At 36.8% G+C, this 53,850-nt stretch overlaps 3 protein-coding genes and 2 pseudogenes across 3 annotated transcripts; 4 read left to right on the top strand and 1 right to left on the bottom strand.

Moving 5' to 3' along the window:
• Window positions 1–7,870: 7,870 nt before the first annotated feature.
• On the bottom strand, window positions 7,871–8,798 carry LOC139037225 (endogenous retrovirus group PABLB member 1 Env polyprotein-like; annotated as a pseudogene).
• A 6,210-nt stretch (window positions 8,799–15,008) lies between these two features.
• Window positions 15,009–15,965, top strand: LOC110144563 (olfactory receptor 8K3-like). Its single transcript, XM_020904505.2, has one exon. It carries the CDS (start codon window positions 15,009–15,011, stop codon window positions 15,963–15,965), a length of 957 nt encoding a protein of 318 aa, XP_020760164.2.
• Window positions 15,966–23,407: 7,442 nt separating this feature from the next.
• LOC110144564 (olfactory receptor 8K3-like) lies at window positions 23,408–24,346 on the top strand (annotated as a pseudogene).
• A 6,545-nt stretch (window positions 24,347–30,891) lies between these two features.
• On the top strand, window positions 30,892–31,851 carry LOC110144583 (olfactory receptor 8K3-like). Its single transcript, XM_020904523.2, has one exon. The coding sequence runs from the start codon at window positions 30,892–30,894 to the stop codon at window positions 31,849–31,851; it is 960 nt and encodes a 319-aa protein (XP_020760182.2).
• Window positions 31,852–42,451: 10,600 nt separating this feature from the next.
• Window positions 42,452–43,393, top strand: LOC110144565 (olfactory receptor 8K3-like). The gene has a single exon (XM_020904506.2). It carries the CDS (start codon window positions 42,452–42,454, stop codon window positions 43,391–43,393), a length of 942 nt encoding a protein of 313 aa, XP_020760165.2.
• Window positions 43,394–53,850: the final 10,457 nt, after the last annotated feature.

Consider the following 53,850-nt stretch of genomic DNA (forward strand, 5'->3'; position numbering starts at 1 on the left):
GAAAAAATGTATTCAGATTCACAGATGTTTCTGATATACTTTATTCATTCTATAAATTACTCTCTATTTCATTATTATATGAATGAATACTTTATTTGGGCTTCCCAAGTAGTGCTAATGGTAAAGAACCCACCGATCAATGCAGGTTAGAGACATGGGTTCAATCCCTGGGTCAGGCAGATCCCCTGGAGGTGGGCACGGCAAACCACTCTTGTATTCTTGCCTGGAAAACCCCGTGGACAGAGGAGCCTGGCAGACTGCGGTCCACAGGTGGCAAAGACTCGAACAAGAAGCATAGCACACACACACTTTATTTAAGGAAGTTTTCCAGTTTTTAATAGAATATGAATACTTGAAAAAACAGGAGTTGGCGCATAAACGAATAATTTCATAGAGTATTTTGAACATCAATAATATATAATACATAATACAAAATTTATTTTAAAAGATCACTACAATATTAAAATAATAAACACAAATGAGATTTAACAAGAGTATTATTGTATTTGAAACAGCAATCTGAGTTTTAATTCAGAAATATGAGCTGTAATTTAAACATATATAAGTGTATGTATGTATTTATGTATGTATACTAAGAAACACTTTACAACAAATTTCAGAAAATGATTATCTCAAATAGAAATTTATATTAAAAATAACTCCCTCAAACACGAAAGCAGGTTCATGTGCATTGACTAGGGTGTTCTGCTTGATATTGAGGGAAAAGAAGTAACTGATTTTCTTCTTTTCTTTCAGAAAAGAAAAAATTTTGCATTTTCCAACTTTTTCAGCAAAGCTTCCCAATGGTATGAAAAGCAGGCAAAGGTATTAAGGGAAAAAATAAAAAAATCTTAATAGATATTCAAATATTCTAAACAAAAATATAACAAATTTAATCTAGCAAAATATATAAATAATAATACGTCAGTGATTAGCTTACCCTTGCAAAGTATCATAAGTTTAATATTAAAAAAATTACATACATACAATTTAATTCACCTCAAGTACAATGAAATACTTAGGTAAAAACTAAGAAAATATGGAAATCACCCAAGTGTAGTGAAATAATCTTGTGAAACTAAGAAAAAAAATTAAGAAGATCTGTATACTGAAAAGTACAAAATCAGTTCACTTCAGTTCAGTTTAGTTGCTCAGTCGTGTCCGACGCTTTGCGACCCCATGAATCGCAGCACACCAGGCCTCCCTGTCCATCACTAACTCCCGGAATTTACTCAAACCCAAGTCCAATGAGTCGGTGATAATATCCAGACATCTCATCCTCTGTCGTCACCTTCTCCTCCTGTCCCATATCTTTAGCAGCATCAGGGTCTTTTCAAATGAGTCAACTCTTCGTATCAGGTGGCCAAAGTACTGGAGTTTCAGCTTCAACATCAGTCCTTGCAATGAACACCCAGGACTGATTTCCCTTAGGATGGACTGGTTGGGTCTCCTTGCAGTCCAAGGGATCGCAGGAGCCTCCTCCACACCACAGTTCAAAAGCATCAATTTTTCGGTGCTCAGCTTTCTTCACAGTCCAACTCTCACATCCATACATGACCGCTGGAAAAACCATAGCCTTGACGAGATGGACCTTGGTTGGCAAAGTAATGTCTCTGCTTTTTAATATGCTGTCTAGGTTGGTCACAACTTTCCTTCCAAGGACTAAGCGTCTTTTAATTTCATGGCTGCAGTCACCATCTGTAGTGACTTTGGAGCCCACAAATACAAAGTCTGACACTGTTTCCACTGTCTCCCCATCTATTTCCCAAGAAGTGATGGGACCAGATGCCATGATCTTAGTTTTCTGAATGTTAAGCTTTAAACCAACTTTTTCACTCTCCTCTTTCACTTTCATTAAGAGGCTTTTTAGTTCCTCTTCACTTTCTGCCATAAGGGTGGTGTCATCTGCATATCTGAGATTATTGATATTTCTCCCGGCAATCTTGATTCCAGCTTGTGCTTACTCCAGCCCAGCGTTTCTCATGATGTACCCTGCATATAAGTTAAATAAGCAGGGTGACTATATACAGCCTTGATGTACTCCTTTTCCTATTTGGAACCAGTCTGCTTTTCCATGTCCAGTTCTAACTCTTGCTTCCTGACCTGCATACAGTTTCCTCAAGAGGCAGGTCAGGTGGTCTGGTATGCCCATCTCTTTCAGAATTTTCCACAGTTTATTGTGATCCACACAGTCAAAGGCTTTGGCATAGTCAATAAAGCAGAAATAGATGTTTTTCTGGAACTCTCTTGCTTTTTTGATGATCCAGTGGATGTTGGCAATTTGATCTCTGGTTCCTCTGCTTTTCTAAAACCAGCTTGAACATCTGGAATTTCACAGTTCATGTATTACTGAAGCCTGGCTAGGAGAATTTTGAGCATTACTTTACTAGAATGTGAGATGAGTGCAATTGTGTGGTAGTTTGAGTATTTTTTGGCATTGCCTTTCTTAGGGATTGGAATGAAAACTGACCTTTTCCAGTCCTGTGACCACTGCTGAGTTTTCCAAATTTGCTGGCATATTGAGTACAGCACTTTCACAGCATCATCTTTCAGGATTTGAAATAGTTCAACTGGAATTCCATCACATCCACTGTCTTTGTTCGTGGTGATGCTTCCTAAGGCCCACTTGACTTCACATTTCAGGATGTCTGGCTCTAGGTGAGTGATCACACCATTGTGATTATCTGGGTCATGAAGATCTTTTTTGTACACTTCTGTGTATTCTTGCCTCCTCTTCTTGATATCTTCTGCTTCTGTTAGGTCCATACCATTTCTGTCCTTTAGTGAACACATCTTTGCATGAAATGTTCTTTGGTATCTCTAATTTTCTCGAAGAGATCTCTAGTCTTCCCATTCTGTTGTTTTCCTCTATTTCTTTGCATTGATCGCCAAGGAAGGCTTTCTTATCTCTCCTGGCTATTCTTTGGAATCTGCATTCAAATCAGAATATCTTTCCTTTTCTCCTTTGCTTTTCTCTTCTCTTCTTTTCACAGCTATTTGTAAGGCCTCCTCAGACAACCATTTTGCCTTGCATTTCTTTTCCATGGGGATGGTCTTTATCTCTGTCTCCTGTACAATGTCATGAACCTCTGTCCATAGTTCATCAGGCACTGTCTGTCAGATCTGGTCCCTTAAATCTATTTCTCACTTCCAATGTATAGTCATAAGGGATTTGATTTAGGTCATACCTGAATGGTCTAGTGGTTTTCCTTACTTTCTTCAGTTTAAGTCTGAATTTGGCAATAAGGAGTTCATGATCTGAGCCACAATCAGCTCCCAATCTTGCTTTTTCTGACTGTATAGAGCTTCTCCATCCTTGGCTGCAAAGAATATAATCAGTCTGATTTTATTGTTGACCATCTGGTGATGTCCATGTGTAGAGTCTTATCTTGGGTTGTTGGAAGAGGGTGTTTGCTATGACCAGTGCATTCTCTTGGCAAAACTCTATTAGCCTTTGCCCTGCTTCATCCTGTACTCCAAAGCCAAATTTGCCTGTTATTCCAGGTGTTTCTTGACTTCCGACCTTTGAATTCCAGTCCCTTATAATGAAAAGGACATATTTTGGGGGTGATAGTTCTAAAAGGTCTTGTAGGTCTTCGTAGAAGCATTCAACTTCACCTTTTTCAGTGTTACTGGTTGGGGCATAGGTTTGGATTACTGTGATATTGAATTGTTTGCCTTGGAAATGAACAGAGATCATTCTGTCATTTTTGAGATTGCATCCAAGTACTGCATTTTGGACACTTTTGTTGACCATGATGGCTACTCCATTTCTTCTAAGGGATTCCTGCCCACAGTACTAGATATAATGATCATCAGAATTAAATTCACCCATTATAGTGATTAACAAAGTGAAAGATGATCAAAATGAGATGTTAAACATATTCAGTTTAGAGTTGGAAGACTAAATGTGGTAAAACTCCTAGTTCTCTCTAAAGTGACCTATAGATTTAATGCAAAGTCCATGAAGTTTCAGCAGATATTCTATAGAAATAGTTCAGAGCAGTCACTCAGTCATCTCCATCTCTTTGCGACCCCATGGACTGCAGCAAGCAAGGCCTCCCTGTCCATCAGCAACTCCTGGGTTTACTCAAACTCATATGCATTGAATCCATGATGCCATCCATCCATCTCATCCTCTTCATCCCCTTCTCCTCCTGCTTTCAATCTTTCCCAGCATCAGGGTCTTTTCAAATGAGTTAGTTCTTTGCATCAGGGGGCCAAAGTATTGGAGTTTTCAGCGTCAGTCTTTCCACTGAATATTCAGGATTGGTTTCCTTTAGGATGGATTGGTTGGATCTCCTTGCAGTTCAAGGGACTCTCAAGAGACTTCTCCAACACCAAAGCATCAATTCTTCAGTGCTCAGCTTTCTTTATAGTCCAACTCTCACATACATACATGACTAATGGAAAAACCATAGCTTTAATTAGATGGACGTTTGTCAGCAGAGGAATGTCTCTGCTTTTTAATAAGCTGTCTAGGTTGGGTCATAACTTTTCTTCAAAGGAGCAAGTGTCTTTTAATTTAATGACTGAAGTCACCATTTGCAGTGATTTTAGGGCCCCCAAAAAGAAAGTCTCTCACTGTTTCCATTGTTTCCCCATCTATTTGCCATGAAGTGATGGGACCAGATGTCATGACCTTAGTTTTCTGAATGCTAAGTTTTAAGCCAACTTTTTCACTCTCCTATTCCACTTTCATCAAGAGGTTCTTTAGTTCTTCTTTACTTTCTGCCATAAGGGTGGTGTCATCTGCATATCTGAAGTGACTGAGCACAGCACACCAATTAAAAGAGTAATCCCCTGTATTAAAAAATAAGAAAGAAATATGAATGTATACATTTTATACATGCACAATGTGCTATTATTTTAGTTTATTTACATATTTTATGTAACACGACAAGACACAAATGATCCCCTTTGCATCACCCACTTGAGGAGACCATTACAGAATGAAGGGAATACTGACAGGCTTGTTGTATAAGTAAAACGCATTATACCTGATCCATATCTGGTGGGATTAGAATACACCAGAGAAAGAGAATCAATAGGAAGCTAACTAAGAGTAAATATAGAATGAAAAACACACAAATAAATCTTTCTCATTTTGGGGGAATACAAATTACTCTGGACTAGTAATAAACTCATCTACTCCCTAGTTTCCGTTAAGGTTTCCAATGCCTCAGGGACAATCACAAAACTGCTTAGCATCTCCTCAGGGAGAGACACAGAGAGTGAAAAAGTTTCTGTAAATTGCTCTCACTATGCATATTCTGAAACACATGGAGAAATCAAGACACAGCTTTTGTGACAGGTAAGCAGATAGTATACTTCATGTGGTATCATATTTTATCAATATCCAAATAGTTTGGTAATTCACAGTAGGACACTTATTCTATAACCAAGCATATAAAAACATCAAGATTTCTGGTTGACTTGTGTGTGCATCCTGCTATTGATAATGCACAAGAAGAACAGGACTGCTCCCCTTTTTCTTTAGATTAATGTACAAACATTTTCACCAGTGCTGATGACAACCTTTGAAACATCAGTGCCACAACATTTATGTAATATTTGTTTTATATCAATACTTCAATATATGAATTTGTTGTTCAGTTGCTAAGTTGTATCCAACTCTTTGCAATCACATGAACAACATTGAAGGCTTCTCTGTCCTTAACTATCTCCTTGAGTTTGCTCAAATTCATGTCCATTGAGATAGTGATGCTAGTCAGCTATCTCATACTCTGCCACCCTCTTCTTATTTTGCCTTCAATCTTTCCCAGCACCAGCATCTTTTCCAATGAGTCAGCTCTTTGCATCAGGTGGCCAAGGTGTTGAAGTTTCAGATTCAGCATCAGTCCTTCCATTGAATATTCAGGGTTTGTTTCATTTAGGGTTGATTGGTTTGATTTCCATTCAGTCCAAGGGACTCTTAAAAGACTTTTCAGCACAATAATTCAAATAAGAAAGGACAAAACTGAAAGATAAGACAGCCTAAAGAGTAAGAAATTATATATATGTAGAATTATGAAGTGGCAAGTAGTCAATTTCCAGGTTATTGTCTTTCCAAATCTTTAGTTATTGATTCTGAGTGTTTCTTAGTCTCCTCTCAAAAATTGTATATTTAATGAACATTTAAACGAATGTGTAATTTTTTTTCCTTATCTTTTGATGAGAAAAATGGGGATTTTTCCCCCCATAGAGATGTAAAAATTAATTTTTGGAGCCTAAGGGACTTTGACTGTATAATGTTATAGTGATGATATAATGTACAGCATGTTTCCAGTGGAATCAGACAGAAAACACATATAATTTCAAAAACACATATGATTCCAAAAATGAATCATCAGATAATCAACACAGATAGCAAATAAGAAAAAGTAATATGATGCTTTCCATACAATTCTAATGCTGTTAAGAATAAGCTTTTCTTACTATAAGAATAAGTCCTTAATTATCTTAAAGGAAAATCAGCACTTGCCAGTGTAATTATTTATTCCTTAGCCTTTCAAAATTGCACCTAAACAAGATCTATATGCCTTCTTTCATTAATTAAAAACATTAATTGTAGCTCAGTATTTCTGACATAAGAAATTAATGTATGCAAGGACATGATATCAGAATCTCACAGCCTTGTACACAAGATTTATTTAAGATGTTTATTTCCCATAAACATATTTATAATTTAACATTATAAAATATTTTTATTTTTTAATAATTTTTTTTGAATTATTAAAATTCAGAAACTCCTGACACTACTATTTTGTTTGTAATTAGGAAATTACATAACAAAGGAGCCTGATGGGCTACAGTTCATGGGGCAGCAAAGAGTATATATATAAGGGTACTCTGGTAGCTTAGATGATAAAGAATCTACCAGCAATGTGGGAGGCCTGGGTTTGATCCCTGGGTTTGGAAGATACCCTGGAGAAGGGCATGGTAAACCACTCCAGGATTCTTGCCTTGAGCCCCACGGACAGAAGAGCCTGGTGGATTCCAGTCCACAGGGTTGCAGAGTCAGACATGGCTGAGCAACTAACACATACATGTATTTTATTTTGCCAGTATCCTATTGTGTAATATAGTGATTTAAAACTTATTTTTTATATAAGGTAGAAAATGTCTTTATCCAACAGTAATGTTTATAAAATTTAATTATATAAAACAAATTCCAGTGACATCACTTTCTCTCAATTTGCTCAATTTCCTTACAATATCTTTGGTTACTCCTTGACAAAATATATATTACATGTTACAAACAACTTGGAATATGCTAACTAAAGGCTGTTGCTGAACCAGAGGCCAGGATTCTTGGCCTCCGGAGGATACGAATTCAATCCAGGGCCAGAGATGAGGCTGGATCGCTCAGAGCTTTTGTGTAAAAAAGTTTTACTAAAGTATAAAGGAGATAGAGGAAGCTTCTGACATAGGCATCAGAATGGGGCAGAAAGAGTACTCCCTGCTAGTCTTCAGCTGGATGTTATATAGTCACTAGCAGTCTGTTAATGAAAAGAAAGGAATGTCTTAAAGCTCAGAATGGCACCAGATAATTTATCCCAGGCCATAAACCGATTGACTTGAATCTTGTAGAAGGGTGGATTGCCATACAATTAGGAATAACAGGAGTTTGAGCAACCATTTATAACTTAAAAGCTTTCTTGCGACTAGAAACAAATCCAGTTACACCATTACAGATGCAGGGAGCAAACAGCAAAAACAAAACAATCAGAATTATTGTAATTAAGATAGTTTTCCACCATGAGGAACTAGTTAACATCTCCCAAAGTGAGGCAATTGAGGCTTCAGGAGTATCCATGACCCCCATCATCTTGTTCATGTGTTTAGTAAAATGAGTACCATTTTGGAACTAGATAATATCTGCAGTTCCCAAAGAGGGGACAAACACTGCAGCCAAATAATCATACCAGTGAAATACAGACCTTGCCCACCGAGTTTTAAGGTGAGGTAAATTAGCAGGCTTTTCTGGAAGCTCTGAAAATATAAAGCCGTGAGTAAAGGCTAGACCCAGGGTGCATCTCCCTATCCAGCCAGGGGGAAGCCAAGCCCATAGGTAAGAGCCACATATCCAGGAAGTCCCGTTTGGAGCAAGCCAGCGTGACTGAGATATCCAGTCCCAATCAGTGCCTGGCCAGACAAAGGGAGGTCCTGAACTGGGGTTGGAAAACACGAGAATGATTAATGTTACATATTTCCTGAGGCAAAAATCCCATTTGTTTCCAATCATTGTAGTTAAGTTGTTGGCTAACTTTTGGGGATGGCCCTATTTGTTCTCAGCATATAGGGGCAGTAGATATTAGATGTCTTTTTCCCAGAGTTAAACATACAACCTCATCCTATATTTGATAAACATCAGGTAAAAAACCATTAGATCTAGACCTATTTGTCTTATGTGCAGCAAAATAGTCATTATACCAAGAAAATGTATAATCAAAATTAAAAGTCATGTTATGTCCATAGTTAAAGTACAAAGTATTGCATCAGTCCATTTTAGGGTTGTTAGATGTCATCAGATGAAGAAGAGGCATCACATATGACTGTTGTCGAAGGTATTGGCAGACTTGGAGAAAGTCTTTTCCTTGAAGTGGAGATGTCCACCATGGGAAGCCTTCCACTGATGAAGAGGGGAGTGCTCCGCAGACCCAGCAGTTAGATCGATTGTGGAATGCATCATAGAAGCGAGCCCAGGACAGGAAGGCATTGTCTTGAGGATCAAATGGAAGACTCAGGATTTCTTGAGTCAGCAGAAGTAGGCTCACATAGATTATCGGGCCCATCTGAAAAGTACAAAGTCAGAGCATAAAAAGTAAAGGCATAAAATGACATCACTTAATTCTGGTCAGGGTGTCACCGCTTAACTTGAGTGTGATGCACCCACGAATCAATTCCTGGGACTTTGATAGCTGTGGGAGAAGAAAGAATATCCTGGTAAGGGCCTTCCCAGAGGGGCTCAAGGGATGGGCCCCCAGATTCCAATGTTTTTATGAGGACCTTGGTTCCTGGCTCAAATAGAGGCCTTCTGGACTCAGATATTGGATCAGAAGTTGTCTCCTGAAGTTCTGTTGATGCCTGATGAAAAGCTGAGAGCTGAGTTACATAACTAGTTAATTCTTTAGAGTTAGCAGTTAAAAGTCTCTCAATCTCTCTGAAATGCTTAATAGGTTCTCCTGTTGCTGTTTTAAACTGCCTTTCTTTCCATATTGTAGCATGAGCATGCAAAGTCAAATAAGCATACTTAGAATCAGTGGAGATATTTACCTGCTGTCCTTTGTTTAACTCTAGAGCTCGGGTCAGAGCCACAAGCTCCGCTAACTGGGCCCTGGTTCCCTGGGGGAGAGATTTTGCTTCTAAAACCTGTTCAGCAGTCACCACAGCACAACTTGCTTTCTGCTGTTAAAGTTTTGTAGATCCCGTGACAAACTTTGCCCAAATAAGTGAGGACTGTCAGGAAATCCCTGGGGCAAAACTGTCCAGGTTAACTGAGAAGCTGGCTGCGGGGGGTCCTCAAAGGCAAATAGAAATTGACTTTCCTCCGCCAAAGGCACTGAATAGAAGGCATCTTTCAAATCAATTACTGAGAAATATTTGGCTCGTTCAGGAATTTCAGACAATAGAGTGTAAGGATTAGGCACCACGGGCTGTAAAGGAACCACAGCCTCATTTATTATTTGTAAATCTAGTCTCCATTGACCATTTGATTTCTTTATACCCAAAATAGGAGTGTTGCATGGACTGTTACAGGGAATTAATAGTCTCTGTTCCTTTAAATTTTCTATGATGGGTTTTAACCCTTCTTTAACCTCAGGTTTCAGGGGATGCTGCTTCTTCTGTGGAACTAAGTGCTGGTCTTTGAGCTTGACAACTACAGGAATAGCATTTTGTGCTTGACCCACAGATCTTCCATCAGCCCATACACTAGGATTCACATTTTGTTCAACTAAAGGGAGAGAAAGGGAGGGCTCCATGTTCGTGAAAACAGAGGCATGGACCTTGCTCAGTATATCCCTCCCCAAAAGGGGTGAGGGTGATTCCGGCAGGATTAGAAAGTCGTGTGAAAATCCCAGTTGAAAAATAAAGAATAACTGAAATAATACTTTTTGGCTCGTCCAGACAGTCCCATTACAGAAGCGGATTGGGAAGAAGGTGGGCCAGGGGCTTCAGTAAGCACGGAGTAAGTTGCCCTGGTATCTAAGAGGAAATTGACAGATTCGCCTCCCACAGTTATCAATACCCAGGGTTCCTCAGGTGTAATTAGGACAGGAGCTTGTGTGGGGACCCCTGGGCACCTTCAGTTCTGATTGTCTTGAGAGTCTGACCCCTGAGACCTACGCCTCTGGGGGCAGTCTCTCTTCCAGTGTGGTCCTTTGCAGACTGGACCTGGAGCCGGGGGGTGGCTTAGATGCCTAAGGGCAATCCCGCTTGAGGCGCCCCTTCTTTCCTCAGCAATAGCAAGCCCATCCCTTTTCACCTGGGTCCCTCTGGGCGTTTTTCTCAGGCTGTTCAAGAACGGTTTTCATAGTCATTGAGAAGGCCTCTGCCTGTTCCTTTGTCTTCCTCTGCCTTTCTTTCTTTTCCTCATATTCCCTTCCATAATAGACGGTCTGAGCCAGTTATAACAGATTATCTAAAGACTGATTTGATCCATACACCCATTTTGATAACTTATGGCGAATATCAGAGCCGACTGGGTAAGAAATCTATCTTTAAAGATCACTTTTCCCTCATTTTCTACAGAACTTGTCTAATTGTAAAACAGTATTATACTTAAGAGACCCTCCAACTGGCCACCGTTCGCCTTCTTCCAGTGGGTACCACGGCCATGCAGCATCATATAGGAAGACCAGGTGTGTCTTCTTTAAGTCCTGGGGATCAAATCTATCCCAGTTATTCAGGACACAGTTCAAAGGAGTAAGGCTGGAATTGTTAGCTCCCATCTTGTCCTGAAGGATCCCGGACGAGCCCCCAAGATGAAAGGTTGTTGCTGAACGATAAGATGCCGGGATTCTTGGCCTCCGAGGAGACGAGTTCAATCCAGGGCCAGAGACAGGCGGGATCCCTCAGAGCTTTTGTGTAAAAAAGTTTTATTAACGTATAAAGGAGATAGAGGAAGCTTCTGACACAGGCATCAGAAGGAGACAGAGAGTACCCCCTGCTAGTCTTCAGCTGGATGTTATATAGTCGCTCACAGTCTGTTAATGAAAAGAAAGGAATGTCTTAAAACTCAGAATGGCACCAGATAATTCATCCCAGGCCATAAAACGATTGACTTGAATCTTTTTTTTTTTTTTTTTTTGTATTTTATTTTATTTTATTTTTTTTTTATTAGTTGGAGGCTAATTACTTTACATCATTACAGTAGTTTTTGTTATACATTGATATGAATTAGCCCTGGATTTACATGTATTCCCCATCCCAGTCCCCCCTCCCACCTCCCTCTCCACCCAATCCCTCTGGGTCTTCCCAGTGCACCAGGCCCGAGCACTTGTCTCATGTACCCAACCTGAGCTGGTTATCCGTTTCACCCTAGATAATATACATGTTTCAATGCTGTTCTCCTGAAACATCCCACCCTCTCCTTCTCCCAGAGTCCACAAGTTGTAGAAGGGCAGATTACCATACAAATAGTTTCATTTACATAGATTAGCGGAACAATATCTGACTATAACATACCGGTTTGTCAAGAAGGTTAAGCCATTTGGCAAACCAACTTGAAGACAGAGTCTGGGGCACATTAACAGAGCTTAAGACAAACATTTCCATAAGAAAAATGTATTGGTTAACTCAAGGCTTAAGAGTAGTTAGCTTCAAGTGAAACCAGGTGTCATGGCAACACAGCATTTTAAGAGAAACCTTCTTTTCAATTTGTATAGAGAAGGAAAAAATATTGGTAGTTTGTTTCCTCCCCCCCATCAGCAGACAAATGGATAAGGAAGCTGTGGTACATATACACCATGGAATATTACTCAGCCATTAAAAAGAATCCATTTGAATCAGTTCTAATGAGATGGATGAAACTGGAGCCCATTATACAGAGTGAAGTAAGCCAGAAAGATAAAGAACATCACAGCATACTAACACATATATATGGGATTTAGAAAGATGGTAATAATAACCCTATATGCAAAACAGAAAAAGAGACACAGATGTACAGAACAGACTTTTGGACTCTGTGGGAGAAGGCGAGGGTGGGATGTTTCGAGAGAACAGTATCGAAACATGTATATTATCTATAGTGAAACAGATCACCAGCCCAGGTGGGATGCATGAGACAAGTGCTCGGACCTGGTGCACTGGGAAGACCCAGAGGGAGCGGGTGGAGAGGGAGGTGGGAGGGGGGATCGGGATGGTGAATACATGTAACTCCATGGCTGATTCATGCCAATGTATGACAAAAACCACTACAATGCTGTAAAGTAATTAGTCTCCAACTAATAAAAATAAATGAAAAAAAAAAAAGAGAGAGAGAAAGAGAGAGAGAAACATGTCTGGCACTTGCAGCCTATTTCCTCCATTTGGAGACCCCTGGCCTTCCTTCCTGTTACCCTCTCACTAGCTATATTGAAAATATAGAAGAAATGTGCTAAATTTTAGGTAAATATACATTGCATATATGAGGTAAGGTAGTCCATAAATTATTCAAAAGAAGTGATAATCCCCTTGTAGTCATGGAGTTGGGTCACAGTGAGGGACACTGGGACCTGTTACCTGAACACAGGTATTCAGCCAATTCATCATCACAATAATCATGACAAAAAGTTAAGTCACAAAAAAATGAATTTATGTGTACCTGTGTAAGCATAATCTATTTTAGATAAACTGCTGTCTCTACTAAGAGGTTGAAAACAAATAAGAAAAATTTCTATGTAATTGATTTTGAGGGTATTTCAGGCACCATGAATATCTTGAAATATTTTATTTTTGATTGTCTTCACAGCAACCCTGCAAGAAACAGTTGATTTTTCTGATGTATATAAAGGTATTTGCAAACTTTACACTTGCCAAATTATTCCTTTGTATATACCAGAATATAGGAATAACAGAGATTATATCAACCTATGTATATTTCTTAGAAAATTCCTTATATGAAAACAAATGTCTAATATGTTCTGATAGAATTTCTTTACTTTTACACCTCTGTCCAATATTAGCCAAGAGTATTAATCATTTCATCTTGTACTATCAGTAGACATAAGGTCTTTCACATAAATATGCTTGAATACAAGGGCTACTAAATGTGTCCACACACAATTGCAAATAGGATTTTAAAAATGTATGCAATTCATACATGACTATGTATACTATATGATTGTAATTATGTAAGTATAATTATAATTACAGTAAGTCCTCTACATAATAATGGGTTTCCTTCCTAGAGCATGTTTGCAAGTTTGATTTGTCTGTAGGATTCCTTGTGTCTCAGATGGTAAAGAACCTGCCTGTAATGCAGGAGACTGGGGTTTGATCTCTGGGTCTGGAAGATCCCCTGGAGAAGGGAATGGCAGTTCATTCCAGTATTTTTGCCTGGAGAATTCCTATGAACAGAAGAAGACTGTGGACCACAGTCCACGGGATCACAAAGAGTCAGACAGGACTGAGGAGCTAACACTTTCTTTTTTCATCAGCAAAGTTATCCTAGGTCCCCAACTAATGCAACTGACTATGTGGTACTGAGCTGTAATAGGTTTATAGCATCCATAACCATTGTTTGTACACTTGCTTCTGAATATCCTGGGATAGAAATAAAGATGCTGTATTACAGTACAAACTGCTGTACAGTAAAGTACAAAAAAATCACAGCTGTATGGATGCAGGGGCATTGTAATGTATGCCAGACACCTGAACTAACTTGCATGATTGCACACATGAAAATATGCTTGCATCTTAGAAAGCTTACAAATTAAAGGTTTATAATTACAGAATTGATAGCATATAATTATAATAAAAAAGTTGTCAGGTAATAAAGGTTATGTCAATACTTTTCCTTTCTTCTTCCTTTATCTACTTTTATATCAATCTATATATCTACACGTGTATCAATGTTTGTCAAAATAGCCATTTGGCATTTGAGTGAAGAGAAAGTTGCTCAGTTGTGTCCAACTCTTTGCAACCCCATGGACTGTAGCTTGCCAATATCCTCTGTTCATGGAATTCTCCAGGCCAAAATACTGGAATGGGTAGCTGTTCCATTCTCCAAGGAATCTTGCCAACCCAGGGATAAAACCCAAGTCTCCTGAATTCCAAGTGGATTCTTTACCATTTGAACCACCAGGGAAGCCCAAGAAAAGTGGAGTGGTTCATCTATACCTCTCCAGGGATTTTTCCAATCCAGGAATTGAACCAGGCTCTCCTGCATTGCAGGCAGGTTGTTTATCATCTGAGCTACCAGGAAAGCCTGTAAAAGTGAAAATATCTGTCAGTAGGCTCTTTGTGATCCCATGGACTCTAACCACCAGGCTCCTCCTTTTATGGAATTCTCCAAGCAAGAATAATATTCTCCAGGCAAATGGAGTGGGTAGCCATTCCCTTCTCCAGGAGATCTTCCTGACTCAGGGATTGAACCCAGGCCTGCTGCATTGCTGGCAGATTCTTTACCATCTGAGCCACAAGGGAAGCATCATAATTCTTTCTGGTTGAGGGCTACCATAATACAGTATCATATTTAGAATTGTCACTGGACTATAATCATTTGAAGCCAGCAGCACGCTTCCTCCATTGGTGACAATCAAAATGTCTCAAGATATTATTGAATGCTCTTTGGGGAACTAATTTTTCCCATTGGAAATGACAAACCTAGCCCTCTCTCCAACGGTATTGCTAGCTCTGTAACCATTTCTATTTCTATAAATGTATGCTTTACTTTCAGGAGACAGTCATTTTAATAGAATTTAAAATTCAATTTATTTTATTTATATTAACTTTGAATGCTAAAAAGTCACCAGGATTTAAAATATAACATTACTTACTATTCTGAGGTTTCTATCCAGCATATGTTTTCTGATAAAATGGAAGAACGCAACAGAACCATGCTGAGTGAATTCATCCTCATGGGAATCACAGACCTCCCCGAGCTGCAGGCTCCATTGTTCGGGCTCTTCCTCATCATTTACATGACCTCAGCGGTGGGCAACTTGGGCATGGTCATCCTCACTAAGGTGGACTCCAGGCTGCAGACACCCATGTACTTCTTTCTCAGGCACCTGGCTCTTACTGATCTTGGGTATTCAACAGCTGTAGGACCCAAAATGTTGGTAAATTTTATTATGGATCAGAATGAAATCTCCTATTATTTGTGTGCTACACAGATGGGTTTTTTCATCATGTTCATTATTAATGAACTTTTTATTCTGGCGACAATGTCTTATGATCGCTATGTGGCCATTTGTAACCCTCTGCTCTACACAGTCATCATGTCACAAAGGGTGTGTGAAGTGCTGGTGGCAGTTCCCTATGTCTATAGCACATTCGTGTCTCTGTTGATCACCATTAAGCTTTTTAATTCATTCTTCTGTGGCTATAATATCATAAATCATTTCTACTGTGACAATTTCCCCTTGTTATCTTTGCTTTGCTCAAACACATATGAAATTGAACTTATGATAATGATTTTTTCAGCTTTTAATTTGATTTTCACCCTTGCAATAGTTCTTGTGTCTTACCTGCTCATCCTTTCAGCTATTCTCAGGATGAAATCTGCGGAAGGTAGGCGGAAGGCTTTTTCTACCTGTGGATCCCACCTGACAGTGGTCACTATGTTCTATGGCACTTTGACATTTATGTATGTGAAACCCAAGTCCAGTCATTCCTTTGACACTGATAAAATGACGTCTATATTCTATACTCTTGTTATTCCCATGTTGAATCCTTTGATTTATAGCTTAAGAAACAAAGATGTAAAATATGCACTACAGAAAATGTGGAGAAAACTATGTAGCATCTTTACCTAATAATCAGCGTCAATGTGATTTCTATAAATTAAGTTAAGGACTTTATCCTCATTTTTTGTGTTTTCAAAGGGGAAAACGAACACAAGAGTTTAGATATTTGGAGTATAACTTCTATGTGTCATTCACACTTTTATGTGCAATAAATTTATTAGTATAAGAAAAAACAGGAAAATATTTGCCATCTTTGATAAGAGATGAAACATAAGCAAAATATGAAATCAATTTTAGAGCACAGTGGAATGAGTTAGGACACAATAGACCGTAAGAGCACTCAAGGAGAGTAAGCTATGTAGGAGTGATGAAGAACAGTAGGTACAAAAGGAGAATGAAATGACTTTTAGGATAGTCAGTCTTTAGAGTTAACTTTAAAGCACCTATTTGTGTTTGTGTACATGTGTGTGTTTTGTGTTAGCACATTCACTCCATTTCAGTCTTCATGTTCTTCCACAAGGTGTGTTGAAAGCAAACTCAATTCCTCTTTTAAGAAGTAAAAAGGAGGCAGTCTCATAATTTTGTCTATGTTGCATTTATAGTGAATGTGTAATGTGAAATGTAGCAATTGATATATATCTTATGATATCTGGACTAACTTCCTTCAAACCGTGGCTAAATCCCCCATTTTTTGTTTACTTTTAGTATTTTTAACATTCAAGACATTTTCTTTACATCAAGGAAGGACTAGACTCACTTCTTTGTTCACCAACCAAGAAGTAGAATTTTCTATGTAGTCGATTAAATTTCAATAAATAGCATTCATTGAAACAAAATAATTATGTGTATGCTGTTTTCGCTGTTCAGTTGCTAAGTCATGTCCAGCTCTTTGTGACCCCGTGGACTGCAGAACACCAGGCTCCTCTGTCCTCTGCTAGCTCCCAGATTTTGCTTGAACTCGTGTCCATTGACTCAGAGATGCTACCTAATCATCTCATCTACTACTTTCTCATCTTCTTTTCCTTTTTCCTTCAATTGTACCCAGCATCAAGGAAATATGTATAATGTCATATAAAGAATATGGAGAAGGACTTGGCAACCCATTCCAGTACTCTTGCTTCGAAGATTCCATGGATGGAGGGAGCTGGTAGGCTACAGTCCATGGAGTCACAAACAGTTGGACACGACTGAGCGACTTCACTTTCTTTCTTTCTATAGTTCCTTTTGGAGAAGGAAATGGCAACCCACTCCAGTGTTCTTGCCTGGAGAATCCCATGGATGGAGGGGTCTGGTGGGCTAGAGTCTATGGGGTTGCAAAGAGTCGGACATGACTAAGCAACTAACACACACACACATATAAAATAAATATTACCAAAAATTTTTACAGTTGATTTTTAATTAGGAAAAAAGTATGAACAACACACATATAAGTAAAATAAAAATATTTTTTTCTAGGAAATTATGTTGACAGAAATACAGTAAAATAACATGAGATAGTGGTGGCTATTGAGATTATTAAAATGCTTAATTTTATATTTTTGTTTATATATTCTCCCCAAAACATCTCAAATGAATAGTTATAACTTTCATGATCTTCCCTGTAGCTCAGATGGTAAAGAATCTGCCTGCAATGCAGGAGACCTGTGTTCAATCCCTGGGTCAGGAAAATCCCCCGGAGAAGGGAACAGTAATCCACTCCAGTATTCTTCCCTGGAGAATCCCATGGATAGAGGAACCTGACGGGTTATGGTTCATGGGGTCACAAAGAGTCAGACAGGACGGAGCAACTAACACCATAACTTTCATAATGAAGAAAGATATAGTCTCTAATATCTGAATTTTAAAAATCAACTGTGACTAAGCATACATAATATCCCATATATTTCATTTATTTTATGCTACTTTGTTATATTCAGTAGACATATCAGTTGTTTAAGGAAGTTGGCTAATTTTTCATAGAATGCAAACATTGAAAAATAGCAGTTTGTACACAAATGGATAATTTGAATGGACATTTTTGATGTCAATATAATTTAATGCATAATACAATAATATTTTTAAAAATAAATAGAATTAGATAAAAAGGAAATTACAAGGAAACTTTACCAACACCAATATTTCTTTGAAATAGCAATTTGTGCTTAAGGCCAGAACAATATGGAAGGATATAAGTTAAATATATATATTGATGTGTTTGGACACTAAGACACGCTATTAAAAAGTCAAGAATTAAGATGATCTCAAGCAGAAATTTGTGTTAATATAACTCCACTCCAAAATCTGATTCAGGTGCCTTGATTGCAAAATTCTACATAATGTTTAGGGCAAAAGAAGTAAACAAATAGCTTCTAATTCTTTCAGAAAACTAAAGTGAAGGTACATTTACTAACTCTACTTGAAAGCTTTCCTATTATAAAAGTGCAAGAGAAGTTATTTTAAGAAAAAAATTGTAGTATCAGTCATAACATACATTCAAAAATTCTAAACAAAATTGTTTCAAACTGATTCTAGCAAAATATGGAAACAATAATGCATACTGAGAAAAGAATATATTTCACATTAAAAAATCAATTTACATACATGGTATTTAAATCTCCCCAATATTAATATAATAAAATATTTGAGTAGAAACTAAGAAAGCATGTAAATTACCCAAGCAAAAGGAAATGTTTTGGTGACACAAACAAATAAATAAATACATAAACAAGATCAGTATACTGAAAAGTACCAAGTGCTGAGTAACAAAACCAAAGACAAACTGAATGAGTTGGTAAACTTACTCACTTCACATAGTTTAATACTGAAAACAAGCCACATGTCTTTCAATGAATGAATAAGGTGTATCATCATGTAATAATATTCAGCCCTGATAAAGGAACAGGCATTTATATACTAAAAGCCTGAATGGACTTCAAGAAAATTATGCTAAGTGAACACAACCTATTGGTAAAAATTACACCTGGTATTTCTTTTATAAAACATTCTCAATGGTTAAAAGTATAGTGATGAAAAACTGCCTAGCATTTAGGTTAAAGGCAAGAATTAGAGGAGAGAATGGATGTGGCTATGAAGAAATGACATGAGTGATATTCATGTGATGAAGTAAGGCTGTGTGCTGACTATGGTGTGGTTATACAACTGTGCATATATGATAACATTGAGGAGGGCATGTGATGATATAAATGAAGATACACAAATTAGTACGTGCAAGTCTGGTAAAGTCTGAAAAAATTCAGTGGACTGTACATTGATAATTTCATGGTTATGAAATTATACTGTTTTATGCAAGTTGTTACCACTAGAACTAAAATAGACAGAAGACTCTGTGTTCTTTTTTTGAAACCTTCTTGTGATCCTATAATTACTTCAACATAAAAATTTTTAAATATCAAGTTAAAGGCTACCTGGGACAATGTGGGATAAGAAAGAGTAGTCTATATTTCCATAACTCTAGGAGATGGATTGAAAAAGATATTGCTGTGGTTTAAATCAAAGAGTTCTCTGCCTATATGTTCTTCTAAGGGTTTTATAGTATCTGGTCTTACATTTTGACATTTAATCTACTGTGTACAGTGATAGAGAATGTTCTAAGTTAATTCTTTTACACATAGTTGTTCATTTTCCCCACCATCATTTATTGAAGAGGCCATTTTTTCTCCATTGCAGAGTTATTTCTTACTTGGTTGTAGATTAATAGGCCATAAAGATAAAATCAATAAAGAAAAAATCCATGAATTTTTAGCTTAATAAATAGCAAAAAATTACAGCATAAACCACAAATGACTACTGAATTATATTCAACAATGCACATTTACAGCTCATTAACAAGTTACATTCTTGTAGAATACATGGATTATGTGAGGCACATCAGAACATATGTCAAGGTAGACAAGAAGAACTGGAGAGGATATTGGACATGATGGAAAAGCAAGAAATATTGAAATGTGTTAAAAGCAAGTCCACTCCAGTACTCTTGCCTGGAGAATCCCATGGACAGAGGAGTCTGGCTACAGTCCATAGGGTTTCAAAGAGTCAGACATGACTGCAGCCACCAAGTACAAAGACAGATACAGTGTAAGAGAAGTCCAAAACAGATAGATGATGATGATTCAGTGTGAAGTGGGAATGAGAAATGAGAGTAACTAATTTCCCTATATAGAGTTAAAAAAAGGAAAGAATATATATACAAAATTCTTCATATATACACAAAATTTATTATTTTTATTTCATTTAAACATTAAAAAAAAAACCATAGAACAGTAATTCGGCACAGCATTTTGTCACCTAACTAGAGAGACTATTGGAGAGCTAGAGGAATACCAACAGGTTTGTCTTATGGATGAAATATATTAATCCAAATTCCTATATGGTTGTATCAGGGTATTCCAGGGAATGTAACATAGATATATGATAGGCAGACAGATAGATAGATTTATTTAAGAAAGTGTACAATGTTATAATGGGAGATGGTAAGGCATAAATTTGTGGGTGAATTTGGCAGACAGCACTAGCTGATGCTGAGTACAAATGCAGGAAACTGAGGCAGACTTTTTTGTGGCAATCTGGAAACAAAATTCCTTTTTCCTTGGGATTCCTCACTCTTGATTGAAAGAGTCTCACCATGTTCTGAAAGGAAATCAGCTGTACTCAAAATCTATTGCTCAAAAAGTTTGTCATCCAAAAAAGTGACACCTTGACTGATATTTTATTAAACAACTGGGTAGCATAGTCTTGCCACATAGACACAGAGAATAAACTTTAGCATCGTGTGAAGAAGAAAATCAATCAAGGGTAAAAAGTAAAATGGAACACAAAAATACCTGTAAATATTCTAACTCACTGGTGCACATAAATTGCCCTGGACCACTAATAAAAATACCCACTCCGTTGTTTCTATTAAGCTTTCAAATGCTTCAGGGGCAATCAAGAAATTGCTTGCCATCTCCTCAGGGAGAGTCTCAGAGGATGGAAAAGAATCCATAAATTGTTCTTACTATGCATGTCATAAAGCATATGAGGAAGCAAAGACAGAGGTTTCATGACAGGTAAGCAGTATAGCTCATGTAGTGTCATATTTTATTAATAATTCTGAAGATATTAACAAGAAAATCCTTTTATTCTATGATAAACCACAGCAAAATAAAAGGATTTCTGATTTAATTCTGTGTACACCTTGCTATTGTTAATATATAAGCAGAATAGGACCTCAACACTTTTTCTTCAAAGTAATTGTACAAATATTTTCACAAATACAAATGAGCATCTTTGAAACATCAGTGCCATGTTGTTTATGTAATATTTATGTTTTTATAAATGCTTAACTATGCAGATAAGAAATGAAAAGTGTAACACAAGAAGCCTAACTAAAGGATTAAAAATAAGAATGAAAATCATGGCAGAATCATGAAGCTGCAAGTGGTTAGTTTCTAACTAAATTTTCATCAGTCTTGGTCTCTAAGTTTTTCTTATTTTCTTCTCAGAAATATTAATAATGAAAGTTGCTGAGTCATGTCTGACTCTTTGCAACCCCATGGACTATACAGTCCATGGAATTCTCCAGGCCAGAGTACTGGAGTGGGTAGCCTATCCCTTCTCCAGGGTATCTTCCCAACCCAGGGATCAAACCCAAGTCTCCTGCATTGCAGGTGAATTCTTTACCAGCTGAACCCCTAGGGAAGCCCAAGAATACTGGAGGGGGTAGCCTATCCCTTCTCCAGAGGATCTTCCTGTCCCAGGAATCAGACCAGGGTCTCCTGCATTGCAGGTGGATTCTTTACCAGCTGAGCTACCAGGGAATGAATACAAAATTTTAAAAATCTGTAAATTTGATTTTTTTGATATTTTAAAAGAAAAATGGGTATTTCTACCTTATATTGACATGAAAAACAATTATTGGTGGTTAGGAATTTTTTTAAGTATTCAGGTTTATGGTTGTATTATGATATATAACATGTTCAGTTTCCAGGGGAATCTGAAACAAATACATATATTTTTCTCAAAATGGAGAGTCTTAAAAAATAATAATCAGATAATTGATCCCCAAATAAACACACTAAGAACACACTAAATACATGATATTTGAAGCATATTTCCAAATACTATTGACATGCTGAAACATTTCTCATTTATCTTCTCAGAAATTCTGCAAAAAAGGAAGAGTTGATTTTTTCCAGTATGGAAACATAGAGTAAGATTAGTTATATCATTTTTTCCAAAGCGTTCTTTTACATATACCACAATTGTATGTACAGCTGACTCTATCTGTCTATGTCTATTTTCTGGAGTATTTCCCATGATATATACAAGTAATTTCTACTACAATCTGTTAGTTTTCTTTTGAAGGTTTAAGTCCTATATCAAAAGTGTTAATTGCTTCATCCTGCACCATCTGCATTCACAAAGGGTCTCACAAGACTTTTACTGTAAACTCCTTGAATGTTTCCATAGTATATTAAAATTTGGGTTTAGTTTTTATTATGTAACTAACATATATTAGCTAGTTAGTGTTAGTCGTTCAGTTGTGTCTGACTCTGCGGCCCCATAGACTGTAGCCTCTGTCCATGAAATTCTCCAGGCAAGAATACTAGAATGAGGAACCATTTCCTTCTCCTTGGAACCTTCCTGACCCAGGGATTGAACTTAGGTCTTCCACATTGTAGGTAGATTTTTTACTGTCTGAGACATCAGGGACTGTAGCTTGATAATGTAATTACCTTATTGCTGATTTTTTAGTCACTGTCATGGCTGAACCTTTTGCAACTCCATGGACTGTCACCCTACAAGGCTCCTCTGTCCTCAGGATTTACCAGGCAAAAATACTAGAGGGGGTTACCATTTTCTTCTCCAGGAGTTCTTCCCAACCCAAAGATTGAACTAGGTCTCTTGCATTAGCAGAAAGATTCTTTACAACTGAGACACCTGGAATGCCCCAATTATGTTATCATTATATAAATGACATCCTAAAATTTTAATAATCATCTGTAAAATTAGCATATAAAGTAGTTACTTTTTTTTAAAATTTTTACCTCCTATATCTTTGTATCTATTTATAATCTGTCTATAGAAGTCTTTGTGAATCTTGACCCTATTGATATTTTGGGTTTGGTAAATTTTTGTTTTTGGTGTTGGGGTGCTGATTCCAGCAGCATCACTGGACTCTAACCATTGGAGGCCAGTAGTAGCCTCCCTCCAATATCTACAATTACTGCAAACAAATTTCTCAAAAGATTATCAAAGTTATTTGGAGAATGGATCTCCAACAGTTGAAAAACCACTGATTTATTTCTATTGCCAACCCTATTTCTATCATCACTGATTATCTATCATGTACCTATCATTTCTATATATATTTACCGTAGCAGTTAGGATCATTTTAAAATACCCCAAACTAGAAATTCAAATTTATCATATTTATATTAGTTTTGTGTACTAAACACTACCAGATGATACTATATGACAGCTACTGACTATGCTGATGTCTTTATCCAGAATAGGTTTTCTGGTAAACATTGATGGAAGAGCTCAATCAAACAGTGCTGAGCAAATTCATCCTCATGGGAATCACAGACAGCCCTGAGCTGCAGGCTCCATTGTTTGGGCTCTTCCTCATCATCTATGTGATCTCAGTGGTGGGCAACTTGGGCATGGTCATCCTCACTAAGGTGGACTCCAGGCTGCAGACACCCATATGCTTCTTTCTCAGACACCTGGCCCTTACTGATCTTGGTTATCAAAAACTGTGGGACCCAAAATGTTGATAAATTTTCTTGCGGATCAAAATAAAATCTTCTACAACTTTTGTGCCATTCAGGGAGCTTTCTACGTTATGTTCATTGTTAGTAAGCTTTTTATTCTGGCAGCAATGTCCTATGACTACTATGTGGTCATCTGTAACCCTCTTCTTTATACAGTTATCTTGTCAAAAAGGGCATGCTGGATGCTGGGTGCAATCTCCTATGTCTTTAGCACATTTGTGTCTCTTCTAATCACTATAAATTTTTTTAATTTATCCTCTGTGGCTACAATGTAATCAGACATTTCTATTGTGACTGTCTCCTTTTGATATCTTTATTTTGTTCAAATACATGTGAAATTGAACTGATTATTCTGCTCTTTGCAGGTTTTAATTTAATTTCATTCCTGCTAATAGTTCTTGTGTCTTACCTGCTTATTCTTACAGCTATTCTCAGGATGAACTCTGACGAAGGAAGGCACAGGGCTTTCTCTACATGTGGATCCCACTTGACTGTGGTTACAGTGTTCTATGGAACTTTGATATTTATGCATGTTCAACCAGAGTCCAGCCATTTCTTTGATGCTGATAAAGCGCATCTGTATTTTACATGCTGATTACCCCCATGTTAAATCCCTTGATCTACAGCTTGAGGGACAAAGATGTAAAATATGCTGTTCATAGACTATGGGGAAAACTATGTAATATCTTTTCTTAAGTTCATTTTGCTGTGTGGTTCCTTGAATTAGGCTATGAACATTGAAATTTTTTATAAGTTTTCTCAGAGGGAAATGCAAGGATAAATGATTTCAGCATACGTTTAGAGATTGACTTCTGTGCACCAGTTAAACTTCTGAGTGCTCTGAACATATTAATAAATGAGTAATAGTCTAGTTGTTTTTGTCTCCTTACATGTGAAGTCTGCTGCTGCTGCTGCTGCTAAGTCGCTTCAGTCGTGTCCGACTCTGTGCGACCCCATGAACGGCAGCCCACCAGGCTCCCCCGTCCCTGGGATTCTCCAGGCAAGAACACTGGAGTGGGTTGCCATTTCCTTCTCTAGTGCATGAAAGTGAAAAGCGAAAGTGAAGCCGCTCAGTCGTGTCCGACTCTGTGCGACCCCATGGACTGCAGTATGAAGTCTACTCTATGACAAATAGGAGTCTTGCCTCTCTTTCATTTGGCTCACTTGCCACAAATTTGGTTAAAATGTGTATCATGTTTTGATTAAGATACATTATTTGACTCTATGCATTTGGTGATCCTGCTTAGAGAAAGCAGCATGAGATGATGCTATGATTTGAATGGTGATAATTCTAGTGAAAGTGTAGTGTAATATTCTGTAATCTATAAATCTGCCATGTCTTTTGAACATACTTCTTACATAACTCTCTTTAAGTTTCCTAATTTCTTTTTTGCTTATTTCAATTACTTTTTAATATTTAATAGATTTATTTACATCACAGACATCACTGTTTTCTATGTACATTATCAGGATTTAAAATAATCAATGCTACAAATCAAATTTGAATAAAAATAATTTATAAGAATAATCAAGTGAGAATAATTATTATTTATACTTTATAGGTCATTTTAAATTATTAATGAATGTTTATATATATATATGTCTCATCTATTCATATATAAACATAAAAATATGTACATCTGAGATTATGTATAATGAGCAGAAATACACAGGAATGCAAACAGCACATGTATTTGAAAAGATAAACTATGAATAAACATAACCTAATATACCACTCCTAGAATACATGTTAGAGTACCTTTGATTATCCTTCAGATTATAAACCAAAAAAAATACTGAGTTACAGATTTGTATAATTTTCATTCATTTCAAACTTAACCACATTATTAAGTTGATACATTATATATCAGAAAATATACTACTTTTCATAGAATATAAAAATGTAAAAATCAGGAACTGCTACATACCATAAAAAGAAGCTCAGTGGCATTACATATTGAATACTTTCAATTTAGATTTCAAATAGATAACATTATATGTCAACTAGAATACCTAGTAGTTTGTGAGTATTTGGAGGAACCTAAACTTATACATTGTTAGTAGAAAATAAAATGGTATAAATATTTTGAATCCATTTGATTCATTTTTTTCTTCAGCAACACACAGGAGCTCTATTTTTAGCTTTTTGAGGAACCTCTATACCGTTTGTTATGTTGGGCATACCAATCTCATTTCTATCAACAATGTGGAAGGGTTCCCTTTTCTCCACACCCTCTTCAGCATTTATTGTTTGTAAAGATTTTGATGATGACTGTATGTGAGATGGTATCTCATTCTATTTTGATTTGTTGTTTCTATAATAATTAGCAATGCAGAGCATTGGATATCTGTATATCTTTTTAGAGAAAAGTCTATTTAGATCTTCTGCCCATTTATATTGGGATAGTCCATGGAATTCTCTAGGCCAGAATACTAGAGTGGGTAGACTTTCTCTTCTCCAGGGGATCTTCCCAACCCAGGGATCAAACACAGGTCTCTTGCAATGCAGGTGGATTTTTTATCAGGTGAGCCACAAGGGAAGCCCAAGCTGGTTTCCTCGGGAAGTCCAAGGAAATCAGTTCTGAATATTAACTGGAAGGACTGATGCTGAAGCTGAAGCTCCAATACTTTGGCCACCTGATGCAAAGAATTGACTCACTGGAAAAGACCCTGATGCTGGGAAAGATTGAAGGCAGAAGGAGAAGGGGACGACAGAGGATGAGATGGTTGGATGGCACCACTGACTCGATGGACATGAGTTTGAGCAAGCTCCAGGAGTTGGTGATGGATAGGGAGGCCTGGGGTGTTGCAGTCCATGGGGTCACAAACTATTGGACATGACAGATAAAAAATGTGGTATATTTATAGAATGGAATAGTACTCAGCCATAAAAATGAGTAACAGTGAATGAAATAATGGCATTTGAAACAACATGGATGGATCTAGAGACAATCATAATCAATAAAATAAGCCAGGCTGAGAAAGATAAATGTTTTATGACATCACTTATATGTGGAATATGAAAAGAAGTGATGTGGATGAAACTGTATAAAGAATGGAGATAGGCCCTCAGACATAGAAGATAAACTAATGGCGACTTGAGTGGGGAAAAAGAGGGTAGTTTAGGAGTCTGGGATTGACATAAACACATGACTGTGTATAAAATAGATAGCCATAAGTACCTATTGAATAGTACAGAAAATGATACTCAATATTTTGTAACAGCCTTTAAGGGAAAAGAAGATGAAAAAAATATAAATGTTTACCTATGACTGAATCAGTTTGCTATACACCTAAAACTAACACAGCATTGTAAGTAAATTATTCTTCAATAAAAATACCAAAAAAAATTGTCTTAAAACTTTAAACATATCTCACCTCTGACATAATATTTATCCATTCCACTGCCTTGTACTTACCCAAGAGAAAGGACAGCAGATTTCTTTGTATGCAAATGTCAATAGAAGCTTTATTTATATTAGTCAGACCCTGGGAACCATCTAAATGTTTCTACACTGAGGATGAATAAGTAAATCGTGACAAGTGAATTCCATGCTGCTATAAAGAGTAATAAATTGTTGGCACACACAAAAATATAATGACTCTCAAAATTATTAAGCATAGTAAAGGATGAAAGATTTAAAAGATCAGATAGTCTAAAATTTAGTTGCAAAAAAATTCTAAAATGAAGATTCATGTATAGTTGCACAAAGCAGATCAAACAAGAAATCTCAGAAATTAACAAAAGATGTCATGCAAGGCATACAATGTGGGGAAAAAAAAAGAAATTAGATTCTCATAACTGCAAATGGCGTGCTTTTTCTAACAGAAAACCTCAAGGAACCCTGTCATAAATGTGAGTTCAGGAATCCCCTCACAATTGTGAGTTCAGCAAGATAAAAGGATACAAACTCAACAAGCAAATATCTTGTCAATGCATATATTATATATAAATATATGAATATATTGATATAATATATAACATGCAAGAACCAAAAATATGCATATATGTGACTTCCCAGGTGGTGCAGTAGTAAAGAATCTGCCTGAAATGCAAGAGACACAGGAAACGTGGGTGTGATCACTGGGTCCGGAAGATCCCCTGGAGGAGGAGACGGCAACCCACTCCAGTATTCTCGACAGGAAAATCCCATGGACAGAGGTGGGCTACAATCCATATGGTAGAAAACTGTAAGATACAACTGAAACAACTGATTATGTACACATGTGTGTGTGTGTATATATACATATTCCATTTACAATACAAAGGGTAATGAAATAGTAAGAAACTCAGAAAATGTGCAGGATATGTATGTTGAAAAGTATGCTGCTTAAAGAAATCAAAGATCTGAACACATTATAAGACATACAGAGCTCATAGGATAAAATATTCCTAGATGGGAAAGAAAATTGGAATAGGAATTGGAATTGGACAGAAGGAAATAAATGAAATGCTGCAATATGCCATTAAGGGGAAAGAATCAAAAGAAGTTGTAACTAATTGAAGATGGCAACTAACTATGAAATGAGAAAAACGAGCAACTAATGTCTGCCTCAGAGGTGAAGAAAAACAGCAAAACCAACTAAATCAAGGAAATAACAGGCCACATTTACCTAATGTGTAATTTAATTCCTTTTAATTTTTTTAAAAAATGATATATTAAAAAAGTATTTTGACATTTCTCTACCATGTCACTCCTTTGAGGAGACCATTGTGGAAACGGACCTTTCCTAAATGTATTAATACAACATTTGAATGAAGAGCCCCATGTGCTAAAAATGGGAAGTTAACTAAGAGTGAAAAATAGGAGTTAAATAAGTACTAAACTTACTCACTGGTGAATATAAATTGTCCTTGGTGATTATTGAAAGACCTCCAGACATTTTGTTGTGTTCTCCTAGGCATTAGGGCTAATCAAGAAATTGCTTGACATCTCCTCAGGGAGAGTCTCAAAGGTGAGGGAATCCATATATTGTTCTCACAGCCGTGTAAGAAATACAGGAAGGAGTCAACACAGAAACTTCATTAAATATAATGTAAAGGTAAAATATAAGGTAAAAATAATATTTCATGTGGTAAAATATAAGGTAAAATATAAGGTAAAAATAATATTTCATGTGGTACAGTATGCTACCAATATCCACAATATTTCAGTGACATTTGCCAAGTTCCACCTTAATTCTATGACATAGAATCTACATTTAGTTATGGGATGGGGTGGGGTGGGAACTGAAATAAATTACATGTATTACATCCTACTTGACCAGCTCCTCACTTACCCATCACTATAACCCTGACAGAGACATGAAACCACAGTCCAGAGAATATGTTTATATGAGGAAGAAAATCTCTTTCAGGTAAGTTACTATCACTATTAGAAACAAATAAACATTAAAAAAACCCACAAAACTATGTATGTGACATTTGAGAACTATTTCCAGGTAAGATAGACTCATTGAATTATTGACTCTTCATGAATCTTTCCCCAAAACTGTGCACACTGTTTTCCATTACATATGGTCATAACGAGTTTTAGATAATCCACACTATTGACCCAGATTAACCCTTAGTAGTTGTTGTTCAGTTGCTAAATCCTGTCTGACTCTGCGACCCCATGGACTGCAGCATGCTATGTCTGCTTATCTTTCCCTGTCTCTTGGAGTTGGCTCAAATTCATGTTCATTGAGTTGGTGATGCTATCTAGCGATCTCATCCTCTGCTGCCCTCTTCTCACCATAAATGAAGGGACTGCACTGTATTTACAGACATGCATGTCCTATACATGGACATACATGTCCTATAATAGTCAGGTATGTCCTGGTATGATTCATCACATAAACAAATTTAATTCCCACTATGGTCCATTATGCATTTCTTATTCACAACTTATTCATACCTTTCAGGTGTGCTAAATTTGAGTCAGTACCATCTGAAGGAAAAATATCTTTCATAGACTATGTTTTGAGTGGTGGGTTATATGAATGTTGGGAATTTTTGGATTGAAAATTTATTGTATCATTAGTATATGCATTATATTCTAGACAGAATATTAAAAAGCAGAGACACTACTTTGCCAACAAAGGTCCACCTGGTCAAGACTATGGTTTGTCCAGTAGTCATGTATGGATGTGAGAATTGGACTATAAAGAAATCCGAGTGCCAAAAAATTGATGCTTTTGAATTGTGGTGTTGGAGAAGACCCTTGAGAGTCCCTTGGACTGCAAGGAGATCCAACCAGTCCATCCTAAAGGAAATCACTCCTGAATATTCATTGGAAGGACCGATGTTGAAGCTGAAACACCAATACTTTGGCCACCTGATGCTAAGAATTGCCTCATTTGAAAAGACCCTGATGCGAAAGCTGCCTCATTTGAAAAGACCCTGATGCTAGGAAAGACTGAAGTCTGGAGGAGAAGGGGACAACAGAGGATGAGATGGTTGGATGGCATCACTGACTCAATGGACATGAGTTTGAGTAAACTCCGGGTGTTGGTGATGGACAGGAAAGCCTGGTGTGCTGCAGTCCATGGGGTCGCAAAGAGTCAGACACAACTGAGCAACTGAACTAAACTGAACTATATCCTAAGATTGATGAATTTTTAAAATGCCATTATGTGGTTATATCTTATAAAGAATAAAAATAGAACTTTAAGGAATAGTGCAATAATTATCCATAATACCTTAAGTTTTATGATTGTTTAACTTCTCGGTTTTGCTTTGTTATCTATATTTGCATATCTCTGTCTAGTTTTCTGTGTTTCCTTTTTTTATTTATTATGATTATCATTATTTTGTCTAGTTTTCTATGTTTCTATACCTATACTATAGTGTTTGTCAGCCCGGATACTGTTGTGACTACTGGCTCAATATTGTTACAGGTTTCATATTTGATATGTTAAGATATTGAGCTCTTTAACTGACTTATAAACATTAGAATCCAATAGCATTTCAACTCTCAGTTATGAGAGCCAAAATGTCTCCAGACAGTGGAAAAATATTCTTGGGGGAGTAAAATCACTCTAATTGAGAATAGCTGATCTACCTTCGTATTTCCTTCTGTCTCTATGTATGTATATTTTAATGTGTGGCAGGTGGACTTACTTTTAAATATTCTAACTGGAAATTTAAATTTATCTTACTTACCAGTTCTGCATACTAGCCCATCTAAGAGGATATTTTACACAAAATCTTTTGACTCTGCTGCTGTGTCTACCCAGAACAGGTTTCCTCATAAACCTGGATGGAAACACAGAATGGAACAGTGCTGAGTAAATTCATCCTCATGGGAATTACAGACCGTCCTGAGCTGCAGGCTCCATTGTTCGGGCTCTTCCTCATCATCTACATGGTCTCCGTGGTGGGCAACTTGGGCATGGTCATCCTCACTAAGGTGGACTCCAGGCTGCAGACACCCATGTACTTCTTTCTCAGGCACCTGGCTTTCACTGATCTTGGTTATTCAACAACTGTGGGCCCCAAAATGTTAGTAAATTTTGTGGCGGATCAAAATGAAATCTCCTATTACTTTTGTGCTACACAGCTCACTTTCTTTCTTGTGTTCATTATTAGTGAGCTTTTCATTCTGGCAGCAATGTCCTATGACCGCTACGTGGCCATCTGTAACCCTCTGCTTTACCCAGTGGTCATGTCGCAAAGGGTATGCCAGGTGCTGGTGGCAATGCCATATCTCTATAGCATATTTGAGTCTCTTCTTATTGCTATAAAGATATTTGACTCATCATTCTGTGGATATAATGTCATCAGACATTTCTACTGTGACAGTCTCCCCTTGTTATCTTTGCTCTGCTCAAATGCAAATGAAATTGGACTGATTATTCTTATCTCAGCAGGTTTTAATTTGATTTTCTCTCTTTTGATAGTTCTTGTGTCTTACCTTCTCATTCTCGCATCCGTTCTCAGGATGCACTCTGCTGAAGGCAGGCACAAGGCTTTTTCTACCTGTGGGTCTCACCTGACGGTAGTCACAGTGTTCTATGGGGCTTTAATATTCATGTATGTGCAGCCAGAGTCCAACCATTCATTTGACACAGATAAAATGGCATCTATATTTTACACTCTCATTATCCCTATGCTAAATCCCTTGATTTACAGTTTTAGGAACAAAGATGTAAAACACGCCCTACAAAGGATGTGGAAGAGACTACGCAACTCTTTCTCTTCAGGCTTCTGTACAATATGAATCCTATACTTTAGGTGATGGGCTTCAAGATGTTCTCTGTGTGTCTCTAAAAAGAATTAAAGTATGGAAATGTTCAACACACATTTAGAAATTGCCTTCTAAGGGCTAGTCATACTTCTATGTGCTATATATACATTAGCACCCTAAGGGGGAAGATATCTGCCTTTCCCAAGGGGAAGAGATGAATTACAAATATAATTAAGTAAATAGCACCATACCTTAGAATGAGTTAGGACTGTGTAAGGGCAAGTAAAGAGAGTTGAATGAGGAACAGTAGCATATACAAAAGGATTCAAAGAATTATTGTTATTCCCAACTATTAGAAGAAATTTCCTAGTGTCTACATGTGTTTGTGCATGTACATGTGGCTTTATGTAAGCACATACTTCTGTTTTTTATTCATTGTACTTTTCTAAGGTATGCATTAAAATTAAACTTATGGTGATTTCTAGGAGGCTCAGTGTAGTACAGTGATTTGAATTCATCATTCATCTCAATTGATACAGATGCTCCTTTATCACGTGGAAGATATTAGGATCCTGCTCTGCTCTGATCAGTGAAGTTGCTTTTATACATGAGCCCTATAAAGTCCTTAGACTTAGCACATTTAGCAATTCAGTAATTCACATTTTATTTATCTAAATCAGATCATTTCTCTGTAAATTCAAGTTTAGTCGCTCAGTCATGTCCAACTGTTTGCTACCCCATGGGCTGCAGCATATCAGGCTTCCCTGTCCCTCACCAACTCCCAGAGGTTGCTCAAACTCATGTTCATCAAGCCAGTGATGCCATCCAACAACCTCATGCTCTGATGTACCCTTCTCCTCCTGCCTTCAGTCTTTCCCAGCAGAAGGGTCTTTTCCAATGAGTCAGTTCTTTGCATCAGGTGGCCAAAATATTCTCTGAACCAGATACATTTTCTTAATTGTTTTTAACAATATTCTATACTTGAAAGTCACTAAGAGAGTGGGCATTAAGTATTTTTACCTCAGAAAAAGGAATGGTAATCATGTAGCATGAAAATGTTAACTAGTGCTAAATTGTGGCCATATTGAACTATATAAATGATTCAATTCAACATGTTGTAGACTTTAAATTTACACCATATTAACTGTCAATTATGTCACAACAAACCTAGAGGGAAAAAAGGTAAATTTCTTGAGAGTTTGCCATGGAAGCTTTGAGTTATATTTTACATTTTATTGGGATCTTGATTCCTATCTGCTTTTTGATCAAACAAGATAGTTACATTTCCTTATCTGTCTGAAAAACAAAAATATTGCTTATTTAAAATTTGTGTTCTAATTATTTTTGTACTTTTGCATAAGAGGTCTACTCTATACTGAACTAGCTTTGTGCCTTTGTTATGGGATAACCTTCTTCAGTCTTGGTTCATAAGAGTGTGTAAAAACGCTTTAACTATATATGTAGGCATATATGTGTGCTATATTATATATTGTATTATAATATATTTTATTCTATAATTTTTATTTTATTGATTGATTGCCATGAGTTGATCATCTCTTTGCAGCAAACACAAGACAAAATTCCATGATTTGGTCAATATTTCTAAGAAGAATGTAATAAGAAATGTAACAATTTGTTATATATATAATATGTATACAAATATCCTCTTCTTTTTTTCCATTTATTTTTATTAGTTGGAAGCTAATTACTTTATAATATTGTAGTGGTTTTTGTCAGACATTGACATGAATCAGCCATGGATTTACATGTATTCTAAATTGTCACTTTTTTGTTTAATTTTTTATTTTTAACACTTATGAAATTGTATTTACATCATATAGAGACTGCACTGTTCTTTGTTCATTATCCTTAAAAACTCAAAAACATTTTCACTAAATTAAGAAAAAGGCAAGTAGGACTCATCTTTCCCATGATATTGATATTTTAATGGAGGTGGTATTCAATACGGCAAAGAAAAAAAGAAACAGTCCGTATTGGAAAGAAAGACTTTAAACTGTGTTTTTTAATACATAATGAGATTGTACAGGTGGAAATTTAAACTATAAAAAAAGCATTGAATTAAAAGGTAAATTTAGGATTTTTCAAAGAGAGATCAGTACACACAATAATTTTTATTTCTATATACTACAAATGAAAAATTAGAAATGGAATTGTTAAATGTTGTTATTGTTCAGTCGACAAATCGTGTCTGACTCTTCACGACCCTATGGACCGCAGGACGCCAGGCCATTCTCTCCCTCATCATCTCCTGGAGTTTGCCAACCTCATGTCCATTGAATTGGTGATGCCATCCAACTATCTTATCCTCTGTCACCCTCTTCTCCTTCTGCCTTCAATTTTTCCCAGCATCAGGGTCTTTTCCAATGAGTCGGCTCTTCACATCAGCTGGTCAGAGTTTTGGAGCTTCATCTTCAGCATCAGTCCTTCCAGTGAATATTCAGGGTTGATTTCCTTTAGGATGGACTAGTTTGATCTCCTTGCAGTCCAAGGGATTCTCAAGAGTCTTCTCTAACACCACAGTGCAAAGGCATCAATTCTTAGGCTCTATATGGTCCAACTCCACATCCATAAATGACTACTGGAAAGCCTTGTTAAATTGTTAAATACCTGTTATAAATTCATCATAATTAAGAAATGCTTAAAGATATATATAAAATATGCAAGCCTGTATGGTAAAAATTAGAAAATATTACTGAAAGATATTAATGGAGGCATAAACAAATGAGATCTTACCATATTTATTTACTGATTTATTCAATATTAGGTAAATATCACAATTTCTCAAATCAAACACAATTAAAATTTAAGCAGAAATTCTTTTTTGATAGGAATTGAGAAGCTGAAACCAAAATACATAAAGGAGCTAAAATCAAACCATACAGAGCAAAAGGTCTAGAATAGCTGAACTAACTTTAAAAAGAGGAATAAACTTGCAATATTAACATTAAGGCAAACAGTAATGATATCCAGTCTTATTCCAAAGCTACAGTTATTTTTTTTAAAGTCTGCTCCTGATATAAAAATTGCAATATATATCAATGAAAAGATATTGATAGATCAGAAATAGATTCATGTGTATATGAACAATAAATGTTCCATAAGCAAAAGAGAAAAACAGAAAAAAGACATTTTGTGGAGAAAGCATAGACTTTCAAGTTCTCCTTTCATCTTGTGTCTGTCCTGAGACCTTGTAACCAGTAGGGGCATTCCCTCTGGTTTCTGCTGGCTGAAGATGCTGGTTGTCAAACTTGTATCAGGGCAAGCCAGCTGACTGGGGCGAGCATCATGAAGTGAGAGGCAGCATTCCCTTGTCCAACCATACCAGTTCTTAGGGGAGTTAACCTTAAGAACAAGTTCCAATCCCTAAGAGAACTTTGTCCCTTTTATCTTCATTGCTGGAAAATACCCAGTTCTGGAAAACTCCAATCCCAGTATTGCCTACCTGTTGTCACAGCTGGAGGCACACAAAGGACTTTGCTTTCTTAGGCTATCTTTGGAAGGAACTCTGGACCTTGGGGGAGGAAGATGCCCATTTTGCCTTCTTTTAGAATGTCTCTTGCTTCCATAGATAAGCCATGTCATCATTGTTTAGTCACTAAGTGTGCCTACTCTTTATGACCCCATAGACTATAGCCTGTCAAGCTCCTTCTGTTAATGGGATTTCCCAGGCAAGAATACTGGAGTGGGTTGCCATTTCTTTCTCTAGGAGATCTTCCAGACCCAGGGATTGAACCTGCGCCTTTGCATTAGCAGGTGGGTTCTTCACCACTGAGTCATCAGAGAAACCCATACAGCCATACAAAGGCCTATTATTAATACTTTTGAGTTAATAAAAAGGCTTGGGCCTTCCCAGGTGCCTCAGTGGTAAAGAATCCTCCTGCCAATGCAGGAGACCTGGGTTCAATCTCTGGGTCCAGAAGATCCCTTGGAGAAGAAAATGGCAACTCACTCCAATAATCTTGCCTGGAAAATCTCATGGACAGAGGAGTCTGACGGACTACAGTCCATGAGGTTGCAAGGAGTGGGAAACCACTTAGTGACTAAGCAAACGAATGGGTGAATAAACAAAGTATGATTCTTAAATACTCAATGAGTGCAATCACTTGTATGCTAAATTGGATATATATTTTTAAAACATGACTTTGACTATTCCAACTTTGTCTTTAGGTGTTACTTTCATATTGCATTTGACCTGCAATGAACTTTCAGTACAAAATTGATTGCTGAGATAAAGCAGTGAAGTTTCAAATAAATCACATACCTCATTGGATGATGTTCAAATTTAGAGTCAACATTCTAAAAAACCCTATCCTAGACACTTAAACCAAAACATGGGTAGTTGGAACATCATCAGATTACCAGATTATTGTTAAATTAAAGAAAAAGCAGACATCTCAAATTGATAAATTAGCATCTTTTTATGAATGGAAATGTGCAAGAGACTGGGCTCATTAAAATTATTGCTTTTATAGTCCCAGAAAAGTGAAAGTGAAACTGTTAACTGCTTCAGTAGTGTCCAAGTGTAAGAAAAAAAAAAAAAAAGAAAAAAGAAAAAACTAATAAAATTCATAGAAATTTCAAAGAAAGAAGTGAAAACATCCCTATTTGCAAAAGATATGCTTTCTAATAGATAATCTCCACAAAACTATGGAAAGTAAAACAATCTGGAAAACATGAGTTCACAAAGAAGACAAGATATATGATTAACAAAAATTATATAAAAATATTTATATATATATATATAGGTATTAATAAAACAAGACCATTTATAGTCACTTCATAGCTAATGAAAATGTACATTAAAACTAAGAAAGCCTGCACAGGATCTGTATGCTCAAAAGTACAAATCCCAATTTTAAAAATCAAGGGAGATTTGAATAATTTAGTATCTGTATTTAGCTCAGATCTGTATACTTAAGATAAAAATTTCCAAATTGATTCATAGATTTAATGAAACCTAAATAAAATCTCTGCAAGATTTAGTGCAAGATTTTTATACTGTATTTTATTGAAAGGTTAAGGGAAGAACATAAACAAAAGCACATTTTAAAATTTAGTATAACTAGGAAAAAACACTCCTTCGTGTTAGGATTAATTATATAACCAAATAATCAAGATTTTGATATTGGTAGAAATACAAACATATAAATTAATGGAACAGAATAGACAACACAGAAATAGATTTTTATAAGTAGTTAAACTAATTTTTCATAAAGTTAAAAAGGTAATTTAAAAGGTGTAGCCTTTTAAAATCATTGTGCAGAGGTAATTAGGGATATAGAGGAAAAACTAAGCAAGCAAATAAATAATGTTGACCTAATACAATAATTAGCTCAAAATGAAGAGCAACTTAACTGTAAAATGCTAAACTGTGAAATATCTAGGGCTTCCCTGGTGGCTCAGTGGTAAAGAAACTGCCTATAGTGCAGGAGACAGCAGGTTGGGAAGATCCCCTGGAGCAGAAAATGGCAATCCACTCAGTATTCTTGCCTGGAGAATCCCATGGACAGAGGAGACTGGCAGGCTACAGCCCATGGGTTCACAACAGTCAGACGTGACTTAGCAACTAAATAACAGCCACAAATAAAATATTTAGATAAAACAATAGGGGGAAATCTATATCTAGGATCTAGGTCTGGTGAAGAGTTCATAGCCTGCATATGTGCTCAGTCCCTCAGCTCTGTCCAACTGTTTCAGACCCCATGGATTGTAGCCCGCCAGGTTCCTCTGTCCATGAGATTTTCCAGGCAAGAATTCTGGAGTGGGTTATCATTTCCTTCTCCAGGGGCTCTTTCTGACCCAGGAATAGAACCTGTGTCTCCTACTAGGTAAGCAAATTCTTTACCACTGAGCCACCTAAGAAGCCCATCTTTAATTCCCTATTTTTCAATAATGAAATAGGACAATGTTTAAACATTTCTATACCATCATTCATTTGAGAAGACCACTGTGGACCTGCAGACTTAATGGGCCTGCTCTAGAGATAGGTTTAATTAAGAGACTTGTATACTACAACAGGAAAGTTAACCAAGAGTTTTTTTTTTTTTTTTTTTTTTAAGAAGGAGAGAATAAAAAGGAAAGAAATAATTTCCCTAGAAAATTGAAAAGACAATCTCCAGATATTTTGTTGTGGTCTCAGGACTTTAGGGATGATTAGCAAATTCTTTGACATCTCCTGAGGGAGAGTATCAAAAGGTGAGCAAGATCCATAAATTGCTCCACTTAGCCATGTGAGCGCCACACGAGTGGCGTCACATGTGGAGTCACGACGGAGACTTCATTACAGGTAAAATGATAGAGTATTTCATGTGATGCCTTGTTTCCAATATGCTGACAGCGTTTCAGAGACAAATTCAAAGTTTCACATTAATTCACTGGCAACGCCTGAGCAAAATGAGCCATTTCTGACTCAGTTCTCTCAGGAATAGGGCTCCTCTTCTGTCATTTCATATTAATTATTTGAAAATATTCACATATTTACAGACTAAACCCTGAAAAGCATTTCTGAAACATCATTGTGATGCCCATTTATATAAATAATGATATCTCCAGTGGAAGGCAAAATCAAAAGTAAATAAAGCAAAACTAAAGATGCGTGAGGGCTTCCGTGGTGGCCCAGCTGGTAAAGAATCTGCCTGCAACAACCCTGGTTCCTTCCCTGGGCCAGGAAGACCCCCAGAGAAAGAAATGGCAGCATTTTTGCCAGAGAAACCCCTTGGACAGATAAGCCTGGCGGGCAACATTCCAGGGGTTAAAAGAGCCAGACATGCTTTAGTAACTGAAACACCACCACTGCCAAAAACACATGAATATTTAGAAACTGGCAAAAATAAGAAGCCTCATGTATCCAGTCTCTCATTGTGATGTTCTTCTAAATTCTTATTCATTTAGTGCTCTGGGTGTTTTTTGGTGACTGTTTCAATATCATTTAATATTTAATGATTATGTACATCAGTATATAAATATGCTTATTTCTGGATCCCTTGATGAGACAAAAGAGCATTTCCTCCTTACAATGAGATGTGGAAATTGCTATTTGGTTATTAGCAGGCTTTAAAGTACCTAGTTCTATGGCAATGGTGCAATTTTAAGCATGTCCTTCAATTTCAAGTGGAATCTGACAGCAAATTAGATAAAATTATCTCACAGGGCACAGCTTTAAAAAATTGAAAATTGGGATTTAAAAAAAATGTTTAACTATGAGATAGCTATTTGGGTCTATCCATAGAATGATAAAGCTTGTGACAAAGCAACCAAAAACACTTCTATCATTTCTTACCTTTACAGAAAAATTGGAATTTACAAAGTCTGATTTTTTTTTTAGCTTTTCATAATTGCAAAATGAAGACAAGAAAACAAGATTTATACTACTTCTTATTACATTTATTGAAGATATTTCTCTACAGTAACTGTTGAGTGATATACATTTCATGTTTCTGATATTACAAAATTGTTTGCATCAAGTCCAGGTAGACTATCAGGAGGTCTTAAAATTGTAAACAATATTTTAAGTGAGCAAAATGCTAATGTCATATAAATACTTTTATATTTAATGTTACAAATTTTTAAATTAATTTTCTTACAGACCACTCAGAGACTGCAGTCACTGATAATTTATTGTAACCAATGTTATTTATATTTTTTAAAGGAGGTGTCTATGTTGACAATATTTTGCACCTAATAATCCTCTTAGCTTGATCTGCCATTTACCTCCTACTCTTGTGAATTGGTTGCTTAGATGTATCTGACTCTTTGAGACCCCATGGACTGTAGCCCGCTGGTTCTTCTGTCCATGAAATTCTCCAGGAAAGAAGACTGGGGTGGGTAGCCATTCCATTCTCCAAGGGATCTTCCCAACCTAGGGATCGAATTCAGGTCTCCTGCATTTCAGACAAATTCTTTATCATCTGAGCCACCAGGGAAGCCCACCTCTTATTCTGGTATATTCGTACTATGTTTATTATTATCATATTCAGATACACTTTTATTTGATTTTATAAAATGTTGATTTGTGTTTTGTGTTACATTATCATTTGGTGGAGTTGTGACCTTAAAATACAAAAAATATTAAGCAACACCCCTAATCCATGTATATCTATGTAATGTATTTTATTCACATCTACAGTATTGTGTGGGGCTTCCATGGTGGCTCAGTGGTAAAGAAGGCACCTGTCAATGCAGGATCGATCCCTGGGTCAGGAAATGGCAACCCACTCCACTAATCTTGCTTGGGAAACCTCATGGACAGAGGAGCCTGGCAGAATACAGTCCATGGGGTCACAAAGAGTCAGAAAGGAATTAGTGACTAAACAACAGCATAGCATTGTGTGACATAGTAACCTTACACTTTTTTTTTTTTTTAAAGCACAGCATCTTCTTTTCAAAATGGAGTTTTTAATGAATTCTCATTATGCGGAAAAAAATGCCAATGGCTACTATTTCTTTCCATTTGCTTAGATCTCCTCTCATTCTCCTGGGTTCTTGCATGACAATGTATATTTGAATTGTTACACACAAGTTAACATATGCCAATTGTAGCAAAAATGTTCCTAAGGAAAGGTTATGTTTTAGGAAAATGAACTTTCTTTTTTGCTAACATAATAAATAAAACTAGAACATAAAGAACCCACTTTACGGACTTCGGAGGGCCAGTTTTAGTCCTGCAGAGGGGAATAGTGAAGGGCTTGGAGTAAGTTAAATGTGTTCCATTCTACTTGACCTAGTCCTCACCTATGATCATTATATCATAGCCTTGACAAATAAGACAACGTCACAGTAGAGAAGAACTGACACATAAATATATAAAGAAACTCTCTTTGAGGGAAGTTATTGCCACCATGAAATATATATATATTTGATTTTTATCCGATTTCCAGGTAAGCCTAAACATATTGAATCCCTTAATCTTCATTTTTCTCTCCCAACCACCCTGTAAAGAAATATCAGTTTTGCATAAGAAAATAAAGATTTTCAGATAAATTATTTGGTCAAAGTAATCATTTGTATATAACAGAAAATATAGCAGAGATTATATATATTTACTGGAGAAGGCAATGGCACCCCACTCCAGTACCCTTGCCTGGAAAACCCCATGGACGGAGGAGCCTAGTAGGCTATAGTCCATGGGGTCGTGAAGAGTCGGACACGACTTCACTTTCACTTTCACTTTTCACTTTCACGCACTGGAGAAGGACATGGCAACCCACTCCGGCGTTCTTGCCTGGAGAATCCCAGGGTCGGCGGAGCCTGGTGGGCTGCCGTCTATGGGGTCGCACAGGGTTGGACCCGACTGATGCGACTTAGCAGCAGCAGCTGCAGCATATCTATATACGTATATGCCTCACATGTTTTTAAAGAGGGGTAATTCTTACTGCAATCTATTATATTTTTCTTATTTACACAACTGTCCAATATTTGTTGTCTGTTAACTATTTCAGTCTGTATCACCTGAACAAAGGATTTTGAGGACCATGTGTTGAAGTAACAGGTTCTATGAAAGTGAAGTGAAAGCGTCCAACTCTTTGCGACCCCATGGACTGTAGCCCACCAGGCTCTTCTGTCCATGGAAATCTCCAGGCAAGAATACTGGAGTGGGTAGCTGTTCTCTTCTCCAGGGGATCCTCCCAACCCAGGGATCAATCCCGGGTCTCCCGCATGGCAGGCAGAATCTTTACCATCTGAGACACCGGGGAAGCCCACTGTGTTCTTTACGTTTTTGGAATTTATGGCTTTACATTTTTATCATAATTCTCATATAATTGAATAATACAATTTTTATATGTGTTAAGCAATATGATTAAGTGGTATTATCAAGTATAATTTATAAATATCACAATGTGGTTGCAATTAAACAAATGACTAGTAGAAAACTTCAAGTATGTGTCACATAAGTTTATATATGTATAAATTTATATATGAATCACACGTTTATTTCTAATGTACTTCTATGCATACATTTCTGTATCTTTGTCTATGTATCTATAGGTATCCACACCTATATGTGTATCTATATATTTATATGTGGCTTCCCAGGTGGCCTTAGTGGTAAAGAATCTCCCTGCCAAGGCAGGAGACATGAGAGACACAGGTTCAATCCCTGGGTCAGGAAGATCCCCTGGAAAGGGCATGGCAATCCACTCCTGTATTCTTGTCTGGAGAATCCCATTGACAGAGGATATTTATCTATCTCTGTATTTATGTCTAGGTATACCATCTATACCTTTCTTGTTTTTCAGCTTTAGCACTACTGAGATTTTGGACTGATAAGGGGTGTTATGAGATGTTTAGAAACATAACTGACCATGGCCACTGTGTGCACGTACTACTCACCTTCCAGTTGCAATAACCACTATGTCTCAGATGTTGACAGTTGTTATTTGCTTAGTAAAATAACTCCTAGTTGAGAACTAATGGATATCTCAGACTCTGTCTCTATTTATGCATATTATTATACATAGGATATGGGATTTTAAAAAATATCCTGTTTTGGGAAGTTAGGATGTATTTTACTTATACAAGCTTCACATATGAAAAATCTGCCAGGTGATAATACATGAAATCTTCTTACTATGCTTGTTATCTCCAACCAGAATACATATCCTGATAAAACTGCATGAAAACACAAAATCTTACTGTGCCAAATGAATTCATCCTCATGGGAATCACAGACCGCCCTGAGCTGCAGGCTCCATTGTTCGGGCTCTTCCTCATCATCTACGTCACCTCAGCAGTGGGCAACTTGGGCATGGTCATCCTCACTAAGGTGGACTCCAGGATGCAGACACCCATGTACTTCTTTCTCAGGCACCTGGCTCTTACTGATCTTGGCTATTCAACAGCTGTAGGACCCAAAATGTTGGCAAGTTTTATTGTGAGTCAAAATTCAATCTCCTATTATTTGTGTGCCACGCAGCTGGCTTTCTTCATCGCGTTCATTATTAGTGAACTTTTTATTCTGGCTGCAATGTCCTATGACCGCTATGTGGCCATCTGTCACCCCTTGCTTTACACAGTCATCATGTCACAAAGGGTGTGCCGGGTCCTGGTGGCAATCCCCTACCTCTATAGCACATTCGTGTCTCTTATAGTCACTGTAAAGATTTTTAATTTATCCTTCTGTGGCTACAATGTCATCAAACATTTCTACTGTGACTGTCTCCCCTTGATATCCTTGCTCTGTTCAAATACACAAGAAATTGAACTGATCATTCTGATCTTCGCAGGTGTTAATGCGATCCTCTCCCTTCCAATAATTCTTGTGTCTTATCTGCTCATCCTTGTAGCCATTCTCAGGATGAACTCTGCTGAAGGCAGGCACAAGGCTTTTTCTACCTGTGGATCCCACCTGACAGTGGTCACTGTGTTCTTTGGGGCTTTGATATTTATGTATGCACAACCAGAGTCTAGACATTCCTTTGACACTGATAAAATGGCATCTATATTTTACACCCTTGTTATCCCCATGTTAAATCCCTTGATCTACAGTTTGAGGAACAAAGATGTAAAATATGCACTACAAAAGGTGTGGAATAAGCTTTGTAACAGTTCCTCTTAAAGCCTACATACAATTCCTATCCTTTAGATTCTGGGCTTCCTTTAGATTCCTATCCTTTAGATTTTCTATGTGTCTTTAAATGGAATAGTGAACACAAATAAGTTCAATGTACTTTTAGAGATTGCCTTTTATGTGCCAGTAACACTTTAATGTGCTGTACTTACACTAGCACACAAAACAAGAAAATATCTGCCTTATTTGAGTAAGAGAGATTAATCATAAATTAAATAAATGTTATTATACACGAGAATTAATGAGGACACTACAGATATTCAAGCAGGTAAGGAAAGTGGGTATGCTGTGTGTGAGAAAGGAAGAATGGTAGATATAAAAAGTGAGTTTAAATGATTATTGCTTTTCTCTTTTTCTTTGATATAAATTTATTTATTTTAATTGGAGGCTAATTACTTTACAATATTGTATTGGTTTTGCCATACATTCTCAACTACTAGAATAAACTTCCCCATGACTATGTGTGTATTTGGGCATATGCATATGTTTTTGTGTAAGAATATCTATCTGTTTGAGCCCCCATACACTTCAAAGGCATATGAAAAATTAAACTTCCCTGGAAAAGGACATGGCAACCCACTCCAGTATTCTGGCCAGAAAATTCCATGGACAGAGGAGCCCAGTGGGTTAAACTCCACGGGGTCACAAAGAATTGGACATGACTGAGAACACAACACAAAAATTAAACTTATTGTGGTTTCAAGGAGGCTCAGTGTAGCATAATGATTTGACATCAGGAATTATCTGAGCTTTCCCAGGTGTTTCCATACTGCATGGAGGAGGTTAGAGTCCTGATCTGTTCTCATCCATGAACTTACTCTCATATATGAGCCCTAGAAAGCCCAATAACTCAGCACACTTTGCAATTCAGTAACCCACAAAATCAGCACAATATTTTATTTCAACCAGTTCTTTCTCTGTGCCAGTGGACATTCCAATCAAGATCAATTTCCTTGATTATAGTTAGCAATCTCTACTGTATGCCTAAAGGTTAAGAGAGCAATATTTAAATGCTTTCATCACAAAAGAAATGGTAATATGATGGAAGTATTGTTCTTGGTGATGTTCAATCGCTAAGCCGTGTTCAAGTCTTTGCAACCCCATAAATCGCAGCACTCTAGGCTTCTCTGTCTGCCACTATATCCCATTTTTATTGTTTAGTTGGTACGTCATGTCTGACTATTTGAGACCCCATGGACTATAGCCAGTCAGGCTCCACTCCATGGGATTTCCCAGGCAAGAATATTGGAGTGGGTTGCCACTTCCTTCTCCAGGAGATATTCCTGACCCAGGGATTGAGCCTGCATCTCCTGCATTGGCAGGCAGATTCTTTACCACTGAGCCACCAGGGAATCCTAGAGTTTGCTCAAATTCATGTCCATTCAGTCAGTGATGCTATGTAATCATCTTATCCTCTGCCACTCTCTTCTCCTTTTACTGATGGAGGTATTACCTCATGCTAAGTTGTAATCATGCTGCAGTGTGTAAGCATATCTGATAACATATTGTACACCACAAACTTACACAATGCTGTAAGCCAATTATATCTCAGTGATGCAGAAAAAATAAATCTCTTGAGGTCTCCCATGGACACTTTCAACTTTTAACTTTTGGAGATTGTGATTCCTAACTGCTTCTTTTTGTTTAATATTGTTGCTCAGCTGGTAAGTCATGTCTGACTCTTTGAGATCCAATGGACTGCTGCATGCCAATCTTCCCTGTCCTCTGCCATCCCCCTGAGTTTGGGCAGACTCATTATCCTTTGAGTCATTGATATTAACTAACCATCTCATTCTCCACCACCCTTTTCTCCTCTTGCCCTCAGTCTTTCCCAGCATCAGGGTCTTTTCCAATGAGATTGCTCTTCCCATTAAGGGGCCAAATTATGGAGCTTTAGCTTCAGCATCAGTCCTTCCAATGAATATTCAGGGTTGATTTCCTTTAGGATTGACTCTGATATTCTTGCACTCCAAGAGACTCTCAAGGAAACTATAAGCAAGGTGAAAAGACAGCCCTCAGATTGGGCAAAAATAATAGTAAATGAAGCAACAGACAAAGGATTAATCTCAAAAATATGCAAGAACTCCTCCAGCTCAACTCCAGAAAAATAAATGACCCAATCAAAAAATGGGCCAAAGAACTCAACAGACATTTCTCCAAGGAAGACATACAGATGGCTAACAAACACATGAAAAGATGCTCAACATCACTCATTATCAGAGAAATGCAAATCAAAACCACAATGAGGTACCATTATACGCCAGTCAGGATGGCTGCTATCCAAAAGTCTACAAGCAATAAATGCTGGAGAGGGTGTGGAGAAAAGGGAACCCTCTTACACTGTTGGTGGGAATGCAAATTAGTACAGCCGCTATGGAAAACAGTGTGGAGATTTCTTAAAAAGCTGGAAATAGAACTGCCATATGACCCAGCAATCCCACTTCTGGGCATACACACCAAGGAAACCAGATCTGAAAGAGACACGTGCACCCCAATGTTCATCGCAGCACTGTTTATCATAGCCAGGACATGGAAGCAACCCAGATGCCCATCAGCAGACGAATGGATGAGGAAGCTGTGGTACATATACACCATGGAATATTACTCAGCCATTACAAAGAATTCATTTGAATCAGTTCTAATGAGATGGATGAAACTGGAGCCTATTATACAGAGCGAAGTAAGCCAGAAAGATAAAGACCATTACAGCATACTAACACATATATATGGAATTTAGAAAGATGGTAACGATAACCCTATATGCAAAACAGAAAAAGAGACTCAGATGTATAGAACAGACTTGTGGACTCTGGGAGAAGGCGAGGGTGGGATGTTTCAAGAGAACAGCATTGAAACATGTATATTATCTAGGGTGAAACAGATCACCAGCCCAGATTGGGTGCATGAGACAAGTGCTCGGGCCTGGTGCACTGGGAAGACCCAGAGGGATCGGGTGGAGAGGGAGGTGGGAGGGGGGACCGGGATGGGGAATACATGTAAATCCATGGCTAATTCATTTCAATGTATGACAAAAACTACTGTAATGATGTAAAGTAATTAGCCTCCAACTAATAAAAATAAATGGAAAAAAAAAAAGTTTTCTCCAGCACTACAATAGGAAAGCATCAATTCTTCAGCACTCAGCTTTCTTTATGGTACAACTCTTAAATCTGTACATGACTACTGGAAAATCTATAGCTTTGACTATATGGACATTTGTTTCATGAGATTGTTACATTTCCTGACCTCTGTGAAGATCAAGAATATTTCTTGTTTAATATTTGTGCATCTTTACATAAGTGATCTATTTTATCCTGAATTAGGCTTACTGTCTCTTTCATTGAGTGACTTTCCTCAATATTGGTTCATAAGAGCTTATGATATATTTTATTAAGATCAATTTGATAATTCTTCTTATAAGAAGCAAAAGAAGGTAATTCCATGATTTGTTCTATAGTATGTTTCTAGTGAAAGTGTAGTAAGATAAGTACCACTATATAAATATTATGTCTTATGAACTCTCCTAATCCTTCTAAATTTCCACTTTCTTTGTTTATATTTAGTATTTTTAACACTCACGAAACTTCATTTGCATCATAGATTGAATATTTTTTTTCACCATCATGGATTAAATTCTTTATGTAGTCAATCAAATTCAAATGTAAATAGTTTATTGGAATAGGAAATAATTGTAGGTACTTTTTCAAGTGAGGTAAAATGTAAGGAATTTATATAGTTGCTTTTTTTAATTACTAAGAAAAATATGTACAGAATATAAACATTCCAAATATAAATGCAGAAAAATTTTGGTTTTTGGAAAATGTATGTTGGACAAAGATACAGTAAAATGATGATTACATATTGATAGCTTCTGAGAACATGAAAATGTTTAAATTAATATTTTTGGATATGTGCATTTCTAAATTAGCTTCAGTGAATAAGTGTGACTTTTATAACAGAAAAAAGTAGAAGAATCTAATATCTGGATCTGAGAAAAATAAACTGTGACTATATATATCCCAATATCCCATTTCTAAAATAAATCTTGCTATGCATTGTATAGTCCCTCAAAAGATGAACCAGAAAGAGAACAAAATATGTAGAGATTTACAACATTTGCTATTTTTTTTTTTTTCATTTTAAATGTTGTTCTTCAGTCACTAAGTCATGTCTGACTCTTTATGACCCATGAACTGCAGCACGTCAGGCTTCCTGTCCTTCACTATCTCTTGGAGTTTGTTCATGTCCACTGAGCCAGTGATGCCATCAAACCATCTCATCCTCTGTCACCCTCTTCTCCTCCTGCCCTTAATCTTTCCCAGCATTAAGATCTTTTCCAATGAGTTGGCTTTTTTTATCAGGTGGCCAAAGCACTGAAGCTTCAAATTCAACATCAGTCCTTTTTAATGAATATTCAGAATTAAGTTCCTCTGTCTTTAGTTTTCCCATTTATATTTAGTGACTTGTATACAATTGCTGTTTTTGGTTCAGCCTAGCATATAAACATTTGTGTGATCAGTTGCTCAGTTGTGTCTGACTCTTTGTGACCCTATAGATTAGCCCACCAGACTCCTCTATCCATGGAGTTTTCCAGCAAAGAATACTGCTGTAAGTTGCCATTTCCTACTCCAACCCAGGAATTGAACCCAATTCTCTTCTGTCTTTTGCATTGGCAGGCAGATTCTTTACCACTAGGCCACTTGTGAAGCCCATATAATCAATAAGCTTACCCATTTCTTGGATCTTAATTAGTCTGGTGATGACTCCCATCTACATGTACAGTCTACATGTACTAAATAAAATATATATGGTTTGGTCCTATTAATCTTTTGTCAATCTAATTATTAATCCAGGCAAAAGCCACTGTGTAAAGAAGACATTTTTCTTCCCCTTGAGCTATTGATTCCTTTATTTATTTTTGTGTGGTGGTCAAAGCCCAGAAACAGCAGAAATGTCCATCTATTTGAGGTCAAAAGAACCTAGAAGAGTAAGGAGAACTTTCAACACCAAAATGCAATCACGTTTAAGTGAGAGTTCATGGCAGCTTATTTATCATAGTAGAAAAGTGGAAAGAACCCATAAGTCTTTCCATAAGTGAATGTTTATAGAAATTATCATCAATATCATGTAATACTACTCAACAATGTAGGGAACAGATGATCTATACACACAAAAGTGCCAAAGAATCTCAAGAGATTTATGTTGAGAGAAAATTCCAATCCCTATTTTCTATGTGAAAAAGTGTAGCAATGGAAAAGATTAGTGATGACCAAGGGTTGGGAATGATGGCAGAAGAGGAAAGAGGTGTGGTTATTAAAGACAGGTGCAGGGAGCTTGTGATGACACAGGTCCTTATTGGAATGGGGTAACAGACTATAATAACTAAAATGGTAGTTTATGCAGTGAAGGAAAAGAAAAAAGCAAAGTTGTAAACAGCCTTGTGATAGAAGCTTATGATGAAATAAGAAGTGCTGTGGTGAGCTTAGTCACTCAGTCGTGTCTAACTCTTTGTGACCCCCTGGACTGTAGACAACCAGGTTCCTCTGTCCATGGGATTCTCCAGGCAAGAATACTAGAGTGGGTTGCCATTTCCTTCTCCAGAAATAATAAGTAACAGTAAGTAGCTAATTTCTGTCTCTGAGAGGTAAGTAAAAACAATCACATGGGCAACAAATCAAGGAGGAAACATCTCATATTAGCATAATGTAATATTTTAATTTCCTAAATATATTAAATATTGTAATAAAACAATGTTGAAAATTTCTCCACAGTCACACATTTGAGAAGAACCTGTGGAAATACTGACTATCGGTTTGCATGCCCTATAGATGCAAGATTTAATAAAAGAGTCTTGTGTGCTACAAAAGGAAAATTAACCAAGAGTTAAAAGATATATAAATGTATGTATATATATGCAAAGAAGGAAGAGGGGGGTGGGAGGAAGGAATTCAGGAAGTAAGGAAGGAAAGAAAAATGTCCCAGGCAATTAAAAGACAATCCCTAGACATGTTGTTTTGCTCTCAATACTTTAGGGATAATCAACAAATTGCTTGGCATCTCCTCAGGGAGAATTTCAAAAAGTGAAAGAAATCCATAAATTCTTCTCACTTAGCCATGTCAGGAATACAGGTGAGAGTCATGAGAGATGCTTTTACAGGTAAAATGACAGGATATTGCATGTGACGCCTCATTTTCAATATCAACAATGTTTCAGTGACATATTTGAAGTTCCAGTTTAGCTCAATGACAAAGCCCAACCAAAATGAGACCATTTCTGATACCGTTTTGTTTGTTTTCCACTACTCCATAATTCCTGAGCAGGAATAGGACCTCTCTTCTTGTCTGTTCATAATAATTTGTTGAGTGCTAGGCCATAGGATGACAGACAAAGTGCTGAAAAGCATCTTTGAAACATTACCATGATATTTGTTTTGTATAAACAATGATATCTCTAATGGAGGGCAAAGTAGACAGCAAATGATACATAACAAAAGAGATGTGAATTTTTAGAAATTGGGAAAATTCAGAATCTGGGGGCATTGTCTTTCTTTTTCAACTCCTTCTGAATTCTTAGCTAGTTAGTGCTCCAGGTGCTTTTTTGTGACCTCCCCTCAACATAATTTAATACTTAATGATTATTTAAATAAATGTAAAAGTATAATTCTTTCCAGATCCCTTGATGAGGCAAAATGGAATTCCCACCTCACACTGAGACATAGAAAACATTATTTGCATATTAAGAAACTTTTAAGTAGCCAGTTTTATGGTAATGGTACAATGATCAACTTGTTCTGTGATTTCAAGTGAGATCTGACAGAAAATATATAATTATCTCATGAGGTATAGCTTTAAAAAAATAAATTGGTATTCAACAAAGATATTAAACTCTGAGAAAACTATTAGGTTTTTGTAAACTGCTAAAGCATGAGAGAAAAGCAAAAACACTTCTATCTTTTCTCATATTTACAGGAAAATTGAAATTTGCCAAGTTTGTATTTTCTCACTGTTTCATATTTCCAAAACAAAACAAAGAAAGAAAAACAAGTTTCATATTCAGTTCAGTTCAGTTTAGTTCAGTCGCTCAGTCGTGTCTGGGAGTTTGTGATGGACAGGGAGGCCTGGCGTGCTTCTTATTAAATATATTGAAGATATTTTTCTAAAATTATTCTATAGTGATGCACATTTCAGTATTTCTGATATAAGAAAAGTGTATGCATCAAGGCAAGATTGGTGATTAGGAGGTCATAAAATTGTAAGCAGTATTTTGAGTGAATTAAATGCAGATTTCATGTAATAATTTTTACATGTAATGTTATAAAACTGTGCTTTTATTCCTTTTCTTATAGAGATCCTTTAGAGATTACTGTCACTGTAATTTTTATTTTAACCTGTATCATTTCTATTTCTTTAAAGAAACATTCAGGCTCACAATATTTTAAATTTAATAATTGTCTACCTTAATCTGCCATCCACTTCTTACACTGGTATATTCTTGATGTGTGTATTATTAGGGACCTTCAGATATATTTTTATTTAATGATATAAAAATAATTATGTTTTGTATTATAGTTTGAAGGAATTTCTTTGGCTTAAGATGTAAATTTTGCAATGATATGCAAGGATCCATGTATAACCATTCTATAGTGTATTTTATCTCATCACTCTAGTACATTATTATGCAACATAGGGACTTTGAACATTTTTTTTTATCATACTGTGATGCGTTGTGCTCAGTTGCTAAGTTCCAGGTGACTGCGACCCCATGGACTGTAGCCTGCCAGGCTTCTCTGTCCATGGGATTTTCCAGGCAAGAATACTGGAGTATGTTGCCATTTCCTTTCCATGGGATCTTCCTGACCCATGGATTGAACTCATGTCTCCTGCTTTGGCAGGCAAATTCTTTAACACTGAGGCACTGGGGAAGTCTCCTTGCCGGGGTCCAGCCTCGGCAGGATCCAGGGGATACCCTCAGGATGAACGGCGTCAGCAGCGAGAGAGAGAGAGAGAGAGAGAGAGAGAGAGAGAGAGAGAGAGAGAGAAAGACACGTGAGACCCGCCTTGATAGGGCCAAGTCTGCGAGGGAGTGGGAGGGAAAGAGAGAGAGATAGTGAATGACCAGACGGGGGTGTTTGCAGGGTCTGGCAGAGTCTGGCAATCCTTCATTTTTTACCATGGCTTTTATACCCTAAATTAGTACATTTCTAAGGGGAAGATAGTTTAACATTACATCAGCTTGTTCTTCATGAAACCAGGGTGTTTTCTGCATCCTTCTTTGTTTATGAGGGTCTTGTACATTATCTTCTGGCCTTGGGGCCTACTGACATTTTATGACCTAGGTGAATGCAAAGCTATTTTCTGTAATCTATTCTTTAATGAACATAAAGGTCAGTCCTTTTGCAGAAGTTATCAGTTAAATTTATCTAAAAGGTTTACCACACAAAGACTCTGCAGCTCCCGTGAGGCAGCCCCTGTTTAGCATTCCTGGTTAAAATTAACAATTCTAAACTCTTATTTTTCTAAATCTTTAACTCTAACCACTTTTAGAATAAATTTTTATGTTCTCTAATAGGGCTTCCTCACCCCCGAAGGGCTCTGTGCCTATTAGGGCCTTTATGTGATCAGGTTCTTTATGCACTTACTGATTAAAGTTCTAAATTGAATCTAGGGAAGGCCTTCTGCCTGTGTCACAGAAATTAGGGAGTAGTCTATTGAAGCAGGCATCAGAAAGACAGAGATCATCTTTAAGGTGAGCGCTGGGGGCAGCTTTTCGGAATCCCTGAAAACCTGATCCGCCTTGCCTGTCAGGCTTTCTCCTCATGACCTTGTCATGGGTGGGATCTCGTGTGCCGGCTCCTGGCATTCTTTTAAGGTATAGCATCTCTTTATTCAAAGCAAGTTATGATATTCAAGATATGAAAACAACACTAATGACTTCTCTTTCTTCCAATTTGCTCAAATTTCCTCATTTTACCCTGGGTTCTTGCATAACAAAATACATTTGAATTCTTACAAGTTAGTAGAAGTCCATTATAGTGAATATGCCCTTTGGGTCAAATTAATATTTTAAGAAAATGTATATCAAAAAAAGTTTTATTCATATTTTACTAAAATAACTAAAAAATTTAGAAGATAAACATATCCAAGCACTCTGATGGCCCAATATTATTTCTGCAGAAAGGGCAAGACTTGGAGTAAATTGTATATATTCCATTGTACATTATATAATCCTCACCTGTTAATCATATTGCCTTGACAAATGAGGTATGTCACAGTGCAGATGAATTTACATACATAAAGAAGATCTCTTTAAGTTAAGATATTGACACCATTACATATATTATAGGGTTAGGGTTAGGGTTATATATTTAAACCAATATGTATTTGATTTCCAGGTAACATAAAGGCATTTAATTATTTAATCCTCATTTTCCCACCCAACAATCCTATAATTGTATTGGTTTTGTGTATGAAAATAAAGTTTCAGATAAGTTGAATTATTTGCCCAATCCAGCCCTTTTTATATACCATAAGGAAATTTAATACAGAGATTCTCTCTCTCTATCATCTATCTTTCTACCTGCTTATTATATGTCTTATATGTTTCTTCACAGAAATACAAATATGTCTCACTGCAATGTATTATAGTTTTCTTATTTATACAACTGTCTAAAATGTGTCAAGCGTGTCAACTGTTTCAGACTATATCAACTGTGCATAGAACTGTATGGAACTCTGTGTTGGAGTAGCAAGTTCTATAGATTTTCTGAATTCTGGTTTTAAAATTTTACAATGAATAGTATTTAATTGCATCATAATTTATTATATAATTGGCATATGTATTGTCATATTATTAAATTTATTTTATACATGTCACTGCTGCTGCTGCTGCGGCTAAGACACCTTAGTCGTGTCCGACTCTGTGCGACCCCATAGACGGCAGCCCACCAGGCTCCCCCGTCCCTGGGATTCTCCAGGCAAGAACACTGGAGTGGGTTGCCATTTCCTTCTCCCATGCACGAAAGTGAAAAGTGAAAGTGAAGTCGCTTAGTCGTGTCTGACTGGTAGCGACCCCATGGACTGCAGCCTATCAGGCTCCTCCGTCCATGGGATTTTCCAGGCAAGAGTCTTGGAGTGGGGTGCCATTGCCTTCTCCATACATGTCATTATGTAATTGCAATTTTATAAATGACTAGATAGAAATTATAGAAAGCTTATAAGAACAGCACAATAATAGTTTATATATGTAGCCCTCAAATTTATGTCTTAACTTTTTTTTGTCCTATCTATGTCTGAATCTATTGTATTTCTTGTCTGTATCTATACATCTATATATGTATATATGTATCTGTCTATTTATCTATCATCTATCTATAACATCCTGGTTTTTCAACTTTAGTACTATTGATATTTTAGACAGATATGGTGCTTTATAGAATGTTTAGAGG

Source organism: Odocoileus virginianus, chromosome 10 (assembly GCF_023699985.2).
Source record: "Odocoileus virginianus isolate 20LAN1187 ecotype Illinois chromosome 10, Ovbor_1.2, whole genome shotgun sequence".
Taxonomy (NCBI): domain Eukaryota; kingdom Metazoa; phylum Chordata; class Mammalia; order Artiodactyla; family Cervidae; genus Odocoileus; species Odocoileus virginianus.

Coding starts and splice junctions, on each gene's coding strand:
- LOC110144583 (XM_020904523.2), top strand. CDS start 30,892: ATGGAAACACAGAATGGAACAGTGCTGAGTAAATTCATCCTCATGGGA.
- LOC110144563 (XM_020904505.2), top strand. CDS start 15,009: ATGTTTTCTGATAAAATGGAAGAACGCAACAGAACCATGCTGAGTGAA.
- LOC110144565 (XM_020904506.2), top strand. CDS start 42,452: ATGAAAACACAAAATCTTACTGTGCCAAATGAATTCATCCTCATGGGA.